The sequence below is a fragment of the Lepisosteus oculatus genome, chromosome 28 (genome assembly GCF_040954835.1).
Source record: "Lepisosteus oculatus isolate fLepOcu1 chromosome 28, fLepOcu1.hap2, whole genome shotgun sequence".
NCBI classification, from domain to species: Eukaryota; Metazoa; Chordata; class Actinopteri; order Semionotiformes; family Lepisosteidae; genus Lepisosteus; species Lepisosteus oculatus.
Window position 1 is genome coordinate 9829709 of NC_090723.1, and position 69681 is coordinate 9899389.

The 69681-nt window shown below is 49.8% G+C and overlaps 4 protein-coding genes across 9 annotated transcripts in view; 1 reads left to right on the top strand and 3 right to left on the bottom strand.

The window, feature by feature from the left end:
• Nucleotides 1–16592: 16592 nt before the first annotated feature.
• Nucleotides 16593–31465, bottom strand: LOC102694437 (tensin-4). 2 transcript variants are annotated; one of them, XM_069185744.1, is made up of 14 exons: nt 31245–31465; nt 30964–31137; nt 27916–28345; nt 24523–24898; nt 24027–24403; nt 23855–23941; nt 23035–23166; nt 22162–22254; nt 21210–21317; nt 20471–20533; nt 19259–19427; nt 18150–18218; nt 17812–17838; nt 16593–17708 (listed from the first exon to the last, which is right to left on the bottom strand). In XM_069185744.1, exons 3-14 carry the CDS (start codon nt 28292–28294, stop codon nt 17564–17566), a joined length of 2025 nt encoding a protein of 674 aa, XP_069041845.1. In that variant the 5' UTR covers nt 28295–28345; nt 30964–31137; nt 31245–31465; the 3' UTR covers nt 16593–17563. The 2 variants fall into 2 exon arrangements, with proteins under 2 accessions (XP_069041845.1, XP_069041844.1); XM_069185743.1 differs by having other exon boundaries at nt 30964–31465.
• A 5997-nt stretch (nt 31466–37462) lies between these two features.
• Nucleotides 37463–45404, top strand: LOC102685962 (death-associated protein 1-like). 2 transcript variants are annotated; one of them, XM_006638329.3, is made up of 4 exons: nt 37463–37712; nt 40218–40320; nt 42673–42715; nt 42918–45404. In XM_006638329.3, the coding sequence occupies exons 1-4, from the start codon at nt 37658–37660 to the stop codon at nt 43035–43037; spliced, it is 321 nt and encodes a 106-aa protein (XP_006638392.1). In that variant the 5' UTR covers nt 37463–37657; the 3' UTR covers nt 43038–45404. The 2 variants fall into 2 exon arrangements, with proteins under 2 accessions (XP_006638392.1, XP_069041813.1); XM_069185712.1 differs by lacking the exon at nt 37463–37712 and adding an exon at nt 37734–38370.
• A 578-nt stretch (nt 45405–45982) lies between these two features.
• ccr7 (chemokine (C-C motif) receptor 7) lies at nt 45983–54254 on the bottom strand. 3 transcript variants are annotated; one of them, XM_015362254.2, is made up of 3 exons: nt 53611–54254; nt 50022–50068; nt 45983–48275 (listed from the first exon to the last, which is right to left on the bottom strand). In XM_015362254.2, the coding sequence occupies exons 1-3, from the start codon at nt 53624–53626 to the stop codon at nt 47211–47213; spliced, it is 1128 nt and encodes a 375-aa protein (XP_015217740.1). In that variant the 5' UTR covers nt 53627–54254; the 3' UTR covers nt 45983–47210. The 3 variants fall into 3 exon arrangements, with proteins under 3 accessions (XP_015217740.1, XP_015217741.1, XP_015217743.1); XM_015362255.2 differs by lacking the exon at nt 53611–54254 and adding an exon at nt 51485–51521; XM_015362257.2 differs by lacking the exon at nt 50022–50068.
• An 11036-nt stretch (nt 54255–65290) lies between these two features.
• The window catches only part of smarce1 (SWI/SNF related BAF chromatin remodeling complex subunit E1), a 14854-nt gene continuing 10463 nt past the window's right edge, over nt 65291–69681 (bottom strand). For both annotated transcript variants that reach the window (XM_069185598.1, XM_069185597.1), the window contains 2 exons: nt 68907–69174; nt 65291–66009 (listed from right to left, as the gene is read on the bottom strand). In XM_069185598.1, the coding sequence (XP_069041699.1) occupies nt 65792–66009; nt 68907–69174 (486 nt within the window). In that variant the 3' untranslated portion in view covers nt 65291–65791. The remainder of the gene's footprint in view (nt 66010–68906; nt 69175–69681) is intronic.

Genomic DNA, 69681 nt, shown 5'->3' on the forward strand with positions numbered 1-69681 from the left:
GAGAAGAACTGAGACGCACAACAAGCAGGACTCCCTCACCCAGCTGCACGTCAGCAACCTCTTGATCACCAGTGAAGCAGCCGCCTGTCCTTCCTCTCACCCTGGGCTGCAGAGCCTGGAGGCAGACTGACTCCTGCGCAGCCCATCTCTCTGCTTGGTTTTACTCAGTCTGGCACAGCTCGGCTCGGCTCAGGTCATTTCAGTTCATCTTGATTGAGTTAAACGCAGTTACAGGCAGCTCAGCTTGCTCAGTTCTCTTTTGCCATCGCAGTGACTCAGATCACAGCAGAGTGTGATTTTTCTGAGAGCAAGACAGAATGCAGGATTGGGAGCGAAAGAAATCGAATCTCTTAGTTGTTTTCTTTTCCTGCAAAAATCAAGATCATTTTTTTTTTTAAAAAAAACAGCTGTCCGGGTTCGTTAGGAGTTAGAAAAAACGAAGCCAGAGTAAAAAGGAAGAAAAAGGAGGCTTTGAAAATGTTCCTGCCAACATCTTTTGATGTTGTTGTTATTGCATAAATTTTCTGCACTGTTCTGACATTGACCCACAGCAAGACTGGGCTTCAGTTTAACTAGAAGTTACATTTGTACAACTAGACCCTGGAGATGAGCCACAGGCAGGGAGGAGCCAAGCCTGACAAAGGACAATAAACTTTTAATGTGAAATCGAGCAGGCTGGGGATGGGGCCGAAGCACACTGTCTTCTCGAGCAGTCTGCAGAGAGCCCAAGTTTCAGACAGCCAGCAAGGGGAAGAGATCTGGAGGGACAGAGGCCATGTGTGTGCATGCCAAGACCGTGCACGAAACAGAGGTGGCACCAACCCTGCAGCACAGGGGCACCACCGGTCGTGTCTGCGCTCGTGCATATGGCTGAGAAACTCACAGGACTGCTCTGGGACAACGGGGAGATCCCTCTGGGTCTCAGGGGTGCTGGTTTCTGACTCTCAGTAATGGGTGGGCTATGCCCAGTGCCATTGCTGCTAACAGGTCCCAGATCCTTCATCCATGAAGGCACAAAGCAAGCAGTTGCCTTTCCCCTCATGTGCACAAAGCATCCTCCCTCAAGTGCCTGCCCGTAGATAGATAGATACTTTATTGATCCCGTGAGGGAAATTGCAGTGCAACAGCAGCTTCACACAGACAACACAGCCACAGTGTAACGAATGATACAATAATAATAATACAATACAATCAGTACAGTGAGGGGAGCACTGAAAGAGTTACTCACAGTCCAGGACACACAGAGAACAAACTAGAACAGAACAGTACGCAGAAAAAATCGTATTGCACATAGAGCTGGGCGATAATTCGATAACGATAATTATCGCGATATCATTTTCCTCGATATAATTTTAACAAAAGTGCGATGCCGGTTCAAATCCCGTGGCCGGCAGAGGAATCCTACTCCGTTGGGCCCCTGAGCAAGGCCCTTAACCCCAGCTGCTCCAGGGGCGCCGTACAATGGCTGACCCTGCGCTCTGACCCCCAGCTTCTCTCCCTGTGTCTGTGTCTGTGTCTCCCTGGAGAAAAGCTGGGGTATGCGAAAAGACGCATTCCTAATGCAAGAAATTGTATAGGGCTAATAAAGAAACATTATTATTATTATTATTATTATTATTATTATTATTATTATTATTATTATAAATGTTCGATCTATAGGTTTACGCTTTGCGCATGCGCACAAAATACTGCGCGAGTGCGTGTGCGTGTCGCAGACCGGGCAGCTGACAGATTTGTTTCATGTTTCTGCTGTTTGGCAAGTGTTTGTTGTGTTCTTAAAATAAAAAAGTTGTTTAATTGACCAATTAACTGTCTGGTTTCTTCAACTTTCACTCAGGAGAAAAAATCTGCCTTTAAACTTGAAAGAAATAATGATTTGACATTTATCGTGATAATTATCGATATCGACTGATATGAACATTTTTATCGTGATAATGTTTTTGGCCATATCGCCCAGCCCTAATTGCGCATATGAATATAAATATAGATCTAAATATGAATATAAATGTATTGCACGGGTCCCTGGCATATATTGCACAAAAAAATGGTTGTAAACGGGAAAAGAAAGAGAACAGATGTAGCAGTAGATGTGTAGATGTGTTCAGTCCAGAAACAGGTCACTGTCGATGTTGCCTCTGCCCAGACACAAGGTGGATGTGTTGTACAGTCTTATGGCAGAAGGCAAGAATGACCTCCTGTAGCGCTCCCTGTCGCACCGTGGATGAATCAGTCTATTGCTGAACGTGCTCTTCATTTCTACAAGCCTGTCATAGAGGGGATGGGAGATGTTGTCCATGATGGCCTCTAGTTTGGACACCATTCTCCTCTCAGCCACTACCTCCAGGGGGTCCAGGTCAGACCTAATGACGGTGCTTGCTCTCCTGATGAGCTTGTCCAGCCTTTTAGAAGAGAAAGAAAAAGAACAGATGTAGCTGTAGATGTGCAGATGTGTTCAGTCCAGAAACAGGTCACTGTCAATGTTGCCTCTGCCCAGACGCAAGGTGGTTGTGTTGTACAGTCTAAAGGCAGAAGGCCAGAATGACCTCCTGTAGCGCTCCCTGTCGCATATGACATGTCTTCGAGCCACGTGCAGACACCAGTCCCATGCTGGTTTTGGGCTGGTACATGCTTTTCCTCTGCTGTGTTTGTTCTGAGCGCTGACCAAAACCAACAGAGGCTGGATCACTGGTTTTTAATCCACTTTCTCTACATGTTGATGGGAAAACGGGTTTTTCTTTGTCTCCAATGCTGTGCTGGCAGACTGGAGCAGAACTTGCCGAGACATCGGAGCATTTGGGCTGGTCCCCAGTGGTGCACACTTGCTTGCTGCCTGTTCGAACTGGACCCCAGATTCCCAGCTCATGCTCTCTGATCTCTAGTCAAAGCGCACTGGTATCTCTGTGAAACAGCACCATTCTGACTGCACAGTTTTCATTTACAATCAACGGATTTAAAGGCCTGTTTGAAAGATTTATGTCTAAGACAAAGACAGCTCATTCGAAAAGGCCCTTGCGAGTCGATGTGCCACAGATTCAAGGACTCAAGCGATGAATAAACACAAGTCATGCCCAGGAGTGACATGTCCTGGTTTCTTCACTTTTGAGCACTGAGCTGGTCTGCTATCCAAAGGCTGGGCTTGTTCCCCGGGCCTTCCATTGACTCACCACACTTACCAACAAGGAAGAGCTGGTCAGCTCTGGGTCCCGGGTTCGATTCGTGGCTGGGGTGCCTGTGTGGGTGGAGTTTGCATGTTCCCATTGGCTGGTCTGGGATTTCCAGGTGGTTGACTGTACTCTGGATGGGCCATTTGAGCTGGATGGGCTGACGGGCTCTTCTTATCTGATGTCCTACACAGAAGAAAAGACACCTTTTGAAGTTACTTTTAAAACCGAATCACAGCATTCCTTCTCCCCAGAAGCTGTCTGCTACAGTCGTGTTTGAGGAAATCCATCCAAGTATTTCCCCTGGTGAAGCAACAGGGTGTTTTTGCATATTTTTCCTGGCCTTTCTGTGCTAACACCCTGCATCTGCTCCACTTCACTGTAGTTTTCCCCCACCGGGTCCCGTGTGACCTCTGCACGCCTCAATCGCATGGTTTGACCGTGTCGGTGCTTCACCGCGCTCGTCCGAAGCCCCAGCTCTGCCGCCCGTCCGCGTGCTTCTCGCTCCCGTTTCCTCGGCGCCTCTCATTCATTTGCACGCGCCTCCCTGACAGCTCCGCCGGATCGTAATTACATGGGCACGACGTAATTATACAGCTGCACACGAGCAGTTGTTTTTAGAATTAAAATTGCATGGGTGTGTTTATGCAGACTTCTATTTACACGATTGCCTTTGATTTAAGGCGCTATTATGCAATAAATCTCAGCCTGCGCTAGGAGCTGAGCGCTGGGGAACCCGCACTAAATCACAGCCTCCCTGCGCTCTCCCTGCGTGGCCGGGCCCACGACTCGCACGGTTCGGCTCCAGCGGCTTCAGTAGCGAAAACAGGACTCTCTAGCGAGGGCAGCACTGCAGTGCCGTTGCGAGTCTCGACTCAGCACAACCTCAGTCTCTACAAGGCGTCTGCAGGCGACACACAGAGATGTCAAGTATGTAGGAAAAATATAATTGTCAGAATACAGAGATCACATATCTCAATTTCTGATGAACACGAACACCAAGGCGTCCGCACAGCCCGCAGACAGCCCGGCCCCGCAGGGCCTGATGCAGACGCTGTGCGCGGAAGGGGTGCGCTGTGGCCACGTAGGCCGTGTTGCCCGGGGAGACGGGCCGCTGCCGCCTCTCGCGGAGCCTCGGTACCGCCCGACCCGAAACCCGAGCTCTCCGACATCCGCTCTGCCAGCGGAGCAAAAAAAAAAAAAAAGACAGAACAAAATTTATCGAGGAACCATTTGTTCTTTCGCGTCGTAAAAACAAGCGCACATCTGTGTTTTGAAGTGGGTTCTCCATCCCAGGACGCTTTCTAGGAATGCCTGACTTCGGGTTGATTTGTGGTTTCCTGACGTTGAGGAAAAGCTTGCGAGGGGGGGGTGCGAGGCTCCGCAAACATGCGATCCCCTGTCGGAGGAGACAAAGCGCCGAACATATTTAAAGACTGACGACCCCGAGTATGGTATTGATCCTGGAAATTTACAACCCTCAGTCCGCCCCGTATTTCCAGTGCTGCTCTCTCACAAGGCCAGAAATCTGTTGTTAGTCGCAAAATACAAGGAATTAAAAAAACAAACGTCTCTCGGACTCTCTCTAGGGTTTGCTTTTCAGCTGCGACTTTGGCAGTGCTCTAAAACCTGTAGCTGAAAAAAAAAAAGCAAAAGCGCTCTGGGATCATCAGACAGCCTCTCTGCTCGCACACTGACAACTGGGAGCCCACAGAGAGCGGATATGGTTCCTCGTGGTTTTTCCTGCCCAGCCAGACCTATCCCAGGAAAATGAGTTTTCTAGGAAAAGCAAGAGGCCTGGAATCTGGAGTTCAAAGGCTTGAACTCAGACTTGAACTCGGCTTTTGCGCGTCAACATGCCAGACTAAGTTTGGTGTTAGATAATAACGTACTCTCTAGGTTGTAGTTACTAACAAGCAGACCAAAAAAAAATACCCGAACAGTAGAAGGAGTGTAAACAGACAAAGAAAAATAACACTCAATATCGTTCCGAATGACAAGGAAAGCAAACAGTTTGGGAAAGTAAAACAAAATGGAGTTAAAGCGATAAAAGCCACCCGTTGGAAACTCCTGAGCTCAGCCACAGCTCTGACACCGAAGCTGAGAGAATCTGCTGTTTCTGGGGAGTCTGATCCTCTGTGCATCAGGCACTGTCCTGCCCTCAGTCTTACTGCTCCAGGGCGCCTGACACCTCTACACTGTGGTCCCACCAATCACCACGCACCAACGCTCATGTCCAGCTGAGATATATACAGCACTGTGCACGATATCCAGACATACAGTACAAAGAGCGCTATTTATTTCATAATACTCATGAATAATGATTATAATAATTCCTTACACTTATGGAGTGTTTTTCTGGACACTCCACTCAAAGCGCTTTCCAGCTCATGGGGATCCCCTCCACCACCAGCAGTGTGCAGCCCCACCTGGAGCCAGTAGGGGGCGCTCACCCTGTGGTCTGTGTGGGTCCTAATGCCCCAGTACAGTGACAGGGACACTGTACTGTAGAAAGGCGCCGTCCTTCGGATGAGATGTAAAACTGACTGTCTGCGGTCATTAAACCCACAGAATACACCATCCAGGTGATGCATCCACCCGGATGATATACCAGTACTCTCCCCACACAGCAGCTCTCAGTGGGGAGGAGAGCAGAGTGATGAAGCCAGTTCAGAGACGGGGATTGTTAGGTTGCCATGACTGGTAAAGGCCAGGGGGAAATTTGGCCAGGACACCAAGGGTAACACCCCTCTTTTCGAGAAACACCCTGGTGTTTTAAATGACCTCATTAACGTCAGAGAGTCAGGACCTCAGTTTTATATCTCATCCGAAAGACGGCGCCTTTTTACAGTCTAGTTTCCTCATCACCATACAGCAGCAGCCTCAGCTTTCCCAGGAGTCTCCCCTCCAGGTACTAACCAGGCTCACACTGCTGAGCTCCAGGGGGCTGCAGGGTGACAGAGCTTCTGGCTATAATGTATAATGCATAATAATTGTATAATAATGAACAATGTTGTTTCTGAGTTTGACCATGGAACTGTTTTGCTCATTTGATTTTTTAATGTATGTAGGGAGAGAGAAGGAGCAACATTTGCAAAGGATTTAATTGATTAATGTAACAAGCTAAATGAATAATTGTATGATACAACAATTTTAATTGAATGATTGAATTAAGTGACATGTTTAATTGAGTGACTGAGTGAAGTAGCAAGCCTAATTGAATAATTGCATAAAGTAACAAGCTTAATTGAATAACTGAATGATGTAACAGGCTTACGTTTGAGAGAACAAACTTGCATTACTCTTCCAATTTGCTCCATCCTTAGTGTTGTTTCATTTAACGTATACTTACCCTGCTGTATGTGCAGGGTTATTCTTTGTACTTGTCAAAAATGTCAATTTTCCACATTGAAAAGGCATGCGCAATGTAATAAATAATAATGAGAAGAATAGATCCCTATTTCTGCTTCATCAGCGGAAGTTGGTGTAAAAACCTGGTGTCTGAGCTGCCTGACCGGGAGGCCAATTTCCAGCCCTGAACCCCACGGTCCAGTCAGGACCAACGGAGATCTGGGACGAATGCACACCTGAGCGAAAAGCTACTGCTGGACAGGCCTCGGATTCTGCTAACTCCTGGCTTGACGCAGTACCCGCGGTTTATCCCAGATGAGACACTGGGGTTTAAGGCTAGGCTGCCAGTTCAAAGTACCTGACTCATGCAGGGCCCTCTCACTTGTTAATGGGCTCAGCCGCTGGATCAAATGCACATTCCTTTATAATAATAATAATTGCTTACACTTATATAGCGCTTTTCTGGACACTCCACTCAAAGCGCTTTACAGGTAATGGGGTCTCCCCTCCACCACCACCAGTGTGCAGCCCCACTTGGATGATGCGACGGCAGCCATAGTTCGCCAGAACGCTCACCAAACATCAGCTATCAGTGGGGAGGAGAGCAGAGTAATGAAGCCAATTGATAGATGGGGATTATTAGGAGGCCATGATTGGTAAGGGCCAATGGGAAATTTGGCCAGGACGCCGGGATTACACCCTTACTCTTTTCAAGAAACACCCTGGGATTTTTAATGACCACAGAGAGTCAGGACCTCGGTTTTACGTCATCTGAAGGACGGCGCCTGTTTACAGTATAGTGTCCCCGTCACTATACTGAGGCATAAGGACCCACATGGACTGCAGGGTGAGCGCCCCCTGCTGGCCCCACTAACACCTCTTCTAGCAGCAACCTTAGTGTTTCCCAGGAGGTCTCTCATCCAGGTACTGTCCAGGCTCACACCTGCTGAGCTCCAATGGGCTGCCAACTGGGAGCTGCAGGGTGATATGGTTGCTGGCAATTTCCATAATCCATAATTATTTCCATAATCACAGCCCGGGAGGTGGGAGCAGGGCACCTGCAGTGGGAGTGCTGCTCTCAGGCCATTTCTTTTTCATCTTCAACAATGAGAAGAAGTTCTTCAGAAGTCCAACTTGAAAGACAAGGGCTTCTCCCTCTGGGCATGCCCAGATTAACACCCGGAGCACCCCAGGACGCAAGCTGAAACAGACAGTCAGGCTCTGCAGCACTGGTCACAAACACAGGGGCCACAGAAAGGGCCAACACTCAGGTGTGGGTGGTCTGTGTATCACGCCTCACCTGTTCGTGTTCCTTCTGTCTTCAAATCAAACGTGGCGGTCAGCAGACAAGCTGCTGCAGAAGCACAGGCAGGAGGAACTGTGAGGGAAATGAGACTGATGCTGCCCAGGTCTTTATGGCCAGGCTTGATGGCTAAAAAAAGATCACTTTATTGGCCATGTACAATTTCTTGCATTAGGAATTTGTTTTATCGCATACCCCAGCTTGCTCTCCATGAGACACACAGACCGGGAGAGAAGCTGGGGGTCAGAGCGCAGGGTCAGCCATTTATACGGCGCCCCTGGAGCAGTTGGGGTTAAGGGCCTTGCTCAGGGGCCCAACGGAGTAGGATTCCTCTGCCGGCTGCGGGATTTGAACCGGCAACCTTCCAGCCACAGAACAGAACTTCCAGGCTACTTCCAGTACGGACAGCGAGCTCCAGCACGGGGCGACATGTTCAATCCTGTGTCAGGAAAGGAAGCCCAGAGGAAAAACTGGACAAGTTCTGGATGTTTACCAACAGACTGATACCAGTGGTCAGTGGTCAGGTGTCCACTTTGCCCTCCACCCCCTCAGGCCACACCTCTCCTGACCGGCGCACCTGTCTGCTGACTGCCCACACGCCGAGATATTGTTGGCAGGAAGTCCTGAGAGGCCACCCTGGGAATTTTCAAACTAGAAATTCCCAACTCAGCAGAATTGATTCCAGATGAGGCAGCAAATATTTTCTCCGTCGCTGTTGTGGTAGAATCTTGCACCTTTAATTCATCTCTATGTAGCTGCCCCCCTGTTCTAGCCACATGGAGGAGTGTGAATTCATTCCAGAGGTGCCCTGGTCAGGTGGGAGATTTTGCTGTAGCTAGAAGTGGTGACATGGTGGTGCAGTGCTCAGCACTGCTCCTTCGCAGCACTGGGGCCCTGGGTTGAATTCCGGACCTGGGGTGCTGTCTGTGTGGAGTTTGCATGTTCTTCCCATATAAGTGTGGGTTTCCTCCGGGTGCTCCAGTTTCCACCCACACAACTGTGCAAGCATGTTAGAACATGCTCTGGAAAACACACTGGCGGTGTAACGGGAGACGGTTCAGGACCCTTTGCAGACGGTAGAATCCGGAAGTAAGTGGAGAAGGACATCAGGGGAAGGTACAGCAGGATAGGATGGGCTGACAGACGAGGGGGTGTGACGGCGGTTATCTGGGGCTCGGGGGGCGTGGTAGGCAACTAGTCCAGGGAAATTCGGGGTGCAGTCAAAAGTCCAAACACCGGGTGATCCATCCAAGACACGACAAACAAGGTTAAAGCCCGGAACGGGATCCGGAACAGGGACAGGGAATAAAAGCAGGATGACGAGGCCAGGCGCTCCGAGCCCCGGGCTCAGACGGTCAGGACGCCGTGATGAAGCCTGTGTCGTCGGGTCTCTCCTGGCGGGCTTCCGGGGGTCCATCTCCCAGTGCTGAGCCAGGAATAACCGGGCTTTAATAATGAGACGCAAAACAGGGGGCAGGTGCGCATAATCAACTAAAATCCGAAAGGGCCGGAGCGCCCTGAAGAGGAGGGGAGGTGATTGTGACAGGCGGGTTAACTGGATTCTGGGAAAGCTGGGAGCGTGTCTGTGGTCACCTGTGTGAGCCCTGTGACGGACTGTCCTGCCCAGGGTGCATCTCGCCTTGTGCCTGCTGCTTGCTGGGATAGGCTCTGGCTCCTCCGCGACCGGCTGACCAGAAAAGAAGAAAAGCCATTAGGTCAATGTACTGATTTGTGTCCCACTGCTGTGAGTGGAGAAGAGAGGCACAAAAACAGGTCTCGGGGGTGGCATTTTATTGGAAGCAGGCTCAACAGTTTGCAGGTCTCCACTGAGCATCAGCCACGTGTGGAAACACCTTCAAGGAATAACAGAGACTTGGGGTCGAGTGACACGGGATGACCGTTATCTGTGATCCCGAGACCCGCACAGCTTGTTCCTGATCCACAGAACAAAAGGTGCACTCCTGCTGTGTGTGCGTGTCTGTTCCTCGTTGTGTGTCTGTGTGCATGTATCTGTGGGGGTGCATGTGTCTGTCTTGGTGTGTGTGTGTGTGTGTGTGTGTGTGTGTGTGTGTGTGTGTGTGTGTGTGTGTGTCAGTGGGACGCACAGAGGTGGCAGTGAAGGCACCTCAGTCACGAGTAACAGCGTCCTGCAAAATCCCACCCTTTCCACACCCACTGCATCTCTCAGACTCCTCTTCCTCTGCAAGGGATCACAGACGAAGCAGGTTGTCCCACTGCCTCCCACTGCAGGTCACCCTCTGGGGAACAGAATCAACCAGGGACCCGCCGACTCCCATCAAGAACTGTCGTCACCGACAGGAGGCTACAATCCCCTTGCAGGACGTGAATGCCCAATTTGGCTCTTGTTTCAATGTTGTTGCCGCTTTTCAAATTAATTTCACTCCCTTCCTCTTCTTCTTCTTCAAGGGTTGACAGGAATGACAGCGAACTTGGCACACAGCGTTTCGCGGAAGACACGCACTATGCTGGAGCCTACGGCAGATGTGTTAAGGGCTCTGGGAGTGGAAATGTCCCAGCTGTGCGCCCCATCACGCAGAGAGACGGGACTGAATCCTCACGCAGGGGCCCAAAGGGGAGTTGGGGTGTTCCTGGGAATGAGGAGGGGGATCCCCTGGGTCCATGGGGAGCTTCATGTGGTCAAACTGCAGAGATCTGATGGGACAAGCCCAGAGAAGCTTTAACTGGCATAACATAACATCATAACATAACACAACATAACATCACTTTATTGGCCATACAATTTCTTGCATTAGAATTAGTCTTTTCGCAGACCCATGCTTGCTCTCCATGAGACACACAGACAGGGAGAGAAGCTGGGGTCAGAGCGCAGGGTTAGCCATTGTACAGCACCCCTGGAGCAGTTGGGGTCAAGGGCCTTGCTCAGGTGCCCAACGGAGTAGGATTCCTCTGCTGGCCGCGGGATTTGAACCGGCAACCTTCCAGTCACAGGCACAGATCCTGAGCCATTCAGACATGCAAACCAGGAAAAAAACTGTGGCAGCTGGATACAAACCTCAACCCTGTCCCCATCTGGGATGGGATGGCAGCAGCAGGGGGAGGGGTAAATGTTTTTGGGGGGCACGCGGGAGCTGCGGAGGGTTTTCTCGAGCAGGTGCCGCCCCCGAGAGACGAAAGTGGCACAGCCTGGGGCCAGTCAGCCTGTGGTGTCCTCTTACAGCCCAGCTGCTCGAGAGGCGATTCAAAAGGTTCTCGCCATCCAGCCCACACACCCCACTGCTGTGTCGGGGTCCCACGGTACCCCGGGACTGTACTGCTGGGGGGACAGTCGGAGTTTGGGGGACACACCCTGAGCCATCTCTCCAAACCGACTGGAAAGAACAAGTTGGACGCTGGCAGGCCCGAGAGCCGTCCAGCTGTCTCAGGAAAACACTGAACGGAGCCTGAGATCTGTTCGAAAGCTAAAAGAAACACTAAACTCCTCTCCCTCGAGCTCCCCCCCTGCTTTAAAAAGAAGAATGCTCGATCCCTGAGCAGAGATCAGTTTCCGACGGAGACAGTGGTATGTCCACAGGAGGCTTTTCTCTCCTTTCTTTCAAAGTTTTCCTACAACTATTAAAACATGCTGAAATAATAACTTGGGCCGTTTCATTTTGCGCTAACTGCTGATTTCCTCGAGCTCTGAAGGGGGACAGGATCTAGGATGGGAGCTTAATTACACAGGCGCTGCTCAGAGGATTGCCCAGAACTGGCGTTCAATTGCTTTTCTGCTTTACACCGCCAGATCCGTGCCACCTCCTGTTGTGCCCAGAAAGCTGTCCTGTGGGTCTACTCAGCAAACAAAAGGAGCCGAATACTCTGAGGTTGAGTGTGTGCTTGCCAGGTCAGCTGTTTATAATCACAGGTTGTGGGAGTGCATTGCGTGGTGTGTCTGGAATGAGCAGAGCTCATTAAGTACTGCCTGTGACAGCAGCTCGCTGCAGCGCTGTCACTACAAAGCCAGCACACATACCTAGCATTCAGGGCTGTGTACCTTGCTTTTATTGCATTATCCTGTATTATAGTCTACTGTACTGGAGTGCATTTTTCTGTCACGTTGCAGTTTTTGTACCATAATATAGTGTCCACATGGCTTTACAGTAGAGGAAAATACAGGGCATTGTTATTCTATACACTGGTCTTTACTGTGTGGTGTGATTTCTCACTGTTCTACTGTGTAATATAGCGCATTATTCCTGTGGACAGTAGCCTTTCCAGACTGTGCCAGCTCTGACTAGGCCTCTCCTAGCCTCCTGTTCACAGCAGTCATGGTGCTTTGCATTGGGGGAGACGGTGGTCCCTCCACAATTTACCCACCCCCCCCTCAAAATGCATGTTGAACGCTCAGGGGCCACCTCATTGACCCTATCGCCCAAGGTCTCCCATCTTGCCCCCTAAAACCTGAAGCTCTGCAGCTTCTGCTGCACCCCTGTCTTAATGTTACTGTAACACTCACGGGGTTCACCGGCAGACAGAAACAGGCCAGAGCTCTGGCGCGGGTCGGCAGGACACTTATTAAAGACTCTGAGGGGGGCTACACACACAGGCGCAGGGGAGACACGGCACTGCCCCACACCTCCACCGACACAAGAGGGAAGAGGGCATCTCCAGCCCTGTCCCACTATATACAGGCGCCCCTCAGCCGCCATTCCCAGCCTGCCTTGCGTGCGCGTGGCTGCAGCGCCCCCTACCAATTCACTTTCCCAGACGGGGCAACTGGACAGACCCCCCAAAATGACAGACTCATCGAATCCCATGGCATTAGCCAATCTGATATACTCGCGCGGTGGAAAAGCCTTTCATCACCCCGCCGGGTGGGGGAACCCCTTCACGTGCCGCCCGACCCGGCCCCTCGGGGGGCATCTGACATTCCTGCACGAGGCGAACCGTCACAGCTCCGCCACCACGTGACACCGGTTTTAAAAACTTTTTTTGTTTCCCTCTCGTCTGTGTGACACTGGCGTGAGAAGGCCAGCTGGTGTTTCTAAACACGAAGCGTGAGTCTGGATCAGAGCAGGAAAACATAAACCCTGCAAAAGTCCACCTGTGAGATTTCACAATCGCGTCACTATCTGTCCGCTGTAAACAAACCCAAAGGGGCAATTCTCCCCTCCCCCGACCTCTAACGTTCAAAGCATATCGTGTAATTTTCTGCCTGCTTTATTCTATTTTTAATCAGATTATAAAACTCTTCCAGGAAGCGGCGCCTCGGAAGGGGTCAGGGAGTTCTCGGAAGCAGTTTACTGTCGCCGTTCAAGCTGTACGTGTGCAAACAGACGGGCGCTGGTCACTGAGCACTGCTGAGCACTGAACATCAGAGCGCTCGTTACCGGCCGCCTCACTGCCTGAGATCTGGCCTTTTGTCAGCAGAACTGGACTGCTGAACAACATATTTTTCTGGTTAAGATTAGTTCAAATGGTCATTCTAACAAAGACCATATGTATAATGATTAATGAACTCAATACAAAGTTCCTATTTTTAATTTTTATTCATCGCGAATGGCTCCAGTTCACTGCCTGGTCAGGATAATATTTAAAGCTTGGCTTTGGTTCACAATTAATGTTTTGCAAAGCATCCCCTTCTCTTCTCGTTAAAGACTGGGAAAAAAAAAGGTCTCCTGAAAATCACGGTCACACGCGTCGCCCGACCCCCCGGGGAACCAGCGGCTCGTGGTCTTTGTGAGGAAAAGTACAACCTGGGAGAGCTCTGCTCGTGCCAATGGAGAAACACAACATCGCAGTCTCGGGCTGCTCGGCTTTCCAAACATACAGTATACACCAGGCTCAATTCTCTTCCGTTCCTTCTACAAATTATATCAGGCCCCAGCAGCTGCCAAACAATCAGGGTTGCTGGTGCCGGTTTGCGGACTGTGGAGAAACTGCCGCCCGCTTCCTGTCCCGAGACCCCGGGAGAAAACAGGATGAGGGAGAAGCCCCTGAGCGTTTCACGCCGCACCGATCGCCGAGGGCAAACATCGGTCAGTTTAAAGGGTACACCGAGGAACAGAACACGGGGGACATGAAAACCAAGATAAAAAGAGAAATACCGAAGTTTTTAGAGAAAGAGAACCTCTAATTGTCCGACAGCATACCTTCTGTATATCACATTACATCGACACTAGGCTAGTGGATAGGATAGTTTTCTCCTGACTATTGAGGTGGAACAATGAAGCCACTCTTTGATTACGTTCAGGTGTTCTGCAAAGATGCACAGCTACATGCTGCCACCCTGTGGCCGAAACGTGAAATCGCATACAGATTCAGACAAACCCCGTCCAGATGATTTTCTAAATGAACTGCCGCCCTCACCAGTTTCGAGGAGGTCGGTCTTCAGCGGAATGAGGAGACCAGACACGGAGACCAGGTCCTTAAACTTACCTGGAGCACCTCATTAGTTAACAGGAGGTCCTCCAGTCTGAGTTCCACAGGGAGCTGATGCATCTTATATAAGACAGGAGTAATGTGATGAGGCAGAGTAGCTTCAGTCCTGGCACAAACAGTATTATTATGGACAGGTGGGTAGCTGCGTCACCATGCATAGGCTACAAAGGAACAAGTAAAGGTTTATTCCTGCTGAAAAGAAAAGAAAGAAAACGCAACGTTTCAGCTGTGGAGCCTTCGTCGGGTGTGAACCCTTAGCACAAGAAGAAGGCTCCACAGCCGATACCTTGTGTTTTCTTTCTTCTTTTTTCAGCGTGGAGTAAACATGATCATGGACAGACAAGCCTGTTTAGGCTGCTCAGGTTTTCACCTGTGTAGCTTTGCCCAGTTGAAGTCCCAGCTTCTCCGGGTGGTATCGAAAAGCCCCTTTATAATAATAATAATGAATAACTGCTTACACTTATATAGCACTTTTCTGGACACTCCACTCAAAGCGCTTTACAGGTAATGGGGATCCCCTCCACCACCACCAGTGTGCAGCCCCACCTGGATGATGCAACGGCAGCCATAGTGCGCCAGAACACTCCCCACACACCAGCTCTCAGTGGGGAGGAGAGCAGAGTCATGAAGCCAGTTCAGAGATGGGGATTGTTAGGAGGCCATGATTGGTAAGGGCCAATGGAAAATTTGGCCAGGACACCAGGGTTACACCCCTACTCTTTTCGAGAAACGCCCTGGGATTTTTAATGACCACAGAAAGTTGGGACCTCGGTTTTACGTCTCATCCGAAGGACGGCGCCTGTTTACAGTATAGTGTCCCCGTCACTATACTGGGGCACTAGGACCCACATGGACCTCAGGGTGAGCGCCCCCTACTGGCTCCACTAACACCTCTTCCAGCAGCAACCTTAGTTTTTCCCAGGAGTCTCCCATCCAGGTACTGACCAGGCTCACACCTGCTGAGCTCCAGTGGGCTGCCAGCTGTGAGTTGCAGAGTGATATGGCTGCTGCCTTTAAGGCTTCAGTTGAACAGGATTAGCCTACAGGTAGCAGCACTGGAGTTTGTGGGTTTGGGAAGCCACTGCGCTGTCAGACAGACGCCTGTAAAGTGCAGAGACTGGAGAAGCTGTACCCGAGCTGCACACAAATTCCAGTGTCATCAGTGTAACAGAGAATCCAAGTGCCCAGTGGCAGAGAAACCCGCAGTACGTGCACACAGCCCTCCCCGTCTGACGGCTACATCATTCAATCTAAAACAGGCAAGAACTGCAAACTGTCTCCTGTGAGTGACTCAGGAGTCACACCAGCGAAGGTAAGTCCCAGGGATCCCTGCACAGTGTTCCGTACAATCCAGCAGGCGATCAGGACTGGCAGTATCTGAAGCTGCACTTGAACAAAGGACAGAGCATATTCAGGGGTCCAGAAGAAGAAGCCATCAGCAAACCATGAATTACCCTGTTTCACTTCTGTTTTTAATAGGCTTTATTCTTTCAGGTAGTAACGAACGCACTGATGTTTGGGGTTCGGCTGATGTGAGTACTCATCACAGTCTCTTTGCAATGTTGGAATTAGGGTAATAGATGCTGGTCTCCTGGGGTGCCCAGCCAGGTGTAACACAGGTGAGACAGCAGCAGGCTTTCAGACAATATATAAGTCATATTTCAGGGACTCCAGGTTGAAATCAGAATCAAGTGGATAAAGAGAGAAGCCCGCTTTCAGCAGGGGGGCAGGAACAGGGGACGGGGGACAGGTGGGCTTCATTCAGCCTCCTGCTCAGACACACAAGCTGCACCAGGCTGGAGGGGGCAGGAGAGGTGCTGCCGGGCCTGTCCTGACTGGATCAGGGCTCAGGAGGTGAGCACAATGCTTAAGCCTCAAGGAGAGCACCTCTCCAAGAGTTCAGTCACAGGCCAAGCAACAGAGGGGCAGCTTCAACATCAAACACCCTAAGGGACAGCAGGCTGGTCAGAGAGGCTGTCCAGCGAGGACAAGAGGTGAGCAGGCAGGCAGGGAGGAAGGAAGGAGGACCGTCAGTCAGGAAGACGGCTTGAAAACATTCACAAGACTGAGAAGAAGCAGGAGCTGGGCACTGCAGTTTAAGCCGGCCCAGACAATAAAAACCAACCCAGTGTCCGTGGGCGAGGAACCACACAGCTCTTCCCAGCACACCTGGACAGTCCCTCCTGTGTCCACTGAGCCACTGCACTGTCCACACGGCCACACAGAACACCTGTGCAAGCGCATTAGAGCACGCTCTGGAAAACAGCTGGATTCGATTGACTTGTTATCTTTAGTAAACGACCTCATTTAAAGAGCAAATACAGTTTACTGGCTGTAAAAGCTTTTGTGAAGGAAACCCATTTTCAACACACTCTGCATATCGCTGATAAGTTTATTATAACATTATAAAACATCTGGTTAAAATTATAATACAAACAAACGCACACATAAATAACTTTAGTGCTGGCAGATTCCTCATAAACATTAAGATCGGCAAACAACCTCATCTGGGGCCGAATATCGCCTTAACTGGACGTTTCTGACACACCACAACAGAGGTAAGAGCCATGGGACCCAAACGCTAAAGTATTAAAACAGGCTGGCTGTCCAGGACAGGGACAGATCGCCTGCAGAACGTTCAGGCTGGCAAAGTGCAAGGCAGTTCAGTTCAAACACTTTCAAGATGCGGTCTATAAACCACGTCTTGTGCAGCAGATAATTAAAACAACATTCAGAGCTCAGCCGCTCTGGTCTGTGCGAGTAAGCGCTCTTCACCCGCAGGGCCAGCTGCTGCAGAAGTGAGAGCCAGTAACTGTACTCTAACATATGGACTGTGAAAATGGGAACTGGAACAATGCAACTTGTTTCATAATGAAAATTGGAGACCATGCAGCAGTCTGAGCAAATATGTCTTGGATGATGAGCCCTGGACCATGGACCAAGCCCACAAGATATTCGTCAAAATCCTTATTCCTGTCTTCGATTAATTCTAGAAGTCCATCTGATTGACTTTAGTTTTATTGGGTGTGCTGAGATCTTAAGGGCGGTTGGAGAATTGCTCCCAAGTGCACAGATTGTATTGGTGGGGGGGGGGGCATCCGGGACTTGGCATCTCCAGTCTCCATACCTCTGGCCAAAGTCTTTTGTTGAGAAATGTGGCCCATCTCAACATCCTCCAGCTTGCACTACAGCATCGGTCACATTGTGCTCCAGTCTGTTGAATTGTCTGGTGAAAGGTCTGGATATCACAATATTGTTGAAGATGGCACGTCCTGGCCACACACAATTCTGTCCAGGTCGGCCCGTTCTGTCCTGATACTGGCCTGGCTGGGCACAGGGGGGGTTTGGTCTACTGGAGCGCCTCCTGCTGGGCGAGGAGACTCGTGACCAGGCTGATGGCAGTGCTGGCAGGCTGCAGGCTGTCGTACTCCGCAAACAGGTGGCAGACGTTCTCCATGCTGACGTCTGGGCCCTTTGCCACGAACCCGAAAATCCTACAGAAGGAGCGGGGACAAAGAGAAACAGACTTAGTACGTTCAGCCGGATGGCTGGGGAGTTTATCAGAAACCGTGGTTCAAACGTTGCAGTCAGTCTTACCTGGCAGATCTGCAGTCTTTCTGCCACCTGTGTAAGGAAAGCAAAAGTGAAAGAGTTAATAGGGAGGGTTACGACTGGGTGGGTGAGTGTCTGTCCATGTCTGTCTCTGTCTGTGTTGCTCTAGACAGCCTGGAGAAACACTGGAGACAGAGGGTAAGCCTCCTCTCCACACCTGAGGCTGGGTACCCCTGGGGCTGATGTCGGAGGAGAGCACTGCAATTTCACCGAAAGGTAACTAATCCGTTTTTCTGCAGCCTAACAAGAACGTAAAGGGATGAAACAGTAGAACTTCGCCTTGCGGAGACGGTGAGAGAGAGAGAGAGAGAAGCCGGACTCACTTCCTTCCTTCAGGGTCTTCTCCGCAGTAGCTGAGCAGGTGTGTGGGATAATGCCTTCGGAAGAACAGCCTGCGGAGGAGAGACAAGCCAGTGGATTAGTGAGATGGCCAACCCAGCCGGTCCCAGCTTCTGCCTGACTCACAGACACACGTCTGCTGCATCAGGATTGAAAATCCTCGCCAGGGGTCAGACTGTTAAAACATATCAGGGCACTGATCCAAATAACACTTAAGTGTTCTTTAAGGCTCTCAAAGATTTGCAGTTGCAAGTCAGAACTCTTCTGAAGAAACTGAAATGTTGTTGTTGTTGGTGGTGGTTTTTCTGACAGGCTTACGTTTGTATTTTGCTTTGCCATGGTTCGCCTTTCAACCTCACTAAGCTTTAAAATGGTTTCACCAGGATTCCACTGTCCTGTGCTCCATCTCTGCCACAGCATGCATCAGTAATCTATATCTAGCCAGCAGCTCCCAGCTGGCAGCCCACTGGAGCTCAGCAGGTGTGAGCCTGGCCAGTACCTGGATGGGAGACTCCTGGGAAAGCCGAGGTTGCTGCTGGAAGAGGTATTAGTGAGGCCAGTAGGGGGCGCTCACCCTGTGGTCTGTGTGAGTCCTAATGTCCCAGTATGCTGTCCTTTGGATGAAACGTAAAACCGAGTCCTGACTCTGCGGTCATTAAAAATCACAGAGTGTTTCTCGAAAAGAGTAGGGGTGTTACTCCGGTGTCCTGGCCAAATTTCCCCCTGGCCTTTACCAATCATGGCTTCCTAATAATCTCCCATCTCTGAAATGACTTTCTCACTCTGTTCTCCTCCCCACTGAGAGCTGGTGAGTGGGGAGAGTACTGGCGCATCATCCAGGTGGGGCTGCACACTGGTGGGGGTGGAGGGGAGACCTGTAAAGCACTTTGAGTGGAGTGTCCAGAAAAGCGCTATATAAGTGTGAGCAGTTATTATCAACTGTATCTCAAAGTTGGGTATGTCGATATTTTGACAGTGGGAATTTTGTGATTCACTGCCATTTTAAAAGCAGAAGCTAAGCGCTGGTTCTGACTGGACCTCAGCCCTGAGGCGCGTCGGGTCAGGACAGCACCGGCGACGAGAGTGCCCTTACTTCCTCTGCACGTCGGTCAGCGTGACGCCCTGGGCGGAGACCTTGAGGTTGACGATGGTGGGGGTGGGCAGCGCCGGGCCCCCGAAGGTGACGGAGATGGCCTTCTGCACGGCCAGCGGCCCAGTCAGCGTCTCGGTGTTCACGGAGCTCAGGAACAGGAAGTTACAGGCTGCAGGGGACAGCGAGGGCAGGGGGGGGGGGTGAGACAGGGAGCCACTGAACACACTTTCACCGCCTTCCTGCTTTGCTGTGCCTTGATCTCCCTGCATCTGCAACCTGCTTCACCAATCCACGACTCCACTGGGGCTGGCTCAGCTTTACTCTGAGTGTAACATTCCAGGGCTCTAAGTGGATCACATAATACAGATCTTCACCACATCTGGGGGACCACATTCAAGTATTCAAAATCCCCCACTTGGCAAAGTCAAGCCAGTGGACTCCCTGCGTAAACCAGCAGTGACACACAAACCCTACAGAGGAACTGAAACCGTTTTTATACACGTGGTGGTGAGAAGATGAAGTATTGAAGAGAGTTGCAGAAGCTACCTGTCACGCCCATTACACCTAGAGGGAGTCTACTTCTGTCCTGTTCCTAGTTCCCTGTGATTATTCATGTCTTTTTGGTGTGTCTTGTTGTGTAGCCCATTTATTTCCTGTTTCTGCTCTGCTCCTTCGCTCAGCACTGAGGTTCGGATGTCCTGAGACCCGCCTAGCACCAGGTCGCCCCACGTCCGCTACCTGAGGGCATAGGTTTCTATACGGCATTTTCTGAACAGCTGAGCCCGGGCTAACCCCCATCTCGGTGCTACGCATAGGGTCTATTTCGCTCTCCTGCCATTCCACGGTTCGTCTCTTCCGACATCCGTGACACTACCCAGCCATGTTATTGAAGCTCACACCCTGGTTTGGTATGAGAAAAAGGCTGGGTGGGATCCTCAGATCAGTTAGGTTCTAGTAAGCAACCAAGCTAGGTGGGTCAAATGTGCTCCCCCTTGTTTCTAGTGGGCTCGTGGGACTCAGGTCAAACTGAATTCCAGTGTGCAGGACAGAGACTGGAGGGTCACCGAGCACAAATACAGCAATGGTGCACAGTGAACAGTGGTGAACAGTGGATTCGTGTCACAGCTTTGTAATATTCCTGTAAGCACTGAAGGCTTTCATGTTGGGGACATGGACACGAGCACGCTTCACGTACAGAGCCACGACACCTACCGGCTGTGGCTTTCTCTGGCTGTGCTGACGCGTCGGGACCATGGTCTTCCTTCGCTGAGGAATCTGTGCAGAAGGAGAAGCATTCGTCACCATGAGGCCTGGACTGGCAGCAGCCCCGCCCGAGACACTTGGACCGCAAGCAGAGGGCTGGCGTGGCACACAGCGAAGGACGGGAAACAGCTATTTTTTCTTAAAGAAAGTGAGTGCAATTCTGACTTGCGCTTACAAAACAGGGCCACAGTGGAACATTGTGCTTTTTTGTGCGAACTGACTCAGTTATGGTCCAGGACAAAAGAGAATTTGTTTTCAATTTTTAACAGGCAAGCCGTGGAGACCCGCTCTGAAATGAAACAGTTTGTTCCTCTGCAGGAGCTCCGATCACATTCCTGATCTTGGAATAAGGCTCTTGTTGCCGTAAATGGCAGTGGGATCCCTTCTGCTGACAGCCCACACTTGCCTCCTTATTCCCATAAAACCTCCACTGCCCGACAGCGAGAACAAAAGAGCAATTCAACTGGGACGCGCAGGTGTTTCAATCTCCTCCAGTGGACTGCAGGAGCTTGAACCCGCTGATGACACCCTTGTCAAGCAGTTCACCACGGTGAACTGGCGCCACTCCACCATGACGTCATAGCCGTGTCTCGTATGTCACTCAGCTGTACCCTGGTAAGAGGTGCAATGTCATGCTCATGCAGTGATCTGGGGTGGAGGCAGTTCTGGGGGGGACTCGGACTCTTACTTGGGGGTGTCGGGGAGCAGGGGGTGCCCCCGTGTCCGGGGATGAGCAGCTTGCAGGGCAGAGCGAAGCTGGTGATGGCGTGCTGATACACCAGGGCAGACAGGCTCCCTGCGTCAGAAGAAAAACACTTCGCTCAGACATCCGAAGAGCACAGACACCTTAAACAGAGCTGATCACAGTTCACAAAGTGGCACTAGCAAAGTCGCAAGCTCCCCAGCTGAATTCTTCACAGTCTGACGCTACGCAGGAGTGCAGTAATGTTGCAGCCGTGTTTCTGAAGCTCTCGCAAGAAGTGGCTGGATGAGATCCTGGGATCAATTTAACACACAAAACTACTAAACGGACCAAACATGACAGATCCTCTCCACTCGTCCGTAACTGGTCCCCTGGTCTCTGTGATCTACTGCGGCATGTCGTGGAATTTTATCGAAGAAGACCCAGGAGAGGTGTCCGCATTCCCTCAGTAAGGTCTTTATTCATATTGCAATATGGGACAAAGCCATCACTGGTCTGTGCAGAGAAGTGAAGGCTGATTCAAAAGCAAGCAGGGAGAGCCCTTGTTTTATATATACTTTTAAGCTGATGCAACACTTCAAGGACAGGCAAAGCAGTAATTTTCCATTACTTATAGGTTTTTGCTTTAAGCAAAGAAGAGCAGTTATTCAAATAGTTTCTCACACTCCCTTCTTCAAGCAGCAGAGATAAACATTATTAAAACATCCCGTGCCCTTGACGAGCTGGGTGCTATCACACTTTGTTCTAAGTATCCAGCTGCTTCTGCAGCACAGCTCTGTCCGTAAACAACATTTTTAGGATAAAACACTTTTTCTCAGTAACTTTCCATTACAGGCAGCAAGACAAGCATAAAAACAAGCCATTGTGTTTTCCCTGATTGATTAGTGCGACGGCGTACTGATCCGCCCAGGCCCGAAGCCTCTGCAGCAGGACTCACCGAAGTAGGGCTCCTCCGACGAGCCCTTCAGGCGCACTCCTCTGGCGGAGGATTCGATGAGGTAGTGCCTCACCAGCTCGGTGGAGCCCTCTCCTGGAAGAGATGAGATCAGATTTTTATTGTCCCCTGAGGGAAACTGTTTATGGAGAGCACATCCCGGTGTGTCTGACACAAGCCCAGAGCCCCTGAGGAAGCCTCGATCACTTCAGCAAGGACACCCCTGGTTCCAGTGGAGAGGAATCTGTGCCGTCAGCCCAGCAGCAAGAGTCCAGAAGGAAACTAAAGCTGAAAACTAGCCAGCAGCTCCATCACCCTGCAGCTCACAGCTGGCAGCCCACTGGAGCCCAGCAGTGTGAGCCTGATCAGTACCTGGAGGGGAGACTCCTGGGAAAGCTGAGGCTGCCGCTGGAAGAGGTATTAGTGGGGCCAGTAGGGGGCGCTCACCCTGCAATCTGTTTGGGTCCTAATGCCCCAGTATAATGATGGGAACACTATACTGTAAAAAGGTGCTGTCTTTCGGATTAGACGTCAAACTGATGTTCTGACTGTCTGTGGTCATTAAAAATCCCAGGGCGTTTCTCGAAAAGAGTAGGGGTGTTTTTTTCCCCCCTGGCCTTTCCCAAACATGGCCTCCTAATAACCCCCCATCTCTGAACTGTTTTCATCACTCTGCTCTCCTCCCCACTGAGAGCAGGTGTGTGGGGAGCGGACTGGCGCATCATCCAGGTGGGGCTGCTGATGGTGGAGGGGATCCCCATGACCTGTACAGCGCCTGGAGTGGAGTGTCCAGAACAGCGCTCTATAAGTGTGAGGAGTTGTTATAATAAAAAGCAGCGGCAGGTATCTCCTGCCGGGGCCGTCAGCGACAGGTACCTGACTTGCCGGTTGCCGAGGCGCTGGCTGGCACTTCCTGGACCTTCAGGGCCAGGCCGAAGGAGCCGCGGTACGAGGTGCTGTCCCGCACGATGAAGGACCCGGGTTCCCTGTCCCTCAGGAGCGCGTCGGCTGGAACAGAGAGGCAGCTCTGAGGAAAGGCTCTGGGGCGATGGCTCTGCCCCCTCTCGACTAGGAGACAATCACAGTGTCCTCCCCAGAGACGACCTCACTCTCCAGCACCAGGAAGAGCAGCCTGGCGGAGGACTCCGGAGCAGCAGCGATGCGGCTCGGCTTGCTCCAGAAGGTTAGGGCAGTGATATTGTAACGCATACGGCCGACATTACAGGTTGTGACGTCACCGCCCTTCCCTGTGGATAGCAGGGGCCTCAGGCGGCAGACTGAGGGGAGATCTCCCTTTAGCTCAACTGGCTGGTTCCCTGTTGAGTGACGGCGGAGGCCCGGGTTCGAGCCCCCAGCGGTGGAGGGCCGACCTGAGGTGGGAGCAGCGAGGGCGCATACCCACGTGAACCCGAGAGCGCTACAATATCAACAACCTGAGGTCTTCCCTCATTTTCAAATCAAAAGACAGTCTGTGTCTGATGCCAGGTCTCCAGTGAGTACAAAGAGGCAGGCTTTGGAAAAAAAAGAGACATCAAGAACTGGCTTTGTAGTCGAAGAGGAGGGCGAAGGTTGTGATTTGATCTGGGCTTGGCAGTTTTACTGGTGCATAACGGTAACAAACAGCCCCCTGCGAACGGGGCCTGTGGCAGGCCGAGTTCTGTTCTGGCCCGGTCCAGTCACCCCTGGCCCAGCTTACCTTCCTCGCGAGTGATGTGCGGCCGGAACCAGAACTGCGACGTGTCCATCACGAACTTCATGGAGGGCAGCGCGCCGGACCCGTCACCTGGGAGAGGCGGAGGAGAGGTCAGAGCTGGCGGGGTCTGGGGGGGGTGGCTGGCCCCTCTCCCTGCCCTTCGGCGAACCCTTACCGTGGAGAGCGGACGTGCTGGAGGCCTTGCAGCTCCTCTGCAGGGGGGAGGCAGCGGGGCCCCCGCAGGAGGAGAGGCGCCCCCTGCAGGCCTGGCTGTCTCGGGGCGGCGAGCCGTTGACCAGCAGCACGGGGATGTCGACCAGCGAGCTGGCCACCGAGGGAGGGCAGCTGCTGGGGAGCCCCGGCGGGGAGAGGGCCTGGGGGCCCCTGGCAGGGGGGGGCTTGGCGTCGGCCGCCAGGCTGTGCTCGGAGAAGAAGGGCTTCTGGGGCCCTGGGGATTGTGGGTAGGGGCTGGCGATGTTACTGAAGGAGCCCGAGAACCCGAACCGTCTTTGGTCGGAGCTCTCCGCGTCTGCGCTGAGCAGGGAGTGGCAGCTGGGAAAGGAGAAATGGGCGTTAGGGATTTGCAAAGCAGGAGGAATTCGGCAGGGTTCTAGGACTTCCCAAAAAAAAGCTCTCTGGAGAGTACGGCCGTCCGCAGCGGCGCCACTGACCTGCCCGTGATGTAGCTGGTGTCGGAGCCGGGCGAGGCGGAGAGCAGGGAGCTGGCGCTGGCCCTGTGGCGGGTGGGTGGCAGCGCCCCTGGGGAGCAGGAGAGCTGGTGGTCGCCGTGCTGCGGCGGGAACGCGCCGGCGGCTCTGGGCCGGGAGCACGGCAGGGGCGGCAGGGTGCCGGAGGCGCTCGGGGAGCTGGAGAAGACCAGGGTGCCGTTGGGGGAGCAGCTGCTGCCCCTGGGAGAGCGAGCGGGAATGGGCCGACTGCGGGACACGAGGGACACCCTGGAGACGGAGCCCGCCGGGCCACTACTGGCCTGGGAGGAACACCCCCTGGGCACCAGCACTGCCTGGGACACATCCTCGTCGGGGGAGTCTGCACGGGGAGGAGAGAAAATCCACATGTTCACAGAGACCACCGCAGCCCAGCACTGGAGTCTGATCCCACCTGCCCTCCTGGATCTGCTCCTGGGGGAACAGGGGGAGCATGCAGACTCCACACAGACAGACTTACTCTGCATTACCGTGACGTCCTGCAGTCTGAGTTGCACTTTCCTGTACCGCTCTAGGCTCTCCCAAGGTTTGACAAAGATCTGTGATTAAATGCTGCCAGGCCTTTACCACAGCAACCAGACTAAACATTTAGAAACTCAGAAGGGCCGCTCGAGCACATCGTGCTGGGTGGTCGGATGCAGACGGCCGCTTGTGAGACTGATGTGTATTGATCAATGGGTTTCAGCAGCGCTGAAGTCAAATGCTGCCCTTCCACTGTGTTTGCCCTGGGGGAGGGCCCTCATATGATGACCAATTTAATCAGGTTTCATCTGCAACTGATGCTATCATGCCAGGACACAGGAATCTCTCCCCTGTGCCAACAAAGTGCGACGTCAGAGCACGGACCACCTGAAGCAGTGCTTTAGAAACTCCGGTGTGGTGCCACAGCCTCTTGCCTGGGAGGGTCCCCAGGTTATGAAATAAACTAGGCAGCACGTGACATTACAGAGCAAAACATACCCTCTGGGCTATAATTTCCCTGTTCATTAGCTGCGCACTGTGTCTTGCTAATGCTGCGTACAGACCTGGTCCAGAGCCTGCTGTCTGGATACAAGGGTGTGAGCTGCTCGCCCTGTTGTCGTCAGGTTAATTAGCATAGACTCACAGTCTAGTGCATTTCAACACCCTGAGTAGGCAGTGATTTATAAGACAAATATTTAGACACCCAACCCAGCTGAGGCACACTCACAACAGGAATGAAGACTGCCTCCCTCTGCCAAGACCATACCACGCACGCAGGAATACAATCCTTATTAAGTAGCCAGAACTGGAGGTCTCTAAAGCACAGCAGTACTGAATGAAGTTCTCTTTGGCACTTCCTGTACCGACACACACGGTTTCCTGCCCTGCAGGGTTACTCTGCCTGCGGTGGGGGCGTGTGTCCCCACACCCCGCGCCCCGCCGCCTGGCACAGCACCACAGAGACAGGGTGGGGACGCTCCCCCTCCTCTCCCCCATACGAGCGGGGAGGTCACGGAAGGACACGGAGAGATACCGCGGCCTGCAGGAGGCTGGCACATTTAAGACAGGCTCGGTTTTCCGGGGTGGGGACAGGGGACAGGGATCGCTGTCCGAATTTGACTGAGGAGAGGCTGAGGCTGCCCTGCTCTCAGAGGGACCGGCTCCCCAAAACTAAAGAGATAAAGTCATTAAGACACAAAAACTATTCTTACATCTCTTTTTTATAATCCGCTCGCTCAGTCGGACTCAGAGCTGCACTACCTGGCTTGATGCCCTGTGCTCTTGCCCTGGTCAGACCTGGTCACCCCTGTGCTCCTGTCCTGGCCAGACCTGGTCACTCCTGTCCTGTTGCCCTGGCCAGACCTGGTCACCCCTGTGCTTCTGTCCTGGTCAGACTTGGTCACTCCTGTCCTGTTGCCCTGGTCAGACCTGGTCACCCCTGTGCTCCTGCCCTGGTCAGACCTGGTCACTTCTGTCCTGTTGCCCTGGTCAGACCTGGTCACTCCTGTGCTCTTGCCCTGGTCAGACCTGGTCACCCCTGTCCTGTTGCCCTGGCCAGACCTGGTCACTCCTGTGCTCCTGCCCTGGTTAGACCTGGTCACTCCTGTCCTGTTGCCCTGGTCAGACCTGGTCACCCCTGTCCTGTTGCCCTGGTCAGACCTGGTCAACCCTGTGCTCTTGCCCTGGTCAGACCTAGTCACTCCTGTCCTGTTGCCCTGGTCAGACCTGGTCACCCCTGTCCTGTTGCCCTGGTCAGACCTAGTCACTCCTGTCCTGTTGCCCTGGTCAGACCTAGTCACTCCTGTGCTCCTGCCCTGGTCAGACCTGGTCACTTCTGTCCTGTTGCCCTGGTCAGACCTGGTCACTCCTGTGCTCCTGCCCTGGCCAGAGTTCCACCTGACGATTTCAATGTCTCATTTGCCTCCTCGATCAACCTCTCTCCCCTCTCAACAATGCCAGAGCCCTCTGTCATCAGAATGTTATCACATCTCTCCTAATCAGCCACAGAAGAATGTCATTAACACACGTTTACTAATACATGTCCATCTCCAGGGTTACCAGTGTGCAGTGTTTCCCAGCTGCTAGGAAACGCACAGGCAACACTGCCAGGAAGATAGCGGCTCCGCGGGAGGGCGGGAGCTCCGCAGCCGGAGCAGGGGGAGAGCCGTCTGCAGGGCTGTTACCTGGGCGTTGGCGTGTTCCCGCGCAGTGCTGGAACAACAGGCAGCTCTCACCTGGCCCCGCCCGGCCCTGCGGGCGCACAGAGCAAGCCCAGACCGCTCGGCTGCTCCCCGGCCAGCCCTGCCCAGGGGCGGCCCGAGCACACTGCGCTGCTCCTGTCCTGCGGCCCAATTTACAGGCTTTCAAACGCAAAGGATCTCTCTGCTGCAGTGAATCTACAGTCTGTGCATCGCGGACAAGGATGTTTACATTAACTGTACCTCCCTGTATATTCAAGGGTTATAAACACTGTTTGTTACCCTGGCAGGGACACCTCTCAACACACTTTTATCTCAGCAAGCTGTGGGGTTTAAAATACAGGCCTGCAGCTATGTTGAATATACAATCTTCTTAAACAGTGTTAAACGTAGACATCACGATTCATGTGGAGTGTAAATACTATATCGTACTATATTGTTTTTGTCGCTGTTGTTTCGTGTTAACAGTTTGGGTTGAGTTGCACATTAGCGCAAGAATTCCCTTTTGAACAACAGGGGCATCACGCTCAGACCAACTCCAGGGACACTCTAACCCCTCAACTTTGACCCTTGAACCCCGACCCCTGGCAAACCCCTATGTGAGCCCTGAAGTGGCACGGAAACACTCACACCAGCCACACGACGCGTGGCAGAGAAACAAAAGCAGGCTGTCCCGTACCTGCGCCCTGCGTCCTGCCTGGCGGGAGCCCTCCTCTCTCCGAGCGACTGTGGAGGGGAAGGGGTTCGAAGGAGGGGTCCAGCTCCAGGATGAGCTGGTTGAGGGTTTCCAGGGACACGTCCAGGGTTGGGGAGTCGGGGTCTATGTCCGTCAGCTCCGCCTGCTGGCTGCTGGGAATCTTGGCCGGATGAGGGGCCCAGGAGTCCGAGGAGTAGGAACAGGAGATCTGGGACAGGGAGTGACAGCCCTGGAACGGGACTGGGGACAGGGAGCGTCCCAGTGGGAGCACGTCCTCTTTGGACGAGAGACAGATGGTCTGTCCCACCCGCAGCACATGGCTGGGGATGAGCTGAGACATCTGGCCAGCTGTGGGTCTCATGCGCTCTGCAGGCCTCCTGTTGGGCTGATCTGAGGACAGGCAAGAGAAAACCTGGAACAAGAAACAAGACAAGGTCGCTTTCGTCACGTGTGCATGGATGATAGGCAAACTGTGGGGGACAGGGGGTACGGTACAGCACCCCATTTTTTCAACCTAGAGGAAACTGAACTCTATCTTTTATCAAAGCTAAAATGCATCATTTAGTACCTGTACAGGACTGCACTCGTGCAAAACAAAGTGACCTAAATAAGCAGTTATAGTGTGTTGCTGTTCATGCAAAACAACTCTCTTAAGCCACACCTTGGTGTCATGAGGGCCATTAAACCCCTCAGATCACTGCTGTTTTCAGGAGGCATCCTTGTGTTCATCTTTAAAGCAATAAAGGCATCGAGTTACTTCAGAGTTCCTTTTCAAGGCTGGTGGAGAGCGCTTGCTTCCTAACTAGTATTGCTAATCCTGTTCACTAACGTCAGTCTTTTCCACAGACAGAAGATAGCAAACACCCTTTCCGGAAGCTTATCCGGGTAAAATTCAATGGGAATTGTGGATGGGCAGTTCTCCGAAGCCCGTATCAAACAGCTGCTGGGTTATCATATCGTATTGGTTTCCTCGTGTTCTCAACCTTAAGTTCACCTGGGGTTACTGCAATTCACTCCTCTTTTACTATGCAGTACTATAGTAAATCTTCCCAAGGGTTGAAACAATGGCAGTTTTCACTGTTGTAAGGAGTAGCAGAGAGACTCAAACCATTATCCTAGTATTTTCCAAGCATTCGTTAGTGTGAAACACTCCTTTACACTACTGTGCTTAACACTGACCTAAACACTGGGCTGCATGTAGGCACTGTACCTTAACACTGACCTAAACACTGTACCTTGAACTACACAAACAGCCTTATGTCACAGATTGAATGCTGTCACCTCAGTGTGTTTATGTGTGCAAACGCAGGACACAGAGTGTGTTTATTTGCCTTCACAGTCACCCAAACCACAGGGCTGAGGTACAGCGATTCACTCGAAAAACACAGAATGACATCAGCTCACAGACAAAACAGGCACCCCTCTGTTTTTACCTTTAATCTGCAGCTTATCACAGCAGAAACAGGACTGCCCAAACCAGAGGGTTGGGAGAGAAGCCAGCACAGCAGTAGCCAGACAGGAGCCTGGCCTGGTTAGTGTGGCATTAGTGCTGTGTTCCTCAGTGATGCAGAGGTAACATCTCACAACAACAACAACAACAACAAGGACTTCTCTTTCATCACTGCAGTGCACTGGCATTGTCTAATCCAGGGGTGCCCAACTCTATCCAGGTCTCTCTAGAAGGATTTTTTCACCCTAAGAGCTGAGAAAACCTGTCAAACTGCTCAATTTAAGATAATAATGTATTTGCTTGAGTAGTTAAGAGTGAAGCTGAACTGAAACCCAGCAAACAGCATGAGAACAGGAGTGAGATAGCCCAGCTCCTGTGGTTCGGTTATACTGTCCCATGCAGGGACCCTTTCGATCCATTCACTGCACCCATCTGCTTGATTAGCAAACAGCTAATCAATTAACAAGATGGTATTTGCCAGATGGTAGAGTCCATCTAAAAAACGGACAGGAATGATCTGTATTGGCCATATCTACCTACTGAAAGCAGGACCTTCTAACTCTCCATACACTGCATTGATAACAGATAGCTGTGTTAAATCAATCTGGAAGTCTGATCAGTCAATAAGAAACAATGGGTGTAAGAAAAGCTAAGTTCAAAGACCTGCACCTGTTCCTGTTTTTATGGGGTATGCCATGTCTTTGTAGGGTGAGTAACTCATCAGACTGGCTACCACAGCAACAGAGGGCTTGTTTTGGCTGAACAGGACCAGACTTCTCTTCCCCATCATTCTGCTCTGCTCAAGACCCCACAGAGAGGCGAGTGGCGCCCTGGTACCCCAGAGAGGAGGCTTGGAGGAGCCCCTGACAGCAGTGAGGAGCTCCTGCAGCCTGAGGCTCCTGTTTTTTGGAAGGCAGGACTAGGTGCGGCGCAGAGTAATAGGACACACCCTGCAAGCCATGCAGCGCTGCGCTATGCAACTGAAACGCACAGGGGAGACTCAACTCAACCAACTACATGCTACACCGCAGCACCACATTCTGCAGGAAACTCTGCTGACAGATGTAGTAGGACCCCTATACAGACAGCGCTTCTGACAATCTCACAGTGACAGCCGAAGAAATCGTAGCAAGCTGCTGTACAGTAACTTCCCTGTACAAAACATCCATTCCAATGTTATAAACCTTCAAATTAGAAGTAACTGCTTTCCAAGCAATATAAATACAATTTTTCATCCAGAGAAAAACAGTTGATGCCGCATCGGCCCTGTGACCCCAGCCCTTCAGCAGAACTCAATGGACAGCCTCTGGTGTTGGAGCAAGCAGAGAGTTCCTTTTACATCCCCTCCTTCAGAAAAGACGGCACACCACCCAACTCTACCATCGTACAGCAACCAAATATAATCTGAGAACTAAAAATCAAGACTACAGAGTTATGTATGAACAGGCTTCGCATTCAGCTGTCCATTCCTTTCTAATGTGATGCAAACCAAGGGGCATCTCAGCCTCTGTACAGATGACCCTCAGCAATAATCTGAAAGCCTTCTGCCTGAGCAAGCGTGCAGCGGCGCGGCGTCTCACCTGACTGGGCTGGGGCTTCAGTGGCGAGCTCTGTGTGGAGACAGTGGGGGAAATCCTTCCTGGACACTCTCTGTGTGAGCGCAGGTGCGGAGCACATGGGAGCTTTTATACAACCGGCCTGCTCCTCCCACTCCCAGCCTATCCTGAGCCGGAATCCGGGAGTCCTCCGCCCACCTTCCAAGGTGCGACAGGTGACGTCACCGACTGGAGGCCAGCCAGAGCGGAGGCAGGGAAGGGGGTAGCTGATTCACTGCGGGACGGGAAAACCGGGACCGACTAACCAGTTCATTCCTTGCGTTGATTTTGCACCTTTTTTCGAAGGATCCCAGGGTGCTCTGTGTCCAGAAGGGGGCAGCTCTGGGACTGAACGCTCGAGGAGCAGGAGAGAGGGCTGACTGGCAGCCCAGCACACAGCGGTGATCACAGACCTGCAGCAGGACACTACATCCAGCACGCGCAGAGCCCTGAGAGCATCGTGCAGAGCCTAGAGTAGAAACAGCCCAACAGGTAAACTGGGGACACTGTAACAGTCCCGGGGGGAAAGCATGTTCTGACAGCAGCGAACAGGCATTGCGCAATCCCAATTCTGCAACGGCGGAGCGCCTGTGGCTGGAATGTTTTGGTTGGGCTGTTGCTGGGCAACACGCTCACGGAACAGGAGGGATCAGGACTGTGCACCGGGTCTGAGCGGCAGACACGAGGAAACATGCTGACTGGAGGAATGAGGAAAACGACACCAGCCAGCCTGGGCACCACCAGGAACCACCGGGATCAATCCTGCTCTTCCCAGAGCCCGGAGTGGCCCGAAGCCCACTCCTCTGCGCCGCTGGTCTCAGTACGAGCGAGCGATGCGGCGATGTGTTTACTTAAGACCACTGACGCAGCACGAAATGAAATGGGAACACAACACTTCACAATCATAATAATGTATAATTACACAGCAATCAGTGGGAAGCGGCAGCATGGCCTCATAATAATCTGCCTTCCCAAGGTGTTCAGTACGAGCCTAGCACAGGCAGAATCGCGTAACGAAACAAGGTGCTCAGCCTGGCTGGAACCTCTTCACTGATTTCATTTTCCGCTCATCCCAGGCGCCCCGACCTGGTGAGAGGCCTAGAACTGTGCTCACCTCCTGGACGCCTGTGTGCAGCCTCACTGCTCCGTGGGGCCCCAGACACCCAGCAGGAAATAGTGTATATAGAGGAGTCAGCTCTGTGCTGTAACTGTAACCCCTGTACACCCTACTGTAAATCCTGATAGTGAGGGAGCGCTGGAAGAGACTTCAGTCGCTGTACAGGGGACTTAAGAGAAAATCCCTGCTCCCTGAGCTCCTGCGGAGGACTGGACAAGCGCAGTTTCAGCACCGGGACAGGGACACAGCACGGACAACAGCATGTGGAAGGAAGTCCAGCCCCAGCATCCACTTGCACTGATTGATAATGGACAGTCACCCGATTAAGACAGTTCTTGATGTAGGTCTGTTAGAGTGCGTACTTATTGTAAGGCGTTTTATGTGAAAAAAATATCCCTTTATCCTATAATTTAAAGACGGTATATCTAGTATTAAGATGAATAGCAAGGCAAACCCAACTGTACAACTGGAACAATAACCTGACAGAAATCTCTCCACACGATATCAACTCTAGTCAATCATGTTCTGCATGAGAAACACCTTCAGACAGGATGTTTTAGACTCACTGCAGACATAATGAGGAATTCTCTTATCTCATTCTCAATCAAACTGGTGAAACATCAAATGAGTTCGCTGTAAAGGATTAGTGGTTTATGGGCGAGAGTGCCTCCTGTTTGGTCTACCATTCAGTCAGGCCTGAGAGGTGTATTGTGAGCTCTGTTTCAGGACTTAACTTAGACAGGCGGGGTTCTTTATTTTAAACTCAGCCCAATAACAACAATAACAATAATAATTGCTTACACCCATATAGCTCTTTCCTGGACACTCCACTCAAAGCGCTTTATAATAATAATAATTAATAATTGCTTACACTTATATAGCACTTTTCTGGACACTCCACTCAAAGCGCTTTACAAGTAATGGGGATCCCCTCCACCACCACCAGTGTGCAGCCATATGATGCGACGGCAGCCATAGTGCGCCAGAACACTCCCCACACACCAGTTCTCAGTGGGGAAGAGAGCAGAGTAATGTAGCCAATTCATAGATCGGGATTATTAGGAGGCCATGATTGGTAAGGGCCAATGGGTAAGGGGTTTAGAAGTAATGGGGATCCCCTCCACCCCAACCAGTGTGCAGCCCCCACCTGGATGATGCTCCAGTCCGCTCCCCACACACCAGCTCTCAGTGGGGAGGAGAGCAGGGTGAGGAAGCCAGTTCAGAGATGGGGAGGCCATGATGGTTAAAGGCCAGGGGGTAAATTGGCTGGGACACAGGGGTAACACCTCTAGTCTTTTCGAGAAACACCCTGGGATTCTTAATGACCACAGAGAGTCACAGAGCTGCCAGGACACAGGCTGCCTCCTCTGCCTGCCCCCCCTGGACTGGGCGGTGACCTCACCTGCAAATCCAGCCCAGAGCTGTGGACTTCAGCACAGGCGCTGTCCCTGCCTTGGGGGCGTCCAGATGGGTCGGGGAGAAGCGTTTCAGTCCTGAAAAAAAAAACGGGGCTTTCTCCTAAGGAACCACAAACAGAGGGAATCTTCCGGGGGTCTGTTTGAAGAGCACGCACAGGCTTCACACCCAGAAACCACTGTCCAGCACGCCTCTCAGGGAGGGTCATCTAACACCCATAACAACACCAGAAGAGCTACAAACACCAGCAGCTCATTCAGGCTCGTTTGGCTGCTATTAATTGACCTTAGGATCTCCTCCAGCTGTTTAATGAAGGAATGGAGAAAGCCAGGATTTTGGCTTCTTATTGGCTGGCCAGCTTGAAGTCTATGTACAGGACACAATACTGAGCACAAAAGGAGCACCCTCTGCTCACCCACATGGTTATCTTGGCTTATGCTTACTGTAGAGCTTAATGCCAAAATATGAATGTTATTAGAATAAATATGATCATTGTTTCAGTTCTTGCATGTGGTCTCTGTTTTGGCAAAGTTCTTTTGTGAACAAAGCCAGTCTGTGAGAAATATCTAGACATGAAAACCACAAATAACAAAAGTTTTTCCATTTTTTATCCCTCAAAGTCGCCGCCCATGCATTCCGGGCAGGGAGGAGCCCCAGACGGTGCTCCGGCGGGTCTTCAGGATCGGGGAGGCGAGGGAGAGGGATTCCCGGATCAGCCAGCTTCCACAGCCTCGGCTCTTCCCAGAAACGGCCACGCTGGACTGGAGATCCGGGCGCTGGAATCCGGGATCTTCCGCTGTGAGTCAGGCCGCACTGAACCGGACCAGAGGGGCTGGAGGCATGCATAAGACCAAAGATATCTCCAATAAAAGGGATACAATTTACAGGATGATTCATTTTCCTATTGGGAAGGGCGAATGACTTGCTCCTTTGTGAGGATGCAGCTTCCCGAATTTTCCTGACACATGTTGTTACTTGAGCCACTGTTTCCTTTAGACTCAGAGACACAATCGAAGGCAGCAAACAATAAATCACGAACTTGAGCCCCCCGTTAAATGACATCACTGTGTCAAACAGCAAGCAGAGCCTCTTAATCCCCCCAAAACCCCCACACTCCTCCTCCAGCCCGTCTCTCACATTTCAGACCGGGAGGCCAGACGTGAGGAGAGGCTGTTCGGCCTTTAATGGAGAGAATCAAACACAAATAGGGGTGGGACAGCTGCAGGGTAAGTTACAAAAACACCTCTGTAAAAAATGAGAACATCCAAAACAAAACGTCCATCCATTTTCAATAACCTCCCAGTCCAATAAGACAGGGCTGCCTCAGCTGGGCAGCACGAAGGAGGGTGCATCTCGGGACACACTGAGGGGTTGGAGTCACCTCCGTTTTGTGCACAGCAATGTGTGTCAACGAGCCTCACAACACTGAAAGAGAAGAAAAAATGTCAGCCCTCCCCAAAAGAAACAAAAAGTAAAACCTTGCGCTTGAGGTGCTGATGAAGAAACAGGCCCGCACAGGAAGGGCAGACGCCTGAGCACACCTGAGAGAGCCTGCAGCTCTGACAGGCGATAATTACAAATATGCAGAAAATCCCTTGCTATGACTTGGGAGTGTGCTGGCCCTGTCCGTCAGGCAGGGAGTTGGCACTGAGAGGCAGCGAAGACGTGCTCCTGGCCTGGAGAGGGACTTCGGATTCAAACGGGTGCTTTCTGGTTTTAAAAGTGGGGAGACCAGTTAGAAAGATAGGGAAAATTTTAGAACAGCTGTGAGATTGTGAGTCCGACAGTCAGGAAATAAACATGTTCACTGAGCGAGACACGAGCAGCAGGATTCCTCACACTGGGGAGTTTTTATCAATTCATAACAAGGCAAACCCATCCGTACCAAAGGAAGTACAACCTGACTAGCAATACACAGAAAATGTGCTACACAACCTCAATTCCAGGCAAACATGTTCTACTCGAACAATACCCACTGATGCCTTCAGACAGACATTTTACAGAGCCTCAGTGCAGACTAAACAAAATGAGGAATTATTTTAGCTCATGCTCAAACTACTCAAGCATTACATGACTTCACAATACAGGAGTATAGGGTCATGGACAAGTGCACTCTGTGGATTATGTGCAAAAGTGAAGTAGAGGGGTTTATTTAGGAGTGATTGCGAGGGGAGTACATTTACAGGTCCTGGTGTAGCTGTGAGGATTCCTGTTAGGAGTGGGGTGTAATGACTCAATGGGTTGTTATCTTTTATCTGTGTTACATTTGTACACAGATTTGTTACATATGTTTTGGTATTTCTCTGTGTGTAAATAACAGGTGCTTGGGGGCAAAATAGATTTCTGAGAAATCAGACAACAAAGTATAATCGTATCCTGAAGTGGCTCTGGACAACCCAAGCCGGAGCAATGGAAAGAGTCCCTCAGCGCAATGCACGGATAATGTTCTCGGATAAAGCAATCTATAATCATCCAGGTGGGGCTGCACGCTGGTGGTGGTGGAGGGGATCCCCATTACCTGTAAAGCGCTTTGAGTGGAGCGTCCAGAAAAGCGCTATATAAGTGTAAGCAATTGTTATTATGATGATGATGATGATGATGATGTCCGGGTCAAGGTGCGCGTGTCCGCAGGTAGCACAGCCGCCGTGAGCGCGGCGCGCGGCCCCGGTCGCCTGCCCGAGGGAGACGAGCCTCAGAGCCGCGCGACCCCCCCTCGGCCAGGACGGCGGAGCGTGTGCCGGTACTGGAGGAGTCAGCGCAATACTGGAAGGAGACAGCGGGCTGTTGCACGTCACGTCACGGGCAGCAGAGAGAAGCGATAAGCAGTAAGGGTCGGGCTATTATTACCTATTATTAGGCTATTATTATGGGAGGGGACTGACGTCTGGAGACTGCTCTGTGAAACCTCCGGTCTCGGCTGCTCCGACTTTCCCTGGCCGGTTCTCGATGAGTCGTCAAGCCTCTCCGACCTCTCACAAACCGTGACGGATCCCAGAGGCAACACCAAGCACGAAAAGGAGCACGTACAAGCCTGCCGTCGCCCGCTCGCTCGCTCTGCCACCCCTGACTAGAGCGCAGCGGCGCTCGCTCAGCTACTGACTGATGAAGAGGCGCAGCAGCGGTCACAGCAACAAGAGCTCAGGAGATCAGATTCCCGAGGCTCCTCTGTGGAGGTGGTGCCCCAGCGTCCTGCAGCGGGTCTTTAAAGAAGGACAACGCTCAATGAACCCTCTGCAGGAACTCGAAATCGTCTCCGCGGAGCCACCTGGTGGCCGGGGGAACAGTTACACGCTGTGCCCGTTGCCCTGAAGCGGAACTTCACAGGACCGACCTGGGCCGCAGTGTTTCTAGGGACCAGAGAGAGAGGAATTTAATGCACCAAGAAAGTTGTTGTGGCGCGCTCCTTGGCCACTGACATAACCGCTTTTAAAAACTGCTGGCGCCGGTTTGCGCGTATCAGGAACTGGCTCTTTGAGTCAGGGTAATCGCTTCATGACAACTCGACAGAAAAGAACAGTCGTCGAGCTGCCGCGTAAGCTCCTGTTGTGAGCTCACTGTTATCAGCGTTACACCTCTGACGCCAACAAGGGCCGAGTACATGAATAAAAATCCGAAATATCTGTTTTCAGAGAGGGACACAAAGACCGACTCGACACCACCTCTACCAGAACAGAGCGACACCTCCTGCGCCCGCGCGCAGCGGGCACGCGAGCGGGGCAGGGTCACGTGACAAGGGTCGGACTGGTCCATCCGAGCGCTGCGGGGGCCATCCTGAATATTTCTGTGATAAATACAGGCTTACTTGACACGAAAGTCTTAAATGTTCATTCTTTGTACATTTTTAAATTAAATATAGTACTGATATTAAGATCATATTTTACATGGACAAGATGAAATAAAATGTGTACCCCACGCTGCCTGTGCACATGGTATCATTTGGATCGTGTCCAGCAGGGAGCGCTGGGAGAGCTGGATTGTTTGTGTTGATGTTTTTTCACTCTTTAAAAAAAAACAAACCCCGCCGTTAGGGCCTTCCTACCGTAGCTGTTGTCTGTTTGGAAACACTCTATTAAAAGCAAAAGGATTACTGTTTTTTCTTGTTTGTAAATATTTTATCTGCCCTGGAGTGACGGAAGGTTTTGGAAAATGTCTTCGCCACCGCGAGAGAAACCTCCGACCAAAGGCGGACACCCACCTGCAGGTTTCCTGCTGCTCCTTACTGTTGTAGAGAGGGGAGAGAGGGATGGGGTGGAGGGAGGAGGGGGTAGAAGATGGAGGGAGAGGAACAGCAAAAAGAAACAGAGCCTGACGAAGTACAGGCTCAGTGACCACAGCCTGGCCATAGAAACTGGGCGACACAGGCAGACCTGGCTGCCCAGAGAGGACAGGCTGTGCTCCCACTGCCAGCGGGGAGAAATAGAGACAGAGGTGCACTTCCTACTGCACTGTGACAGATACTCTGGGATTAGAGAAACATTCCTCCCGAAATTTACACATCTTATCCCAGAATTCACACGCCTTCCAGAATCACAACGGGTCCCAATCCTACTGGGAGAGAGAGGAGGGAACTCCGTTGAACTGGCAGCCCAGTATGTGATCTCTTGTCACAGCCTGAGGAACAGTGAGCCTGTCTCTCAGTAATGCTCTATGTGCTGTATGCAATTGTACTATGATGTTTATATTATAAGTGCATGCAGATATTGTATTGTATTATATTGTATTGTATGATCCAGTACAACACAACACTAACACTGTGGCAACACTAACTTACCGGGCATGCCAATGAAGCTGTTTGAATTGGAATTTGAGAGAGTTGGGAGAGAGGAGAGAGGGATCGAGATGAGAATTTGAAATGGCAGGTGAGGCGTGTACATTATAGACAGAGTGACAGCTTTTTATGATCTATTTCACAGGGCCACTTGGTCCGATTGGTATTAAGGTCTCACTGTCTTATTAGTTCAGTAATGTGGTTCTTAAGATGTTATTATTCTTAGTACCTGTACAAAGAGTAAGTACAGGTAATAAGTAAGTAGTCGTCTCCTTTTGATAAAATAAAGTAATCTGATTATGATGTATAAATTTATTATTTGGGGAAATTAGTGTGGAGATGCTACCCACGAGGCTGGTGGGTGACAAATAAATTTTGAGCGATCTGAAGACAGAGTCTGGAAATGAGACAGTATTGAATACGTGAGGCCATCTGTTGCATTCAGCATTGTATTAAAATTAAAGATATTAATGGTCACATCTCTTTAGCAGGACTGACAAACTGTTGATATAAAACAATAACAAGGGAAATGTACGGTTTGATTAAATCTGTAGTGTATATAGGTCCAACATATATAGACTACAAAGGAACAAGTAACAGGTTCCCTGCTAAAAAGAGAAGAAAGAAAACACAACGTTTCGGCCATGTAGCCTTCTTCAGGTGTATAGACTGTATTTTATTTTGCTACCCATTATTTATTTAAGTGGCCTAAAAAGTAGTAAATCAATTTAAATAACTGTCTTTATAGAGCAGAACTTTGTGGGGATTTCAGAATTTCAGTAGGAGCCTTTGATCAGTGAGGCTCCGTCTCCTAGCAACAGCGCTTTGCGGTCTGCCAGAGACCATTGTGGTGACGCTGATGTGTTGGACTGCGGGCACACAAGGGAAGCTTTTTGGAGTGTGACGTGCTGGTAATAAGGAATAAACAAAACAAGCAGAACTGAAAATCGTTGATTTCAAAGTGCTACGTAAGAGAACAGGAAAAAAAAAGTGACAGTAAAAAGGCAGTCATTCTTGCGTGCAGAATACACTTTTAAAATGGAAACGAGTCCCTTCTGCACCTGTTTACATACGTGTGCTGAGGCCTCCTGGGGTTGGGTGATGTCAGCTGGGCCCGCATTCATGCTTTTGACTGAAGAGCCGCTGTTGGGGTCCTGTCTGTTTCAGAGCTGTTCAAAGAAGGAAAACAAACTTGCACACCTGCCGCTAGAACAGAATGAATGAATTATTCGGGCATGCTTCACGTTCGGAGCCTTTGTCCATAAAGAGAGTTTCCCTTTCAGTCAGACGGTGTGACCTGAGATCAGGAATCTGAATTGTGTCACACACTTGGGGGTCAGTGGTGTTAGTGTCCGGGACTCTGGACAGGTACTAGGAGGTTGAGGGTTTAGCCCCCAGCTAAACTATACAAGCTGAAATGTCACGATAGTTCACAAGCTTAGTATGGATACTAATATATATAGTAAAGGAACAAGTAAAAGGTTTATTCCATGCTGAAAAAAAGAAGAAAGAGAACACAACGTTTCGGCCGTGGAGAAACGGCCGAAACGTTGTGTTCTCTTTCTTCTTTTTTTCAGCATGGAATAAACCTATTACTTGTTCCTTTGCAGCCTACGCATGCTGACGCAGCTGCCCACCTGAACTAATATATATAGAGCTCTGTGATGGGCTGGCGTCCTGTCCAGGATGTATCCGGCCTGGCACTTGTTGCTCACCAGGATAGGCTCCCCGCAGGAACTCTTGAATTGGATGAAGCGGTTGGGAAATGGATGGATATATAAAGCAATACACTCTTAAAAACTGACGCTCAACCACTTGCTGAAGGATCCTTTGAGAGCAAAGCCTGTTCCACTGAGCAAGGGCCTGCCGGGGTGGAGACCTGGGGCTGCTGTCCTGTTTAACACCCCTCTGCCTTCTCTCTTGCTCTCCGGGCTCCAGTGAAGGCCGGGGGGATGCGCATCGTCCAGAAGCACCACGCAGCAGGAGACCACCAGGGCCAGGACAGGGACAAGGACAGTAAGGACTGGGAGACCGGCGCCAGGTGAGAGCAGGCTGGAGCTCTGGGCTTCCTCCGGAGGCCTGGGGTCACGGCTGGGACCGCCACAGGGACGGGGTGCCACACCTGCCCCGTCACACTGTTCGTTCTTCTGACTTGATCACTAATAATAATAATTGCTTACGCTTATCTAGCGCTTTCCTGGACACTCCACTCAAAGAGCTTTCCAGGTCATGGGGACTCCCCTCCACCATCACCAGTTGTGCAGCCCCACTTGGATGATGCTCCAGTACACTCCCCACACACCAGCTCTAAGTGGGGAGAACAGAGTGATGAAGCCAGTTCAGAGATGGGGATTGTTAGGAGGCCATGATGGGAAAGGCCATGGGGAAATCTGGCCAGAACACAGGGGTAACAACCCTACTCTTTTCGAGAAACGCCCTGGGATTCTTTATGACCACAGAGAGTCAGGACCTCGGTTTTACGTCTCATCTAAAGGACGGCGCCTGTTTACAGTATAGTGTCCCTGTCACTATACTGGGGGCATTAGGACCCACATGGACCGCAGGGCGAGCGCCTCCTGTTGGCCCCACTAACACCTCTTCCAGCAGCAGCCTTAATTTTCCCCATCCAGGTACTGACCAGGCTCACGCCTGCTGAGCTCCAGTGGGCTGCCAGCTGGGAGCTGCAGGGTGACATGGCTGCTGGCTATATGGAAGTTGACTTCCAGTAAACTCTTTTCATCCTCTCACTTGCTGTCCACCTTCAAGCTTTCCTCCCTGTAAGGTCGCCTTGACATGCAGCCACAGTGGCAAACGAGAGGCCAGCCATCCCCAGGGTGAGAGTTGTTTTCTCTCAAGGGACAGAGAACTGGGAGGGGCTCCTGACTGGGTGCTGACAGTGAAACCCAATGCATTCATCTGCGCTGGTTTGTGCTGTTGAAAGTAGCATCTGAAGGGCTACTATATTCCTGAAATATAGCGCCTTTCTTTTTTCAGTGTGACGTTGCTCAGCCCCCCCTACAACGGCGACAAGGGTCACGTGACTCCCTGAAAAAAGCAGGCGCTGTCTCGGGAATGAAAGCATCTCAGATCCTACTTTCAACTGCACAAACCAGCACAGCCTGAGCGCTAATGAAAGAGGATGAGAGACTTCACGCCCCCCAAAAAATATAAGGCGCTATATCTCAGCATAAAAGCAGCACCAACACTGCTTTCAAAGGCACAAGCAGCGCTGACGAATGCGGTGGGTTTCATTGTGATGTTTGCAGGGGTGTCAGCTTTCACGGAGCTTGATCTGTCGGCTGTGGTAGAGCCTGTGAGCAGACTTGCGATTTTCAGTCGTACGTGTGTGTGAGCAGACGGCTCAGTGGCAGCGTCCTGTGGGTTAGAAGTGTGTCAGAGAGCATGCTGTGCTCTTGGTTCCTTGCCGCATGTGTGCACACACACACAAGGTGTCAGGTTCACAGTAAACCGTGGAACTGACCTGCTCGGATCTGGAGTTGAAATACACAGCCCAGGGCTCCTTCTGGTCTGAGCCAGCTCCTGAAATCTAGACACAGGAAGAGATGATTTCTTTTTTCTTTTGTGCATTGTGTGTGCGTGCACGCCTAGGGTGTAGCCTTTTCAGTACTAGAATCTTTGTACTTTTTAATCTTTTCTTACCTTATCTAAGGATGCGATCAAAGCTGCTAAGAAAAAAAGAGGTAATTGGTACCACAGGTTACCATTTTAGGGAGCATGCAGCAGACAGGATGCTGCTCTTTCGCGGTGTGCAGAGAACAGGTGGTGTCAAAATGGAAGGTGAACAGGAAGGGGTCATCCCTGGGTCAATCAAAAAAATAAGAGCAATATCCACAACTGTTTTCCTGCAGCGAAGTCAAGATAACCTTCGTGATTACTGAAATTAAAAAAAAAAGCATTGCTGTACTTGGCACCTACAGAATGATTTTTAAATGAAGACAGTTAAAGACAAAACATCCCTTTCCACTGGACATCTGCTGTGGCCTGCTTCTTGACAAAGCCCAGCTGAAGGTCAGAAAGGAGCTCAGAGCCAGACAGATGTCTCTCTGTGGCGGGGTAGCTGCTCGAAATCCATCACCGGGGACAGGAGAGTTTCTCTGTGCCTGACGAGCATAAGAATCATTTGAAACTGTGCTTTTGGAAACTCTCTAAAAACCGACACAAACCCGAATCCTTAATAATGAAGTTTAAATATTTTGTTGTTGAATGGCTGTAAATTCCTATGCTGCATTTCCTATGTGTAATTATTAATCACTGTTGTAATAGAGCTGTTATGTAACTCCCTGCCTGTGAGTGAGCCTCAGGGAACCCAGGGGGCGTTGCTCCTGTGCTTGTCACCACTAATGCGCTCTCTCTGTCTCTCTGTCTCTCGCAGCCCCCCCAAGCCAACGTTATTCATCTCTGGAGCAATAGCCCGGGTAAGAGCTGCTTGTCACATCGCCTCAGCTGGAGTATTAAGAGCTCCGGCAGGTTTGTGGGTGTCTACCCTGCCCCATGTCGCATGGGCGGCTGCTTGCGAGGGGAGAGAGTGTTGTGAAATCTGAACGGGACACCGACTATAAAGTGTTTTGCTGTCTGCAGGCCCTCTGAAGCCCCCTACCCCTCTGATCTCCCACACAGGGCGATAAGGACTTCCCCCCTGCTGCTGCCCAGGTGGCCCACCAGAAACCCCAGGCCTGCCTGGAGAAGCTGCCCCCCCCTCACCACCTCAACCAGCACATCCACCAGCCCCGCAAGTGAGCTGGCCCGGCGCCCGCGCTGCCTTGTCCCCACACCAGGGGGCGCCGCCGTGGCCCGGAGGATCTCCTACACTACAGTGGATGGAGGACGGTCCTCTGGAGCTGCGGTTCCCCAGGAACATCTCTGTCTGTCTGTCTCTGTTCTCTAAAGAAGTTCCGCTCGACGCCTTGTGTACAGCGCTAAGGGGTGGAGGGGTGTGTGCATGGTGGGTGTCAGGTAAGCTGCTATCTTTGTGAGGTCTCTCGGTGGCAACAGGGCAGGGGGGGGGACACTGTTTGACGGCAGAGGTGTCTCTGTGCTCTGACTGTACAGGGCGATGCCCATTTCACCCCAGGGAATACCTGCTTCCTGCGCCATGCATCATCAGCAGACATTCCTGTCCCATCTCGAATCCCCAGTGAGCGCGCCGTCTGCCAGGGCTACCCAGCCCAGTACCAGACCGCTGGGAGGAGTGAACTGAACCAGACAGATCAAGAAGTGATGTGCAAGCCCTGCAAAATGATTTCCCCCAATCCAAATACCAGTCAGAGAGCTGTGTCATGCAATCTGGAGCAACACAGCCAACATATACAGTACCAAGAGCTATTCCAAGTTGGCAGGAGTAACAAAGCATTGTTTTTAAGGCACTGACAAAGACATGATTGCCTTCCCAGCTTTCGTAGCCAATATACAACTCCAGATTATCTAGGATAATTTTAAACTAAAACGAGCTTAGCTCTTAGGAAAATGAGAGCCGAAGGAAAAAAATAAAACTCAGGACAGACATTTTGTGTTTCTCAGAAAGCTGCAGTGTTTTGCGGGCAGCTCTGTGGGTTTTAAAACCCATTTTCTGCACGATGCCTTCAAGAGCCTTTCCGAAGGGATTTCATTTGTTTCGGAGACGGCTATGAAGTTACATTGTATTTTAAAATATTACTTTTATCTAGTATTTCTTGTACAAATCAGGAGATTGGGAAATTCAGGAAAGTATAAGGCCCTTTACCGGTGATATTGACTGCTGTTGTTATTGAAAGATGTCTGATATTAGTGGTGTTAGTAACGTTAATAGCTGTATTTCAGACAGGAGGCAAGGAATCCACATTCGTTCCGCTTGAACCACAGGACACAGCAGGGTTTCTGTTCAACAGGTAGAGCTGTTCAGTCCTTTAATATCCCTGACAGGGAAATTGAAACACAAACGTCTGTACAGCCAAAGAAGTAAGTGTTTAGAGTATGACGTGAGTCTTCATTACAGATTTTGGCCTTTAACTTAGTTGGTCTTGGTATCTTTTCAGAAGAGATCAAAGCATCAACATTCTTTTCCTTTTTCCTGACTTGAATGTCCGATTGATTTTGCTTTATTGATCCAAGGATTGAGCTCAGATTATGTAGCCACATGCTCCTGTTCCTGAATGACACTGAAGTTTTTTAGATCTTTTTTAATATTTTCTGACCAAAAGGAAAGCAGTATTTGCACTTTGGGTGAGTGTATATTTAATCATTCTTTTAACCTGAGAGAATGGTCCAAGCCATGACTTATCTGCTTCAGAATAAAAATGAATAACTTAATTGCTTTTGAAACACAAAGGGGAATCACGTTGTCAAAGGGCATAACTATAACAAGCACTATTAACCCAAGGAAAAAGAGTCTCTTCGGTACTCCCGGAGCTGTCTGTGTCTCACCTGCGAATTGAGTGATTGAATAAAAAGATTGTTTCCACCCATCTGAAACACACACTGCATGGGTTTGTCCTCATGTGGACAGGGAGCATAAGGGGTTTTCTAACAGAAGAAACTTGCAAAAGCCACACTTGTTCTCAGATGTTCTTGCAACGTTTTGGCAACACAGGATCTGGGGGTTTAGTGATCAGGGTTCGGGGTTTGTAACTGCAAGACGGGGGGTTCAAATCACAGGTGAGATACAGAAAGGATTCCAGAAAAGTGCTCAGCTGCAAAATTGGTGCATGTGTCAGTCGCCTTGGATAAAACATCAGCCAAAGCAATTAGCAGCAGTAGTAAATGGTTATCATGGGACAGCAACGTGTTCCTGGGCTTCAGTCCCAGCAAGACTGAGTGCTGCTGTTGTTTCACTGTAAAATACCCTGCTGCTGACGTGGGTGTTCTCCAGGTTGGCAGTGTGACTGACTCATTTGATTAAATAATAATTTCTATAGAAAAAAAGAGAGATGTGTTTTATCCTTGGCAGCTTGACAGATCTCTGAATCCCCTGAGTGTGATCCACTCGGTCCTAGCTGGAGGCCCAGTCCCGGTTCTGAAAGAACAGGAGCTTTGCCCTCTTGAGAGTTATTGTTAATAGAGTTATTCATCGTTTTGTTGTTGTTGTTGTTGATGGGGTACTTTGTGTTATTAAAAATCTTGTTAAAATAACTTACCTTCTCGACTGCTCTGTGGTTCTTGTCTTCTCATGTCTGCGAATCTCTTCTGTTCTCAGACACAGTTTCCATGCACTATGTTTTGAAAAGATCGTTTCCACCCCTCTGAAACACACAAGGTAAAAACAAAACTCCCTCCACCGCAAAAACAAAAAACCCCAAACCCGAGCATAGTAACCTGTTCGAGAGTCACATGTTCCCCTGTGAAGTTCAGCAGCCAGACAGTGTGCACCCACAGTTCGTTCCCACGAGCCCTTGCACACAGACTTCCATGGCCTCACGAACCTTTTGATTAAGTTCCATGAAATTCTCCACTGGACATTAAAGAAAACTGAGGTATAACATTGCTACTAGAAATGTATTTTTCATACCTCAGTTGATAACACTCCCTACAGCAATCACAAATGTTTATATCGTATGTCAGCATGAGCTTGTTAAACTCATCATCTAATTTATGGCCACACGTCACTGAGAAAATCATCTGCTTTAAGAAAGAGGGGAAAAAAATGTAATTCAATACATTCTTCCTGGTAGACTTAAGAGGGAACTGTTAAGATTTTGAACATTCATGTGTTTGAGATTTTTGTAAATCATTTATTAGAATAAAATAGAAAATATCCAACAGCTTACAATCATAAAGCAACACTGAACATTAGTTTATGCTTATTTTAGTACTTGTGTTGGCTGAAATACTGAATACTGCATAACATTTAAGGACTTACGTTTATGGACATTGTGCTCTTGTATTTGTTACAACATTGTGCAATGATTAAAATCGATTACAATTTGAAATATATATATATACCTGAGCAAGGGAGGCAGAATTACAATATAAAAATTAATTACGACTTTTGTCCAGTAGGTGGCAGCCTCTGATCTGTCTAGTAGAGTCGCATGCTAAATCCAAAACTCTGCCAGTAACAGAACCCGAGGCTGCAATATCATTCAACTTCAGCTGCCTATTCTGTTAAAATGTTTATTCCTGTGTAGCTATTTTATCAGATACTGGCATGCAATTCATTCCATTTACAATCTGAAAGAACTAGTATTTTTTAATATTTGGAACCTTTTTTAAAATCTGTAAAAAAATAATACAATCTCTCTTCGGACAAAATCCAATCCTCTTATAGACCACTGAAACACTGGAACTCAACATCTTTTGATGCATTTAGGAGCTCAACTTCATTTTGACAAAAACAGACACAAGTAAAGACGACAAAGATGTCCTTAAATCTACACGCCACACGAACGCCTGAAGGATTTCAAGCGAGGCCATTCTATTCCATTTAGCTGATTAGAGTCACGAAGTCAGTCGCTCCCTGAACTTGAAGAGAACCATCGTTGTGCTTGACGTCTGCTTCACAGAAAAACGTGTTCCTCATTAGGCACTGGATAGGGCTGGAACATAAGCCCTAATGACGAAAGGAGAGTAAAAATGGACAATACCCGTCTTCAAAACTCCCCCCACAGTTTTTTCAACCTCCCCCCCCCCCCCCCTGAAAGATATACGAACCCTGGGTTCAGCTGGGGGTAATTGCAGGGGGATTCACTTTGCAGAAAAAGAGCTCGTGTCCTGTCCCAGTATGTCTGACGGTGAAATGTGTGTAGGAAGCAGGCTGTACCGGGAAGAGGACCCTGTGCATGTGGTGGTCTGCGCCCCAGTGCCCTGCCCCGACAGCGGAGCGCTCCGTTGGGACAACGTTGCTCATGGAGCAGCACCGACGCGCCCCTGCAGCTGCCGAACAGAGAGCTAAACCCTCCCGAAGACTCGGAGTCCGGTCGGGCCCTGGCGGCCCCCCGGCTAGGGGGAGTAGGTGGTGGTGGTCTCGGTGTCCATGGCGATGGAGCCCCTCTTCTGCTTGCAGGTGGTGTAGCGGAAGAAGCGCTCGTGGCTCACGCAGCCCAGCTCCTTCAGCAGCTTGAGCAGGTCGTTGCGGAACTTGACCCCGATGAAGGCGTACAGGAAGGGGTTGAGGCAGCAGCGCATGAAGGCCAGGCTCTGCGTGACGTCGATGGCGAAGACGATGCGCTTCTCGAAGGGGCAGTCGGAGTTGCCCATGGTGACGGTGCGCAGGAGCGTGGCCACGTTGTAGGGCAGCTGGAAGGCCAGGAAGACCAGCACCACGGCGAAGATCACCTTGATGGCCTTGTTCTTCTCGAAGTTGCGCGCCTGCAGCAGGGTGCGGATGATCATGAAGTAGCAGAAGAACATGACCAGCAGGGGCAGCAGGAAGCCGCCCACCATCTGCCCCACCTGGATGCCGATCCGGAGCCGCAGGGAGTCGTTGGCGAAGGGTGTGCACATCTTGAGGTCGGTCACGCGGGCGTAGACCATCTCGGGCACGGAGAAGAGCAGCGCCAGGGCCCACAGCACCACGGAGGAGACCTTGCTGAAGTGGACGGCCTGCGAGCGGTGCCGGTGGGCGGAGGCCGCCCGCGCGATGGCGAAGTAGCGGTCGATGCTGATGCACATGAGCAGGAGCATGCCGCTGAAGAAGCTGACCTTGTAGATGCCGTAGATGGCCTTGCACGTGCCCAGCCCGAAGGCCCAGTCCCTGGCGTAGCTCATGGCCCAGAAGGGCAGCGTCAGCAGGAACAGGGTGTCGGCGGCGGCCAGGTTGAGCAGGTAGACGTCCGTCATGGTCTTCAGCCTCTTGAAGTAGATGTAGGTGAGCATTACCAGCAGGTTCCCCACCAGCCCCACGAAGCAGATGGTGGAGTAGATGGTCGGGAAGAACCAGGTGCGGAAGGCCCTCACATCGTCCATGGGGCACTGCTGCTGGAACTGGCTGTAGTCCGGCGTGATGCTGCTGTCGTCGTAACTGTAGTCGGTCGACATGGTCTCATTCTCCTCCGAAGCACGGGCCTGCGACAGGAGCGGATTTTCATTTTAGAAGCTCCCGTTTGCCAGTTTGGTTTCTTTCTGCACCCCACCTGAGAGACGTTTAGCCCACCGCAGTATGGGGGCCCACTGGTGCGAGTGGCAGGACCAGGCCACCAGGGGGAGCCCTCCGCAAGGAGCGCGCAGCCACACACACTGCAGCTGAGGGGTGGATCAGCTATTGACAGACTGTCCGTCACACAAATTTGAATGCGATATCTCTGGAATACGGGGTTCAGTTCAATGGGCAGGTTTTTTGCTTAACAAGTAAAGTGAGCACTGGTTAAGGCACCCAGGCTCCAGTGTGGAGAGTTCTGTTCTCATAACTGGAAGGTTGTGGGTTCAAATCCCAGGTGAGACACTGCTGTTACACCCTTGAGCAAGTTACTTACCCTGAACGGTTCCAGTGAAATACCCAGCTGTATAAATAAGTCACCTTGGATAAAAGTGTCAAGCAAGTAAACTGATTATGTGAGAAAGCACATTAAAATAGTTTTTTTTTTCCCTCAGACGTTACTGTTTGCATTTTTTTAATCTAGTTTCTCTCCAAAGGAAATCTATCCAATGGCTTTCTCCAATTTCAAGCAAAGTGTGAAGCCTGTGTCTTTGCACTAGCCTCTCGCCTGGGTGGCTCTCTGTGTGCTGCCTGGTAGGTGGCCACTGAAAACAGAAATCCTAACGTTCTTATTCTGGAGGGTCTTGCGGCCTTTATGTCCCCCAGAAGGAGGCTTCCTGGTTGCCACCCCGCCACCTGCAGCCTCCTGAAACCCCTCCCCCAGCCCCCCTCTGCACCTGCCCCACGTGGTGAGTTCTGCACTGAACATCTCACTCACACATCAAAGAGTTTCAAACAAAACCCGGAAAGGAAAGTGTGCAGGTTTACAAGAAACGGATGAAAGCCCCTTCTGTTGTTCTGCTATCGGTTTGAGCAGAACTCAATTCCCCAGATAAACAGCATCTCCTTAAATAATTCATCTTCACCACTTCCTGAGTACTCTGGCTGTCTTTTGTAGCTCTTCAATTTGAAAAGAAAAATAGTGCAGAGATGCAGCCAGCTGGCAAGACCTATGACATACTGACAAGAATCGCCACAGACCTGGACATAAACACCACAATGGTGAGCTTGGTGAAAATACCTTCAGCCAAGACACTTCACTTTCAAAAAATCTTCTTTCGCTCCAGTGCCCTTTCTGCTACCAGACGAAGAGACTGACAGATAGTTCACAGCTTTCAGACCACTTCTCCTGTCACGCCCTCCTGACTTGATTTGTCTAAAAATTCTCGGCAGCATCGAGAGGTTCAACGCGCTTGGTTTAACACCTCTTGAACATGCAGAAAAACAATCGAAATTAATTTCTCTCTCTTCTCATGCAAGGAAAAGGATGTAGACTCAACTGCACTGGCATCAAAACAAAGCCATGAGCTAGAACAATTTTGGAAGACGCATATCCATGAAGTTGTCTGTCAAAATGGAGCAAAAAGCGGAGGTTTTGCTGGTGTTCTGGGGACTTGTTGTGAATTTCATGCCAAACAGGCTGACTGTAGGACTGTGACCAGATTAATGTGGGGTTTGTGTGTCCCAACTGGTTGGGCCTCACTGGTGATGCTGGAGAACGCCAATCTGCTGGGCTTCCAGAGACGAAGCTCCGCTCAGTGTGGGCCCTCATCTCCTCCTGTTAGTTACTTCTCCAACCTCCACCCCTCCCCACTCTCTGTGAATCAGAGTCTTACCTTTATGAAGAACCAGAACAGCAGAGTTTTGCTCAGCAGATGGACTCCTGAGGGAGACATAATATTCATGTTGATCAATATTCACTGATTCATTGATTAAGCTTATTTAGCAATGTTTCATGATGCCCATTGCCAATATTATGTTATAATGGATGATATTGAGCTCTTTCTTATATTGGAAGATACTAAAGAGACTCTTTTCCTCAGTGATTATACCAATGTGCTTTTCCTTGAAGGTGGTGAGAGAAGACTTCATTTACACAGGGTTAAGAGTGAACACAGGCCAGAGAGCAAAACAGTGAAGAGAGACTGAGCACTGGAGGCCCTCCTGTACACAAACAGTGGTGGGAGAGTGGGACAAGAAGTCAAACACGTTCGCCAGGTCTTTTCTAGTGCTGTTGGTTCAAAGGAGCGTGACGTCGGAATTGGTGCCAGTTCGCCTCCAAGAGACCACGAAACCCCGGATCAGTCACTGACATGGAAACATCAGTTCAGGCTGGTAACGTCTCTGAGCGCCACACGGCCACAGCCGGGGAGTGGAAGAGCCGAGTGGAAGGACAGTACAGCAGCGCTCGGGGTTCGGACCGGGACACGAACTGGCCTGGAAACTGAACTATACTAACGCGAAAATAAAGCGCAAAATCTTGATTAAATAAACTGCCGATTCATTTACTCATTTACAATCTTTTTTAGCTTTGTTTTCTCCTCGCCTGCAATACACTACGCACTCAAGAAAGCTATTAAGATTTTATCCTTTTATTATCAAACAAATCTCTGCAAAAACAAAGTATTTTAAAACACGCCTAGATCATTTTAAATTTCCACTCATATAAGCCGCGAAATCAGTTTAGTGAAGGGCTCCATTCACACATCCGTTTCTTTCCCGTCGCGTCACGCAGGTGCCCGGGGGAGGATGCCAGGTGGCGGCTCTGGGACACTGCGTGGTCGGCTGAGTCTCGCTACGTCCTCCCGGCCTGAAGCTGCTCTCAACCTAAAACATTGTTTCCAGGTAGGAGGTAGGAAAGAAGTGGTTTTAAAGGGGCCCGACACTCGCACTAACCGCCCCTCAGGCTGATCGCCGCTGAGGGCTACTGCTGGAGACGGGGACTAATGCAGAAAAAAAGAGACCTCCGTTGACTTTTGATCTTTGTCAGATGCATCGTGTCCGGACGGATGCTCCTTCACCGATGAGCAATCGAGTGAAAGCCTAATGAAACCGCGTTGCGGTCTGATTTCTGCGAATCGGGAGCTGGCTGCCGGAGTAGCGGTCTCCACACCGGCTTTCACTGTCCCGGGACTCTCACCGCCGGAGAGAGAGAGAGACTCGTCTCCTGCTTTCAGCCGCAACTCTCGGGAGTTTCACCGAGAGTCACTGACCCGGGAGATACTAAAATGGGGAAGCACGCCCCCCTCCCTGAGCAGCCCCCAGGCGGACACCGCCGAACCGCAGTCACCCTCATTACCCTCGTCGCCGGGCTCCCGTCCTCCCTCACAGCCGCTGCCGAGCTCCTTGGTCTGGAGGAGACAGAGATCCCCGCTCACGTTTCCAGAGAGCCGGCGACTCTCAATCCGTAACTCGCACGAAAAACAGCTACCAGGCTTCCTGGAAACGGCACGGGTCCCTTCTGCTCTTGAACAAAACACGTTTCGTCTGAAAGCCCAGTGTGGGTGGATGATGTTGGAGGGGTTGTCCCGACGGATGGGTGAAAAACAGTCTTGACGTCTGAGATGAAATATTTCAGTAGCATTTTTGTTTTTACACTATTGATTTGTTTTAACTTAAGAGGAGCTGTAGTTTCTCACTGCCGCCCTGAACCTCTGACGCCTGTGGGGCGTTAATTAACGGTTGCAACTGTTCTGGCAGTGATGTCTGGGAGTAGGGCTGTTAATGTCTCTCAGCTCAGCATCACAGCAAGAATACTCAACGTGCTGCCCAGTCACCTTCCACTCCAGTGTTTACCTCCAGCAAGCTGCTTCATTATTTAGAGCAGAGCCGTCCAGTCCCGGTCCTGGAGTGTAGGCCAGCTCCAGGTTTTCATTCCAACTCCGCTCTTAACAGGCTACACTAGCTGGTTACTATCTGACCTGGGCATTTTAACTTCTCCGGGCTTTAAAAAGGCCCTGAGAACCTGTGGACACAGGACTGGACACCCCTGATTTGCAGGAGCAGTTTTACTGTGAAGTTACTCTGCAGTGGAATGAGTGGATGGAGTTGCTTGTTTCTCTTCAGGGCTGTGGAACTCTGTCAGGCGGACAGAAGGAGTGACAGAACGGGACACGTACTGTGGACTGGATTCTTCTCTCTCAAGGCTCAAAGGACAGAACTGCTACAGTCCCTCCCAGATACCCATCCTGTCACTTGCCGCCATTTATAAGGAAACGCGTTGAAGTTGTGGGATTCCTGATTTTCTGCAGTCGTGAGAAACGCAATATCACTGTTCTCTCAATTAGTCGAGATACGCAATATCTAGGGCACAGTACTTGTGGTTTGTTCCAAAGTGCAACCATCCCTGCCTTGAATGCATTAGCTCTCAGTGCTCTGCTTTGTGCAACAGTATTAAACTCTGCACCAAGAGACATTGCGTCTCCCGCTAAAACAACTCTTTGAAAAGAGCTACAGAAAACACAGCAGACGATCAAAATCTTGCACCATTTAATTGTTAGCCTGCACGGCTCATTGATTCCCTTCTGCCTTGGTGTTCACATAAATCTCACACCTCACAGGGAGTCCTGATTGCAGCCCAGCAACACAAATCACCACTCAGTGGTGAACAGGACTTTCACATGCTGAGAGGGCTGGAGAGGAAGAGGTCTCAGTCTTCCCAGCCGGGCTGCGAAGAGAAGCCACACTAACCTTCGAGAACCTCAAGAAGTCGTGCAGTGACCACGGGGCACCGGATGGTCACCCACGAAATGTGGCTAATATTAAAGCAACAGAACCCGTGACGATTACAACAGTAACATACAGAGACGTGGGGGGGGGGAGCTCTTTTGAATGAAGCATTTCAAATCTGTCTCAGACAGAGTGGCACACCTCTTGTTCTTTCTGGCCACGAACAACTCAGCCAAAATCAGCAGACTGTGCCGATAAACATTTCAAGTTGGCTTAACTTTTCGAGTTGGCTCAAAAAGAGTAGGGGTGTAACCCCGGCATCCTGGCCAAATTTCCCATTGGCCCTTATCAATCATGGTCTCCTAATAATCCCCATCTCTGAACTGGCTTCATTACTCTGCTCTCCTCCCCACTAATAGCTGGTGTGTGGGGAGCGTTCTGGCGCACTATGGCTGCCGTCGCATCACCCAGGTGGGGCTGCACACTGGTGGTGGTGGAGGGGATCCCCATTACCTGTAAAGTGCTTTGAGTGGAGTGTCCAGAAAAGCGCTATATGAGTGTAACCAATTATTATTATTATTATTAAACCCTCCAGGCAGCAGCGAAGACAATGAAATAAAAACCATGCGTGTGTGCAACTGAATCTAATATGGGTAACAATGAGCAAAACTAGAGAAACAAGGGCAAGAAACGCAGAAAACAGAAGAGAGACCAGTACAGGCTCTTCCACGTGCGGCGCTACATCAGAAGACTCACGTGTCTTGACAGCCATGTCTGCTTGACAGGTCCTGCTCCTCAGCGATGGGCTTCGTCCTCACTCGCCAGCCTGGTGCAGAGAGACAGACGGGGCTCTCGTGTCACTGCGATCTTCCCCCTGCTGCCTGACAGATCAATCTGAAAGCTGCTCTCTGTTCTATCAAAAGTCTTAACCACAGTTTCTTCTCTCTTAAAGGAACAGTGACAGCTATCTTCAGCTCTCTCTCTCAGCTACACTTCCTGAGGAGGCTGCTGTCTCGCCACAGATCGAACCGGCCATGCCCCTTTCCTCACCTCTTGACTCATTACAATTACATTTGGACCACCTGGCTCGTTTGGGTTTTAGTGCTTAATTAATCCAGCCAGTTTTTGAAAGAAGCCAGGGCACAACATAACTGACGGCTTGTTCCAAACCTCCACAATCGTTTGTGTAAAGAGGTGCCTACGGTTACACAGAGTCACTTTGCTGTAATTGCCACCTGCTTCATCTTTCAGAATTGATTCTGAAGAGGCCCACTGGGTTAACTATATTGCCACTTGCAGTTTAAGTTATTCTTTTCTTGGGCACAGTATCTAAAGCCTTTTGGAAATGTAAATATACAGGCTGTTCTATTTGTACTTTTGCTACTGGTGCTTGCCTAAAAACCCTAACAAATTAGCTAAGAAAGACCTAATTTAACTGTTCATGTAACTGAATCCACGTTTATTATCCTCCTAAAATTCTATTGGCCCTGAGACGCAATCCTCAAGCTCAGTTCGAGAGTTTTGCCTGTTCTTGATGCTCAAATCTGCAACGCTGTTCGAGTTGATCATAATTCTCACTGTCCAAAAATGTATTTGGTCAAATTCAATGCAGTTGTATTAGTGTACACCAGGACAGGACACCTCCCCAAAGTAACACCCCTGCTCATCAGGTTTGCTTGATGGTTACAGGCAGCTCTCAGTGTTCAGCTGGAGCTGTGTATCTCTTGTGGATGAGAGCCATTCTCTCCTCCTGGTCTTTCTCAGCAGTAGGGTTTTGTTTTGAGTGTGCTGTGGTCACACGAGCTGTGTGGGAGACAGAAGCAAGCTCTCCATCTCGAAGGCTGCTGTGGAGAGCTCATCAATGAGCAGAGGGCAGGGCTCACGAGTAACATGTTCCTCTTGTGCTAGTAGTAGCTGTAGTAGCAGCTGTAGTAGTAGTTGTACTGTAGCTATGGAAAGTTTAGGTGTGATGGTGGTCTGTGGTTATTTGTGTATCACCAGAACTCCTCAGGATGTGGGTGCAAAAGGTTCACTTGTACCTGTCTATCTGTGGTGTCAGGAAGTGCTCATGAAACACAACAACATGTCAGACTCCCATGTGCAATTGGTGCCCACGCAGAGACGCAGAACAACAGTGCAGTACGAGCAACAACTAAAACACTGGGAAAACCTACCCAAACCGGCCCAGTCGCCCCTCACAGAATCCCCACTTGTGACAGAGGCCTGTTGTCAAATGCAAGTGCCTGGTGCCAGGAGTTGGGAGTGCAGGTGGGTAACGTTTCTTATTAAATTGAGCCTGAGCCCTGCAGGTCTGCATCAACCTGTCCACCTCCCAGCCTCCTCCTGGCCCTCTAGCTGCAGGGCAGCGATTAGCAGAGCGGACCCACATAGTCTGCAGGGTGAGCGCCCCCCGCTGGCCCCACTAACACCTCTTCCAGTAGCAGCCTTAGTTTTCCCCAGGAGTCTCCCATCCAGGTATGACCAGGCTCACACCTGCTGAGCTCCAGTGGGCTGCCAGTTCTGAGTTACAGGGTGATACGGCTGCTGGCATTACAGTAGCGACAGGAAATACATTTGCTCATGTTTGAAGATGGGGGTCTGAATCTAATCCAGCACAAAGAGTCACCTACTGCTGTCCTGCCTGCTGGTTTCAGATCCGCATTCTCTACCTCAGGAGAAAAGATGGTTTCTTTTTTTTGCATCTGCCTCATTTCCTGTTATTATCCAGCACAGGTGGGTTGTGGTCTGGGGCCATATGCTGAGGCCAAAGGCAAGACACAGGTTTTACCCAACAGTCCTGTCCAGGCAGTTTCACCAGGCTGCTTAGGTCCAGAGAAGAACCTTCTCCCCCTGTTCAGAAAGCAGCTGTAAAAGCTTCGAGCTGAAAAGAAAGACGATGGGTTCCTTAGGTGTAGACACACTCAATGTTCATTTTCCTTTGCTGAAACATGAAGAGTCTTATCCAGCCGACAGCTCAGTTACTTAAGTGAATGCATACCATGCTCAGCAGGAATGTTAAAAAATAAAGCAACTATGGTTTCATAACCATTAAGAGGTTTTAAGACCTATTTGAAAATCTATTTTACCGAGAAAGAAAACTGCTCTTCTTCATCAAAAATACTGGTTCATATGGGGATCCGAATCCATATCGAAGAAATCCAGCAGCCCTGTCTTCTGTGCCGCACGCAGCTCGCTGCCTTGAGCATGCTGGAACCATGACAACGAGACAAAAAAAAGTTTCCAAATCAGATCTAAAAAGTTGCTGAATGCGAGGCTGGACGCGGGCAAACTTCCCCGCAGCGTCAGAGAGAAGTCGGATTGCTTCATCAGGGTGGTCGGTTGCTGACAGGAGCTGTCACAACTGTGCTCGGCCCGCTCCTCTGCTCTGCCACCCTAGCAGGGCGGTTGGCTCTTATTGTTAATAAAAGCAGATGCTCCTGCTGATGCAGGGGCCTCAGACCCAGTTCCTTCTTCGGTGTTCTGCTCTGCTAATCGCTGCCCTGCAGCTAGAGGGCCAGGAGGAGGCTGGGAGGTGGACAGGTTGATGCAGACCTGCAGGGCTCAGGCTCAATTTAATAAGAAACGTGACCCACCTGCACTCCCAACTCCTGGCACCAGGCACTTGCATTTGACAACAGGCCTCTGTCACAAGTGGGGATTCTGTGAGGGGCGACTGGGCCGGTTTGGGTAGGTTTTCCCAGTGTTTTAGTTGTTGCTCGTACTGCACTGTTGTTCTGCGTCTCTGCGTGGGCACCAATTGCACATGGGAGTCTGACATGTTGCTGTTTTTCAAGAGCACTTCCTGACACCACAGATAGACAGGTACAAGTGAACCTTTTGCACCCACATCCTGAGGAGTTCTGGTGATACACAAATAACCACAGACCACCATCACACCTAAACTTTCCACAGCTACAGTACAACTACTACTACAGCTGCTACTACAGCTACTACTAGCACAAGAGGAACATGTTACTCGTGAGCCCTGCCCTCTGCTCATTGATGAGCTCTCCACAGCAGCCTTCGAGATGGAGAGCTTGCTTCTGTCTCCCACACAGCTCGTGTGACCACAGCACACTCAAAACAAAACCCTACTGCTGAGAAAGACCAGGAGGAGAGAATGGCTCTCATCCACAAGAGATACACAGCTCCAGCTGAACACTGAGAGCTGCCTGTAACCATCAAGCAAACCTGATGAGCAGGGGTGTTACTTTGGGGAGGTGTCCTGTCCTGTTCTGGTGTAACATTATGTAAATAAGACTGCCTTAAAGTATGAACAGAGAAGACAGATTTAAAATGAAAGAACAGGCTAGAAAGATCTCATGTAAACTGTTTTTTAAAAATCCAGATTTCTTTTACTGAAAAAATACAATAACCATACTGGACCAAATACATTTTTGGACAGTGAGAACTATGATCAACTGGAACAGCGTTGCAGATTTGAGCATCAGTAACAGGCAAAAATCTTGATGCGATTCTTCCTGTTTCAGTCCATCATTTTGTCTGAATCGAATTTGCTACACAAACAAGGTGTGAGCTGAAGAAAGGTCAAGGAAATTCATTTTTGATGAAGCAAAAGCTCAGATTTCAGTTTTGCACTTCGAGCTTCCAGCTACACATCCTCCCCTGCTTACTTTATGAAAAACATCTTTCTGTCCTTTTTATTACAAAAGGATTCCAGGCTGTCAAAGACTTTAACAGTGCACAGCAGAGCAAACACGCCCAGCATTGTGTAAAAGTTCAAACAAGCAGACAAGTGTTTATCAGTGCAGATAATTTCTTTTTAAGCATATCAACAAGAAAATCTTGTTTTCCTTAAGTATGAATAGGGTCTCGCCCAGACATTTCAAGAACAATAAGACCTAATTAAGGAGTTCTTGTTCTGAAAAAAAAAAATCCATCCTTCAATGCAGTCAGACTTGTACTGAGATGCCAACAGGAGTCGGGATTCCGAAAGAGAGCTGACGGTTCCTTCCGTTCCTTCTTATTTTCCAGAATCCGTGGGGAGCTCCATTCCGAACAGCAGTTTCCCACTGCCGGCCTGCAGAGATCCGTGGATTGGTGCAGAAACCCGACTAGCCAAACAGGAAGAATCACATCAAGATTATTTGCCTGTTAATGATGCTCAAATCTGCAACGCTGCTTGAGTTGATCATAGTTCTCACTGTCTATAAATGTATTTGGTCAAATCCAGTGCACTTGTATGAGTGTACACCACCAGTCTCTCTTCTCAGCTGAGAGTCTTTCTTGCACAAACATAAAAATAAAATAAAAAAACGGAAAGTACGTGAAAAAAGGATGTAACTAGAAACTGCATCTTTCCCCAGTTTCTGTATTTCTTCATTCTGTGACTCATGACTGACTGATCTGGACGGCCCTCGAGCTGCAGAATTCCCCTGGGACTCCGACCTGGAGCTGTGGGACTCCCCAGCAGGCAGTCCCCCACCATCGAGGCTGTCCTCTTGCCCACTGCTGGAATTTCAGGGGAACCTGTGGCCCAGTCACAGGACTCTCAGGTGGCCTGACATCAGCAGCAGCCTGTGACTCAGACAGTCCCCACTAAGAGCAGGACAGCAGAGAGCCCACAGACAAGAGGAGCATTCAGTCTGGCGTTTATTAGCGGGCTAATCGGAGGATCACAGAGGTGTTTCCTGAAAGAAGCCGGGGTACTGTCTTTGATGGAATGACAGGGCAGCTTGTTACAGACCCCTGCACCCCTGTGTGTAATGCAATGCCTCCCGTTTTCAATTTCAAAAGCACTTTTCCAGTTTCTGTTTGGATATAGGATATGTGTGAAAGTAGCCTGTTCTATCGCCTGTTTGAGGCAATATGTCTTCCTGTTGTTGTTTGATGCAGATGTTGACTTGGATGATAGAGAGCAATGTGTTGCCAGACTGGGCTACACTAATCAACGCTTTAACATCTCTTGACTGTATGTGAGGAAAAGAACCAAAATATACTGATATTTATATGCTGCCGTACTGAAAGTAGTGTAATATTAAGGAGGGGAAGAATATAGAAAGGTTCACAATTAGTCAATCACGATAGTCTCGACACGCCTGCTATATTGGAAATAAATCATCTGTACATCCTGATGGAACAGATAATAGACATTTCGGCTTGGTTACTTTGAAGCACAGCTAATCAGCTAATCTGTAGATTAATTAAACCAAAGATTAAACATACTTTCCTCATTAGATTTTCAGAATTGTTTTCAGTTTTACAAATGTAAGAGATTTTACATTTAGCTATAGATATTATTAGTTTCAAAACAGCAACTTTTTAGGACCAATACAACAAAAAAAGTGTAATCAATCACTCAGGTCAGTTAAAGGTTAGGGTCTAATCAATCAATATTAGTTCAGCTAATGGCTCAGTCCATCAGCCGAAACTAAATTCACCTGGACAGCAGTGTGTCCAGGCACAATTTAGAGGAACGGAGGTACTGTATAAACGTTTATAATTTTTGAAAAAAAAATAATGTCCAGTCTTAAGTAAATATTAATTGAACACAATTATGTTGTCTAGAAAGGAAATACTTGAACAGCTCAAATATGAGATGGAGCATGTCATTTGAATGCATGCAACATATTTAATTCTGAGCGAAATGATTGAAGTACAGATAATTACATAGATATGCAGCAGTAACCAGGCACAAGTATTATCCCAGATCCTGGTCTGGTTAGGTCCTGTCCTTCCCATCAGCCCTCCTGCCATCAACTGCAATTAAGTTTGCAAAGCAAACCTGAAGTCAGCTCTCCTCTTCCTGAACTTGAACAGCCTGAGTTACAAGGATTTAAACAAAGAAAAACTTAGGGTTTTATTTTTCTGAAAAACTCTTTCAAGACAATGTGTCCCTTACAAGAGCAGACGCATAATTATAGATGCAGGGTAGGACTTCATGGAAACTGTAAGTGCACCCAAGTGAGAGCAGCACCTCTTTACACAGCAAGCAGTGGGCGTCTGGAAAAATCTACACAGCAACTCCGTCAAAGAAACACCGGGATGAGATTCTCAGATCAACACAAGTCACACGGCCGCCTCTCGTTTCGGAACTTTCCCGATCTTCTGCAGTTCACAAGTAAAAGTGCTTCTCGCGCATCGCACCTATGACGCAACATCTCAAGTGGTGCACGGTGTGAACGGCGCGTCTGCAGGCCAAGGACTCACCTGGTACTGCAGCCAGTTACAAACAAAAGTCCTGACGCGACCAGGGCTTCCTGAAACCCGAATCGCCGACACTGAACCACACATACAGCTGGTAAGAGATCACTTGGTCCCGAAGATCAGGATGTGGCTTCATTAACACGCCACACAGCAGAGGAAACTCGATGGATACAGTTCAGGCACTGCTGGTGCGAAACAATCGGGGCCCCAGGCACAACCACAGGCAGGTCCAGTGGACCCGTGAAGACCGACAGAGGCCCAGAACGAGCTGGCAATGTGGTCGGCTGGCTCTGCTGGGCTCACGAATTCAATGGTTTATACCGGTGAGGCCCAGCCTGGCCCTGCAGAGCCACTGTTCAGAGACCCTTAACCAATCTGGCGCATGTGCGGGATCACTTCAGTAAGTTAATAACCTCAAGTGGGTGATGAACCCCAGCTGAGACCTTAAGAGAACTACAGGATGTTTCTGGTTGATTTCAGATCCTTTATCACCAGCTCATCTGCCTCAGTGGCTAACACACATTTGATGAGTTAAAGGCTCAGCCTGTCCTGGTTTGCTTGTGTTACACTGCCTGCAACAGTGTTCTGACTGCACCAGTTCAGCCAGCAGCCTCGACTGAAGCCACGACAGGTAACCTTGCTGGAGATAACCCCAGCTGTACAATAATCCCATCCTTAACCTCACATTTTAAACCCAGATTCAGACGGTACCGCACCCCATCCTCATCACAGTTTGTTCTATTGAAAATTACCCAAGTGTAGAATTGCACTAAAGACAAATATGGCTGCGGTACCACATTTTGTTACCAAGTGAGTTAGATAAAAGAGCACAACTGAGGGAGTTGGCTTCTGCTCTTTATGAAAACCCCTTGAAGTTTTAAAGGTGATGCAGTACCTGCCACTTCTTGCACACCTCCGTCTCCGAAACGTCCATGTGGTTTCTGCATCACACCCCTGGCTTTCGCTTTGAGAGACATCTGCTAGAAACTGATATAACAGAACCACCACAACACAGATATTCTTCTAGAACGAATCGGATGAGAACTTATTAGCTTATCAGCAGGGCTGGAGAAAGCTTCTTTTCAAATGTGACCTATTCCAGTTGCACGTTACATGTGTAAGGGGCTGATTTTTAAATCAGCACGTAGCAGAGTTGGGGGGGGGGGGATTCATTTTAAAAACTGATCGGTTACAGTGATGCAGTGTGTGCAGTTAGACAGATAGATGATAATCCCGTAGGGAAATTGATGAATTGAGATGTTACTCACATCTCACACCTCAAAAAGCAATTTCTCCCTCTTTGATTAGTGTTTTAATTTACACAGGGAACTGAAATGGGTTATTTAAAAAAAAAAAATGTAGAAATGATTTTTCTCTATTCCACCAGCTATCGGGTATCTTGAATCTGAGGGGATTTAAAATAGTGAAGGTGCCTGATGAGACGAGTCTCCACACTCTCTCTTACCAGATGGTATCGCTGCTCTGCTCAGTCTTGTTTTGGCAACTTGCAGATGTTTCGAAACTGCCCCGGCAGCCGTTAGGCACAATCGCACAGCCCGTCAGGCTTCACGAGCACCTGACCTTGCAGAAACCATCTTCTCCGGGGCTCTGAAGAGGTGGAAGTCAGACAGGGTGACACGGTGTGTGGCACTGTCACACTGCGGTCACCACCCTGTGGACCCCCGAGAGTCAAAGATCTGCCAGGCACAAGTCACAAGCAACTGGGGCCCAGCCCAGCACAGCACCCAAAACCAAAAACCTCAGCAACTCGATTAACAGACAGGAGGCTGTCTGTTAATCGAGTTGCTGAGGTTTTTGGTTTTGGGTGCTGTGCTGGGCTTTCTTTTCAAAACGATCTGCTATAATCAATAGAGGTAGGGGCATGAAATATAGGTGTGGTGAAAGATAATCTCTCATGAATTAACACTCCTTTGCTCTGTTCGTCATCCTGTGAAGATTTCGGTTTCAGACACAGAGCTGATCTGCTTTCTGTGTTTTATACACATTACACTGCCCTGCTGTGAACAACACTAGGACGCTTCTAGTAGTGTTAAACCAGTCAGGGGAGCAAGAACAGTTTCCTATTGAGAAACCGTGCTTGCAAATCATAAGACAGCACTCTGATTGCTACTGTGTGACTGTCCCGGCTATCAGCATCTTACAGTTAAGACAGCAGGGAACAGGCTCAGCTTCAAATCATATCACATATTGCAATGTGCACAATCAGGTTTCCTAACAGAAAAAGAGAGCAACCTTTCTCACACATGCGAGATCCCACACAGTTTGGGCTGCCAGACCAAGACAAGTGCATCAGGCAGATTGAGGCACAACTCTCCCCGGAGTACAAACCTGAGCCTGCAGAAGACGACTGGAGAAACACGTTTCCCAGGGAACAGGACTGAAGAGTGCATCGCAATACGTAGCATATCACAAAAATAAAACGCATACAGTGCTGTGAAAAAGTATGTTTGTTGCTTTTTACATTTTTGGACAAAAGGATATTTGATCGTCATTTCAACAATATTGAGGTGATCAATATTGGTGATATAATATAAGGTGATCTAACTTGAAAAAAATCAAATTTTTCACTCATTTGTACTATTCAAATCAACAGAAATGTTATTGCCTTGTGCGGAAAATGTTAGTACACCCCTACCTTTATCATTGCATGAAATGCCTCCAATTAGAATCAGGTGCACCAAAACAGGTGCAAATGATTAGAACATCACTAGAGAGTAACTTGGAGGGCACTGCCCGATACAAACATCAGAAAGCTGAGGTGTGTGGCTACATCATGTGAAGGTCAGAAGAGCTCTCTCAGGCCCTCAGAAGAACGATTGTCGATGCCTAGGAGTCTGGGAAGGGTTTTAAAGCCATTTCCAAGCAATTTGTAGTCAATCACTCCACTGTCCGAAAGACCATCTACAAATGGAGAAAATTTCAAAATTTCGCTGCCAATCTGTCCAGGCCAGGTTGTCCCACCAAATTCAGCCCAAGAGCTGACCGAAAGATACTGCAGGACGTCTCCAAGAACCCCAGGATAACATCAAGGGTTTTACAGGCAAGTCTTGCCTCTGTCAATGTCAAAGTGCATGAGTCGACCATCCGAAAGGGACTGCACAACTTTGCGAGATCAGGAAGGAAGAAGCCTCCGCTTTCAAAAAAATAATATAGACGCACGACTGAAGTTTGCCAGACAACACCTAGGTGAAGATCATGACTATTGAAACAATGTGCTCTGGACGAATGAGACAAAGGTAGAGCTCTTTGGCCACAATGCCAGATGTCATGTTTGGCAAAAACGAAAAACTGCCTTTTACCAAAAGAATCTCATACCAACTGTGGTGGAAGCATTATGGTTTGGGGCTGCTATTCTGCTTCAGGGCCCGGCCAGCTTGCCATCATAGAGACAATTACAAGAAAACACCTACAATAAGTGATTTCTGCCAAAGGGGGCAACATCAGCTATTGAAATTAGTGAGTGTACTTATTTTTTCCACAGCAGATAATTGCATTTCTGACTTTTGTTGTTGAATAAATGATTGCAAAGAATAATTTTCATTTTTATTTGTTAAATTAGATCACGTTTATCTATCAATATTGTTGAAATGAAGATCAAATATCCATACATACAAATATGTTGGAAAAACACACCTTTTCATGGGGTGCACTTTTTTACAGCACTGTACGCATTCTAACCTTTACAAGCCTGAGTCTGTGGGCAGCATTCAAAGAGTTTACGAATGTGATGTTCAGTAATATGATTAATATTTTTTAAATGTCAACTGCCATTCTACCCAGGTTACACTGAAGAGAGATCAGGCCTGATCCAATAAAGACAGGACTACACACACAGCAATGTAGCTCTGAACAAGGTAGCTACCGCTTCTGAACAGTTTATTTCAATGTTCGGAAGCATTAGTGCATCTAGAAGTAATTAATTTTTAGACATCAAAAGGCACAGTTTGTGCATAATGCCCCATTGTCAAAACAGGCGTTTCAATTTTTGGTTTCAACAAAACTTTCAACAATGGAAGGGCAGTCTTCTTTAATTTATATGCTCAGTGCACAAGGTGTCCTGTATAAGTCAAACATTCATTCTGCAAAGCTGGTCTGCAAGTTCTGTTCCTTATCCCTGTAACATGAATAAGGAAGAATAAGGAAATGGGACACTTTTTCAGACAGGCTAGGAGCAAATTAATCAAGGATTCAATTTTCCCCACAATTTCAGCATCCTTCCTGACCAAAGTAAGGGAAGTGAATGGCTCATACAGACCCAGCACAGGGTGAATGATCAGGAGCAAATTGGAAGGACAAAACTGTACCATAGATTATAAGTCATTTCAGAACAAGCACATTTTGTCAGCTTCGCCAAAACACCAAAAAAAATGTGAGCAACCAGCAGCTGCCTTCGCCCATAGCCCGTTCGGAGAATCAACACATTTTCCACTGATTGTGGCCACTTCTTCATTCGCAGACTCCAGGAATCCAGGTCTGGGCGCGGACCCTGTTTTGCGGAAACTCTGGATCAGGAGACACAAAAGTTGCTGCAGGGATTCTCTCTCCCAGGCTTTGGAACAGTAATGTGGGGGAATTTTAGACTTGGTTCAGCTGGCACAGAAAAGCTTCATAGGTCTTCCACAAGAGAACTGGATCGATTACTTTAACAACTGTGGCTCCTGCAGCAGAAAGGTTTTGAGGTGCCTGTTTTTTTCTGGTTACACTGGGGGCGGAGGGGATCGAGACGAGAGATGTTAAAAACAGGAAACCCAGCTCTAGTCATCTCTCAGTATTTTCAGGTACCAGCAAAGCCAAAACAATATTCCCTTTTATCTCTCACCACATCCTTTGCTTCAAATTCATTCGCTGCAGCTCAGTATTTATGATAAAAACAGCCCGCTTCATCGCGAGAGGCCAGGGGCCTGAGCAGGAGCACGTCTCCACTGTGAAAGAGCTTTAACAATAAAAGGGCTGACGAGCACAGGTGTTGCTGCGGTCCGAAAAGCTGCAGAAAGCTCCCCTGCACCTTCTTGCCCTCACATTGATGACAAATGCGGTATTTTTCATTTGACCTAGAAAATCAACGTTATGCGTTTCGCCATCTGGGAAATAAAAAAAATGAAAGTGGCAGACCCCAACGCATTTCTGAGACTCGCCCCCACCACAAATAGTTTTTCAAAGCTGGAGATGGCACAAGCTTTCCCAGTCCAGCAGCAACCAGCATAAACTTTCTGGACCCACACACACTCAAAGCCCACAGACCAGCACGTTGAAGTTCATGGTTTTATTGGGGGGGGTACAAAATGGTAATTAAAAAAAGATTTAAAATTCATGTTTTTTTCTGTGCTATATAGCCTGATATCTAAAACACTTTACTAACCCTACAGGTTCACAGACTCCACCGGACCATTTTGAAATAGCCAGACATTCATTGGCCATCTGATAACATCGAATACATGCGAAGGAGAAAAAACATCCCTTCTCACTAAAACGTCACTTTTGGGTGGTTAAGGCTGTTGGTTTGTCATACCAAAAACTGGCAACGTAGTTCATATTTCCCTGAAAGATAAAAATCGACAACATTTTCAACACCACAGCCTCAATCGCCCAAATTAAAACTACAAATGGACCAGATTTCCCCCGTCACGGGTTTTGACAGATCTAGAAAAACACGAAAGCGCAGACGCTCTCCACATCCCACAGAGGAAACGGACAGGAAGGGGGATGAAAGGAACGAAAGACCTTGCGGGGGGCCGCGACCCTGCCGCCCTCACTCGTGCTTCTCGCCGGGACCCTCGTCCGGGGCCGGCTCGGCGGCCGGCTCCTCCGGGGCGGCGCTGTTGCTCTCCGAGCCGGTGTTGCTGTCGCTGGTCCCCTCCTCCATGACGCTGTCCCCCCCCTCCGGCACGCTCTCCTTGTCCTCCGTGGTGGACGCCCCCTCCTCGCTGGCCTGCTGGCCTTCGGAGGCCTCCTCCGCCCGCGGCTCCTCTGCGGACGGACAGAGACAGACAGACGGACGCGGGGGGCGTTACGCACAGGCCTGAGGGCGAGCACGCGCCACAGGCGACACGCCACACGTTTCACGCGCCGGCTGTAGCCGAGATACGCGGGACGCTGCAGCACAGGGAGAGCCACTCCAGCTCCTCTGAAGAAGAGACAGCGACCCCATTAGGCACGACGTGCGAGATTGCCACCTGGCACCCGGATGTGTCTGGAGCGCAGAGGAAAGTGGACCAGCACCTCACCAATTTACTATAAACCCTGTGAAACCTTCGCTTTTCCAGTGGCTCAAGCACAGCAGTAACTGTGGTAAGCGGTGGTAACACAAAGGCAGAAGAAAGGCTCCTGTGAAGTAAACGCGTGCACCGCTAGGCAGAGTCTTGTGCTGGTTTGACCGGCCTTGGAGAGAAAGCAGTACAACAGAAGTTCCTTTGCAGAACAACACAATACCGTAATTATGACACTAATGATCTCAAGAGCCTGGTGGGACAGGAATATTTCACAGCCATGCAAAAAAGCTACCACCAAGGGGCGCTGTAACACAAGATTTTCTTCACTTTCGCACGAGGAAGTTGCTTTTCAAATGCTCCCACTTGAGATGTCATTTATTTTTTACTTTGCCATTTCAGACTGAGCTGATCACCTTTCATTTCTTGTGTTGGAACACAGCGAAGACACGGGTTCACCACGTCAGACATGCAAGAAGACCCATTTAACATCCGACAGCTTTTCCATAAATGTTAAAAGACCCCATTTCATCCAGCATCATGCATAACTTTACCGGACTGAACTACACCAGGGTTCATAGGCCATAACAGACAAGAGTCAGTGGGGTCTCAACGAGTCAGCACTGTCTTATATGGACGGTTAACATGTCTATGCAAGGGTGCAATACTATAAAGAAAAACAATATTTAAACAAAAGAATGATTATATTAGGACAAGTGCATCTGTGTGTCTGTGTGTCTCATGGAGAGCAAGCTGAAGACAAATTCCTAATACAAGAAATTGTATAGGGTTAATAAAGTGATGTTATTATTATTATATTCTCAGTTTATGGACAGGTTTATAAGACCAGCAGTGTGAAGGAACATCAGGGCTCTGGACTGCTGTTGTGCCCTTGTGCAAGGCTCTGTGCTCCAATAAAAGCCCAGCTGCACAACTGGACAACTGAAGAAAAGTGTCAAATAAATTAATGATCACCTGCTGAAAACAACAAACTGTTTTGTACAGTTTTGTAACAACCAAGGACCTGTTTTTTCTCATTGTACCATGTCTTTTCACTTTTCACAGGAGCTGGGCAGCTTTGCTTGCAGAAAACAATGTATTGCAATAGGATTTCAAATTTAAATGGGCTTGTACTTGTACCAAGAGGGGTTTCTTGAAGAGGGGTACCCCTCAAAAAAGAAAAGGCTGAGAAGCCCAGCAGTGGGTAAACTGTGTTGGATATCTGTGAGGGCTGAGGAAAGGATGAATGCTGTCCAGTCAGACCCACACCTACTTCTTCGCCTGCCTGTGTGAACAGGGGGAGGGAAAAGGAGACCGCGTCACCGCTGGGAAAATCAATTTAATGGCTTGGCAGCAAACTCTGCTTCCATCAGCAAAATCTAGTTTTCACAACAACAATAATCCAGGTTACACCTTGAAATCCCCAAAACCAGTGAAACTGCCTGCGGATCTTAATGTGAGGAATAATCCTGCATTGTTTCAGGGATAGGGATTGTCACCTGTTGAAAGGCAAGATTAAGCTGGAACCCAACAGGAAAAAAAACTGACAGACTTTTCCCCCGTATCTGATCTTATCTATTTTCAGTTGACCTTTATGAGAAAATTTTAAAAAATGACTCATCGTCACACAAAAACATACCAAATGCGAGAGCAGAAACCATGCACAGTGAGGCTTCAAAATAATTCCAGCAAGGTTTTAACTCGTAATTATTTTAAATGTCCCTCCGTTGGCCAGATTAAGCTGCCTCCCCATGGCAAGCTGCCTTTCATGGGCACTGTGGGCCAGGCTGGCCCTGGGGTAACCCGTGGGTGGTGGTGGTGGGGGGGGCGCTTTTTCGAGAGGATGCTCTTGAAAAGCAAAGCGCTTCGGTATCTCCAGTGCAGCACAGCAGAGCGTGAAGCCGTTCCGCCCAGGTGTCGGGGGATGAAATTATTCAGCGTGCATTTTTATCCGCCTTAGGAAGTCTCACGTGTGTAAGTTCAGTCATTTTAAAGAAAAGGGGAGCCGGAGGCAGTGAGTTGTATACAAACATCCCCAGAGAATCAAACAGTAATTAGTGACTTGAATCTGAACACGGAAACAGTGTGCATGCGTGCAGTTAGATGGCACACTGACAGCACAGCCAATTCAAGAGAATGATCTTCCACAGAGGGAAGCAGGTGAACTTTTAACTGGGCTACACGCACAGGGAACCTGTGAACAGTGGGACTCCTGCCATAAGAGAGAGAGATAAGATAAGATCACTTTATTGTATATACAATTATTGTATATACTGTATATTCCAATATATAATTTCTTGTATTAGAAATTAGTTTTTTCGCATACCCCAGCTTGCTCTCCATGAGACATACAGGCACACAGACGGGGAGAGAGAAGCTTGGGGTCAGAGCGCAGGGTCAGCCATTGTACAGCACCCCTGGAGCAGTTGGAGTTACGGGCCTACTCCGTTGGGCCCCCGAGCAAGGATTCCTCTGCCGGCCGCGGGATTTGAACCAGCAACCTCCCAGCCACAGGTGCAGATCCAGAGCCACAGAGCCACAGGGCCAGCGCTGCTGCCGCTACAGCGAAGAGCAACGGCATAAAGGGATGGAGAGTCGGGCACCCCTGCTGGAGAACTGCAGTAATGCAGGCAGGCGTGACTGGGGCGTGGTGCTCACCTGTCTCCATGGATACGGCCTCAGTCTCCTCCTCGTCCTCCTTCTTGCCTCCCTCCTCGGGCTCGTCCTCGGGCGGCTTGACGGCGGTGGTGGCGGCGGCGGACACGCGCTGCTGCTCCTCCTCCAGCGCGGCGGCGGCGGCTGCTCTCTCCGCCTGCTCGGCCGCCTCCCTCTCGCGCTCCTCCGCCCGCCGCCGCGCGGCCTCCTCCGCCGCCGCGATCTCCGCCGCGATCTTCTCCATGTCCACCTCCACCTTCAGACCGCACAGCTGGGGAGCACCAGGCCAGAGCACACACGGGTCAGCACCGCCGCCCGCAACACTGGGCTCATCAGCACACGGGTCAGCACCGCCGCCCGCAACACTGGGCTCATCAGCACACGGGTCAGCACCGCCGCCCGCAACACTGGGCTCATCAGCACACGGGTCAGCACCGCTGCCCGCAACACTGGGCTCATCAGCACACGGGTCAGCACCGCCACCCGCAACACTGGGCACCCAGCACACGGGTCAGCACCGCTGCCCACAACACTGGGCTCATCAGCACACGGGTCAGCACCGCTGCCCACAACACTGGGCTCATCAGCACATGGGTCAGCACCGCTTCCCGCAACACTGGGCTCATCAGCACACGGGTCAGCACCACCCCCACAACACTGGGCACCCAGCACACGGGTCAGCACCGCTGCCCGCAACACTGGCCACCCAGCACACGGGTCAGCACCGCTGTCCACAACACTGGGCTCATCAGCACACGGGTCAGCACCGCTGCCCGCA

Excerpts from the sequence above, each read along its gene's own strand:
- LOC102694437 (XM_069185744.1), bottom strand. The coding sequence starts at position 28,294 with ATGAGACCCACAGCTGGCCAGATGTCTCAGCTCATCCCCAGCCATGTG. Across the intron at positions 23,942-24,026 it reads CAGCACGTCCGCTCTCCACG|GTGACGGGTCCGGCGCGCTG; the intron begins GTAAGGGTTCGC and ends CGCCTCTCCCAG. Across the intron at positions 21,318-22,161 it reads GTCGGAGGAGCCCTACTTCG|GGAGCCTGTCTGCCCTGGTG; the intron begins GTGAGTCCTGCT and ends CTTCTGACGCAG.
- LOC102685962 (XM_006638329.3), top strand. The coding sequence starts at position 37,658 with ATGTCTTCGCCACCGCGAGAGAAACCTCCGACCAAAGGCGGACACCCA. Across the intron at positions 40,321-42,672 it reads GACTGGGAGACCGGCGCCAG|CCCCCCCAAGCCAACGTTAT; the intron begins GTGAGAGCAGGC and ends TGTCTCTCGCAG. Across the intron at positions 42,716-42,917 it reads TCTCTGGAGCAATAGCCCGG|GGCGATAAGGACTTCCCCCC; the intron begins GTAAGAGCTGCT and ends TCTCCCACACAG.
- ccr7 (XM_015362254.2), bottom strand. Across the intron at positions 48,276-50,021 it reads TGTTCTGGTTCTTCATAAAG|GCCCGTGCTTCGGAGGAGAA; the intron begins GTAAGACTCTGA and ends CTCCTGTCGCAG.